Source organism: Parasteatoda tepidariorum, chromosome 5, assembly GCF_982258835.1.
Source record: "Parasteatoda tepidariorum strain Cologne lab strain chromosome 5, Ptep-v5.0, whole genome shotgun sequence".
In the NCBI taxonomy this organism is placed as follows: Eukaryota; Metazoa; Arthropoda; class Arachnida; order Araneae; family Theridiidae; genus Parasteatoda; species Parasteatoda tepidariorum.
This window is the reverse complement of record NC_141759.1, coordinates 77,758,877-77,823,505: the sequence shown is the minus strand read 5'-3', so window position 1 is coordinate 77,823,505 and position 64,629 is coordinate 77,758,877. Positions and strand designations below refer to the sequence as shown.

General features: G+C 28.8%; 3 protein-coding genes, 1 long non-coding RNA gene and 1 pseudogene across 8 annotated transcripts; 4 read left to right on the top strand and 1 right to left on the bottom strand.

The window, feature by feature from the left end:
• The first annotated feature begins 9,749 nt into the window (after window positions 1–9,749).
• Window positions 9,750–27,480, top strand: LOC107454540 (uncharacterized). The gene is made up of 4 exons (XM_016071767.5): window positions 9,750–10,177; window positions 13,640–13,950; window positions 17,727–17,843; window positions 24,915–27,480. The coding sequence occupies exons 2-4, from the start codon at window positions 13,656–13,658 to the stop codon at window positions 25,016–25,018; spliced, it is 516 nt and encodes a 171-aa protein (XP_015927253.2). The 5' UTR covers window positions 9,750–10,177; window positions 13,640–13,655; the 3' UTR covers window positions 25,019–27,480.
• LOC139426420 (uncharacterized) lies at window positions 25,066–31,225 on the bottom strand. Of its 2 annotated transcripts, none has more exons than XR_011637686.2 (2): window positions 31,086–31,225; window positions 25,066–28,513 (listed from the first exon to the last, which is right to left on the bottom strand). It is a non-coding gene; the product is annotated as an uncharacterized LOC139426420 (long non-coding RNA). The 2 variants fall into 2 exon arrangements; XR_011637685.2 differs by having other exon boundaries at window positions 31,096–31,195.
• A 38-nt stretch (window positions 31,226–31,263) lies between these two features.
• On the top strand, window positions 31,264–49,573 carry RpL15 (ribosomal protein L15). 3 transcript variants are annotated; one of them, XM_016071757.4, is made up of 4 exons: window positions 31,264–31,454; window positions 33,559–33,752; window positions 38,757–38,893; window positions 49,219–49,573. In XM_016071757.4, exons 2-4 carry the CDS (start codon window positions 33,581–33,583, stop codon window positions 49,522–49,524), a joined length of 615 nt encoding a protein of 204 aa, XP_015927243.2. In that variant the 5' UTR covers window positions 31,264–31,454; window positions 33,559–33,580; the 3' UTR covers window positions 49,525–49,573. The 3 variants fall into 3 exon arrangements, with proteins under 3 accessions (XP_015927243.2, XP_071041376.2, XP_071041377.2); XM_071185275.2 differs by having other exon boundaries at window positions 31,453–31,591; XM_071185276.2 differs by lacking the exon at window positions 31,264–31,454 and adding an exon at window positions 31,598–31,734.
• LOC147809535 (uncharacterized) lies at window positions 38,900–49,212 on the top strand (annotated as a pseudogene). The gene is made up of 3 exons (XR_015434266.1): window positions 38,900–46,337; window positions 46,496–46,851; window positions 46,984–49,212. The product of XR_015434266.1 is annotated as an uncharacterized LOC147809535 (transcript).
• A 2,044-nt stretch (window positions 49,574–51,617) lies between the features above and the next one.
• LOC107454535 (uncharacterized) lies at window positions 51,618–63,980 on the top strand. The gene is made up of 3 exons (XM_016071758.5): window positions 51,618–53,154; window positions 53,244–55,289; window positions 58,708–63,980. The coding sequence occupies exons 2-3, from the start codon at window positions 53,329–53,331 to the stop codon at window positions 59,471–59,473; spliced, it is 2,727 nt and encodes a 908-aa protein (XP_015927244.3). The 5' UTR covers window positions 51,618–53,154; window positions 53,244–53,328; the 3' UTR covers window positions 59,474–63,980.
• The last annotated feature ends 649 nt before the right edge of the window (window positions 63,981–64,629 follow it).

Sequence of the window (64,629 nt, the reverse complement as noted above, 5' to 3'; positions counted from 1 at the left end):
AAATATGTTGTTATTTTCTTATTAAATTAATTCCTCAATTATTGCTTCAAAATCTAGGTATAAGACTTTTTTCAAAAAAGAAAAAAATATTTTTTTTAAAAATATATATGGGTAAAAATTGATTTTTATGAAGTAGATAAAAAAATTTTAATCTCTTTTCCACTGTAAAATGATAAAAATATTCATTAGTAGGAGCTTGAGATGGAAACAGATAAATCACATTTGCATTCTAAATATAGGAATTCTTTTTCCTTTTTTTAAATAGTTATTTACTAAGCTTTTTAATTTTGTGTTTAAAATAGTAATTTATTTTTTCAGTTGAGATTATTTTTCACAGATCTTATTTAATTTAAATTTCAAAAATCAAATTCTATTTTTGTTCGTAGTAGTTGTTTTTATAATAAGTTCAAACTGCAATCCTTTATGAACAAAACTATACTAATGCTTATTTTATTAAAAATGTAATGTGTTTAAAAATAGAAAAGCTGCAGTTTTTTTTTTAAATAGTTTTTTTTTCATCTTTTTTGTTACTATGTTGATGTATTTCGTATGTATTTAATGTTTTTTATTTATATTTTAGATTTAAGTTAACAATTTTCCATTTGTTTAAGTTAATTATTAGTAAAAGGAAACTTAATATTTTTGTAATTATGTAAAAACTCAATTCACAGTTTTGTATTAAAAGGCACGATAATTAACAAAATAAATAATTAACAAAATTGTACTTTAACTACCTTAACTAGAAAAAAAATTATTTTGCGATTTAAGGGTATTTTTTTTTTTTTAATATTTTAAAAAAAGACTTAAACATTCTTCGGTAAAGCATTATTTACAAATCATCAAATTTTAAAAATATTTATTTATGATTTATCACGCAGCAATGTTTGAATACATAGTTAAATTTTTTTTAAAGTTTTATTTATTATTTATATAGTATTATTTTTATATAAAGAAATATTCGGATAAAAAATTTAGCATTTTACAAATTTAAGGCAAGAATGCGTGAAAAAATTTATCTGTGCTCCCGAAACTAGTTCATCCCCCCCCCCAGAAAAAAAAAGAACTATTTCCTTATCTCCATTCAAGATTTTAGTCACAGCTCTTATATTAATAACAATGTAAATTATAAAATGAATAATAAAAATAAATAAAATTATTAAGTGAAAATGAAAAATAAAATTTTAGTAATAAATAAGCATTAAAAATAATTACTCGCAAATCAAATTACTAAAATTTAATAAATACGCATATAATATTTGAAATACATCAAAAAGAATCCTACTTAGATTAAGAGTTTTAAAAAAATGCACGAGTCATAATTGATGTCTGATAATTTTTCAGTTTAATGTTTCAGTTTAATGAATAAATACTAATTTAATTTTCATCTACATTTTTTAAAGCCTTTGATGTGTATCACATGTTATTATCATGTAAAACATGATGTTATGAAAAGACCACCCTTAATATAAATTTTTATAAACCTTGTCAAAAATAAAGATAAAAATCTACTTCAGCGGATGTAGTAAATTAAAATTTAAAAGGGAAAAAACAAGCATATAAATTTAAAAAATATCTAATGCAATATATTGATATAATCTTTATAATAATAGTAATAATAACAGGCCTGTTTAATTGCCAGATGAATGTTGAAGTTTTTAATTTATAAAGTTATTTAATTTGGTAAAAAATCGCTAATCGCCTTTTTACACTCACCTTCCTCAACAGTGATTTGTTTGTTTTCGATTGTTAAAATTCTAACGTGTAACCTCTATCCTTTCGTTTTCGCGTTCACTTGAAACAAAATTTCTTTAAATGCATATTAAGAGCTGTCACTCCGAATTACCTGCATATTATTAAATTTAGCAATCAAATACAATGTTGAAAATCAAATGTTGTAATTTTGCGTACTAGAGATATTTAAAATAATAGAAGATCGTTACTTTCAGTGACTTTTATTAAATTAATTTTTTAAAAAAATGTTAAATTATTTGAGTTGGAAAGCTCGAGGCTCTATAAATGTTTACAATAAATAGAAAATAAATAGAAATAGAAATTACAATAAATAGAAAAAGTACGTGACCATCGTTTCTAGCACTTCATCATAAGTCGATTTAACGTTTGCCTTGGAAAAAAAATGCAAAATTTATTTAAATGTTTAATAATTAAGTGCTTAAAAATTGTTTTTAACAATAACAAGAATAGACGGTACATATTTCTTAAAAAAGGAAAATTGTGAAAAAATTCTGATATAATATAAATGAATATTATTACGGAATTGCTATGAAAAATTAAAAAGAATTATTATAAAATCTATAATGATAAGATTGACGCAACGACACACAATGATAAGATTGTGTGTCGTTGCACATTTAATAAAAAAAATCGCGTTTTCTGTTGAAAATTTGACAAGAATTAGTAAGAAAATTTGCAATTTTCATCGAATTTTAATGACCCAAATATTCTTATCCCCCCCCCCCAAAAAAGAAATAAGTTAAAAAAATTAAAAATTAAATAAAAACTAAATTTTAAAAAAATTATTAGCGTATTTTAAAAATAAAGAATAAATATTATTCTGTATTCAAAACCGTTTTTTTAAATTAAGAATCATATATACATAAAAAAATATTATAGTATTAAATCAAAAATTTTCAGTGGCTCTTTAAAAGCGGGAAATTTTGTAAAATTGTAACTTTTGGCCCTTTCATTTCAAAAGGTTGCCGACCCCTGCTCTAGTCAGAAGAAATAGTATTATGATTGCATAGCAAGTTATTATAACTGGATATATATATATATATATATATATATATATATATATATATATATATATATATATATATATATATATATATATATATTAGTTTCCTGTCGCGAAAAATTATTATTGAAAACTGAAAATGCTATTTAATTTAACAATGTAATACATCTTTTGATAATCGACTTTCGCTTCTTAAATGATTCGTAACCTTGGATTAGAAATTCGAATGCGTGGGTGTGGTTAAAAAGAACGAGGACTGTTATTTCTCTCTTTGTTTTGTCTTCTTCTCGCTTTAATCACCGATTAGAACTCTATTTTGATGACTTTGGAGTTAAGAAACAGAAAAATTAAACGAACAATGTCTGATTCAGAAGAAAAACAGGTGGATGCTCCAGCACGCGTTAATATTTCTCCGTGTGAGGATAAAAATAATTTTCCCAACTGGATCAAGTATTTCAATAAAAAATGTGAAATCCTACATTTGGAAGAAAACTGGAAAATAAATAACATATCTGAATACCTGAAAAGAGACTTATTTACCTTCTACATTAATGAATGCATAGAAATTGAAAAATGGACCGAACTCGAGGAAAAACTACAAGAAAAATTTTCTCTTTCTAGAGAAGATAAGTATGAACTTTTTCTATCTATGAGGCCATCTCCAAAAAAGACATTTTCTGAATATGCTAAAGAGAAGTGGAGAGCGTCGAAGGATCTAAGCATAGATGAGGAGCTGTTGCTAGAATCCATCAAAGCTGACGTACCAGAAAAATTTCGTAATTTTCTGAGTATAGCATCTCCTTCTACTGTTGAAGAACTAATTAAGTTGTGTTCAAAGTTAGAAAAAAATGAAAAGTGTGCCGTCAATAGACCTACTCCCCAACGACAAAACTGGAATGATAATCCAAGATACTATGAGCAGCCAAGACAATGGATTCCCCAAAATCGGTACAGGATGGAGCAACCAAGGCAGTGGATTCCCCAGCATCGGTACAGAATGGAGCAGCCAAGGCAGTGGATTCCCCAAAATCAATACAGAATGCAGCAGCCAAGGTTTGTGAATTCTCTTAACCGCTATAGAGTACCTCAGCATGATTCCCAGCCTCCGCAGCCCAGCAATAACAACAGCTGACCATCAAATGACTATTTATGTGTGACATCGCGAGTGAACAATAAGAATTTACTAACTATATTGGACACAGGATCCAACATCACTATAATTCCGAAACATTTTATAGGACAATCAAAAAAACATTTGAACTCTACTGGGATTTTAATTTCGCAATTTCAAGGAAATATCAAAGGAAACCTCCAAAAGGTAAGTGTTAAAATAGGAAACATTACAAAAGTAATAACATGCGCCTTTATAGACACCCCTCATTCTGTAATTTCCTCCTGCTTATTTAATGTATGGAAAATTGACTTGTGATTCTCTTGTAAATCAAAATATTTATCCTCCAGTTGATGAAGCAAGAAAAATAGCTGCTCAAAATACCCAAGAGTTCTTTAAGAAAACCTAAATTCGTTATGACACTCATTTTTTGGAACCTAATTTTAAAGTTAATGATTTAGTAATTTACGAAGAATTCCATTATCCTAACACAAGGAAATTAAGTTCACCATATTCTGGTCCATACAAAATTTTAAAGAAATTATCTGAGGTGTCATTTGAAATTGATAAACCTAATTTTCTGACTAAGAAAGAATCAGAAATAGTACATGTAAACAAATTAAGGAAATTTTATCCAAGTCAACAGTTTCAATTGTATGTAAAAAATTCACAATAGCTTTTCAATGCTGGTATTTTCATATGTTTTTCATTTTTATTTTCTGCCCCTATTTTTGGAGTCCCGTTATTTTTTTTTAATGCATCTATGTCTGAATTTTTTTATTACATGATGTTTGAGTGTTACTTCGGAAAATTTAGGTAAATTTCCTAAATTTTAATTTTGCAAATGAAATGTATAGAAATGGTTTTTTGAACCGTGGGACTCCTTACATAGAATGTTTCTTTACTGATGTTTTCTCCTCAATTAAGGATCAAGCATGAGTAAACAAACTTAAAACCCTATTTTTTTTCCCGTCTAGTTGGGAATATTTTACCCAACTAAGACTATCAATTGTTATCAATGGATAACGCTTATATTTTTATTATTTTGGAATAAAGCATATCATTTTCAACAAAGATTTATTATGCACTTTGTATGTAAATTTTTATGCTATCGAAGAATTTAATTATCATGTGGAAAAGTAAACATTTTAAATTAGATTACTTATATTATTTGTATTATTTTATTTGTATTGATTTCTTCAAGTGTATGTCATATGTTGTGAATAATTCTACACAATATTTGTGAAAATACATAATTACTAATGAGAAAGTAAGAAAAACTATGTAAATGATAAGTGAATTTAAATGACTTTATGAATAATAATTGTTTCGAAAATGAAACAATGATGATAAAGACTGCAAACATTCTTTTCCTCTTCTTACATGGACGAATAATTCAATAAGTTTAGCAAACTATACGTCTGAACAATGGATCCAGTTTATTTCAAGAGAAGAACTTTTCACAAGTTGTGAAAGTTTGGTTTGATTTATTTTTATATGTCATGGTATATTTTGTTTTAGATGTTCTAGAGTTGTTTTGATATTTTTATTCCTTTCAACAGGAAAAGGAAAAATGTACATAATCATTATTAATTATTATAAAGTTATTAATTATTGTTATTCAAAGTTATGCAGAAATATTTAGTTACTTTTATATAAATGTTATTGTTGTGATACTTTACTTATAAATGTATAATATTGGACAATATACCAAAAATAATAAATTTTAATTTGAAATCGCGTGAAGGGGGAAGTTCTGACCAATAGGCTAGCATATTGATCAGACCTTTCTTCAGAGGGGGGGAATATTATGTAATGTTAAAACAATTATATATTAAATATAATTCTTAAATAGAGCATTTATCCAATGCGCAAACGTTTAAAAACCTTTCCCACAAGAAAGTAATAATATTGATCTAATTATCTCAAAAAATGTGATGATGTGGCTTTAGCAGCTTGGGAAATTGATCAGTCCCACGCTACTGAGACCTATTAAACATTTAAATATATTGTCCAGAAAGATATAAAAACCCTCTTTCCAAGGTCAAATGTGCTATTCTCTACCTATCCACCATCATGTAAGGTTGTCATTCTAGAGCTCTGGCCCTTACTTTAATAAAATTATATTATGATTCCTGCATTTTCCTGTATCTTTTTCAAGAAGCACCGGCCACACTACGAACTTAGATTGTTTAGGCTTTCAAAGCGTAACATATATATATATATATATATATATATATATATATATATATATATATATATATATATATATATATATATATATATATACATATATATGGGAAGTTTTTGAAAGTTTCGGGGGCATTTGCAAAAATCTCAGACTAATTTCTGTTTTCAAAGAGTTTGAATTTTGAAAGACTCTAAAGACAACTTTAGAAACTCGGGGATTGTCTTCAAGATAGAAGAACGGCTGGTTGGTGACCTTACTATACTTATTTGAAAAAGAACAATTCAAAAAATTTTAAGTAGCATTGCTACTTCCAAAATCTGCAGTCAAATCGAAATGTTTTTTTTAATCCTTTTTGCAGTGTAGCTAGTCAGGTAACACTAATTCATCTTACAAACCACTAGAAATTTAAAATTAATTGATGCTTTTTAAGTTTACGGATTTTTAACAACCACTATTCTTTGAATAGCAAAGAGAAGAAGTATGTCACTTCACTTAGAATATATAATCTAAGGTCGCACTTGATAATATCCTACACTATTTCAACAAATGCAACAAACCAATAGAAATTTAAAATTAATTGATGCTTTTTAAAGTTTACGGATTTTTAACAACCACTATTCTTTGAATAGGAAAGAGAAGAAGTATGTCACTTCACTTAGAATATATAATCTAAGGTCGCACTTGATAATATCCTACACTATTTCAACAAATGCAACAAACCAATAGAAATTTAAAATTAATTGATGCTTTTTAAAGTTTACGGATTTTTAACAACCACTATTCTTTGAATAGGAAAGAGAAGAAGTATGTCACTTCACTTAGAATATATAATCTAAGGTCGCACTTGATAATATCCTACACTATTTCAACAAATGCAACAAACCAATAGAAATTTAAAATTAATTGATGCTTTTTAAAGTTTACGGATTTTTAACAACCACTATTCTTTGAATAGGAAAGAGAAGAAGTATGTCACTTCACTTAGAATATATAATCTAAGGTCGCACTTGATAATATCCTACACTATTTCAACAAATGCAACAAACCAATAGAAATTTAAAATTAATTGATGCTTTTTAAAGTTCACGGATTTTTAACAACCACTATTCTTTGAATAGGAAAGAGAAGAAGTATGTCACTTCACTTAGAATATATAATCTAAGGTCGCACTTGATAATATCCTACACTATTTCAACAAATGCAACAAACCAATAGAAATTTAAAATTAATTGATGCTTTTTAAAGTTTACGGATTTTTAACAACCACTATTCTTTGAATAGGAAAGAGAAGAAGTATGTCACTTCACTTAGAATATATAATCTAAGGTCGCACTTGATAATATCCTACACTATTTCAACAAATGCAACAAACCAATAGAAATTTAAAATTAATTGATGCTTTTTAAAGTTCACGGATTTTTAACAACCACTATTCTTTGAATAGGAAAGAGAAGAAGTATGTCACTTCACTTAGAATATATAATCTAAGGTCGCACTTGATAATATCCTACACTATTTCAACAAATGCAACAAACCAATAGAAATTTAAAATTAATTGATGCTTTTTAAAGTTTACGGATTTTTAACAACCACTATTCTTTGAATAGGAAAGAGAAGAAGTATGTCACTTCACTTAGAATATATAATCTAAGGTCGCACTTGATAATATCCTACACTATTTCAACAAATGCAACAAACCAATAGAAATTTAAAATTAATTGATGCTTTTTAAAGTTTACGGATTTTTAACAACCACTATTCTTTGAATAGGAAAGAGAAGAAGTATGTCACTTCACTTAGAATATATAATCTAAGGTCGCACTTGATAATATCCTACACTATTTCAACAAATGCAACAAACCAATAGAAATTTAAAATTAATTGATGCTTTTTAAAGTTCACGGATTTTTAACAACCACTATTCTTTGAATAGGAAAGAGAAGAAGTATGTCACTTCACTTAGAATATATAATCTAAGGTCGCACTTGATAATATCCTACACTATTTCAACAAATGCAACAAACCAATAGAAATTTAAAATTAATTGATGCTTTTTAAAGTTCACGGATTTTTAACAACCACTATTCTTTGAATAGGAAAGAGAAGAAGTATGTCACTTCACTTAGAATATATAATCTAAGGTCGCACTTGATAATATCCTACACTATTTCAACAAATGCAACAAACCAATAGAAATTTAAAATTAATTGATGCTTTTTAAAGTTCACGGATTTTTAACAACCACTATTCTTTGAATAGGAAAGAGAAGAAGTATGTCACTTCACTTAGAATATATAATCTAAGGTCGCACTTGATAATATCCTACACTATTTCAACAAATGCAACAAACCAATAGAAATTTAAAATTAATTGATGCTTTTTAAAGTTTACGGATTTTTAACAACCACTATTCTTTGAGTAGCAAAGAGAAGAAGTATGTCACTTCACTTAGAATATATAATCTAAGGTCGCACTTGATATCCTACACTATTTCAACAAATGCAACAAACCAATAGAAATTTAAAATTAATTGATGCTTTTTAAAGTTTACGGATTTTTAACAACCGCAATTAAAAACACTAGTCAAATGGCGGGCCTCAACTTCATCAAAATTTCATATAGGACTCTTTTATGTTTGAACGAACATTAAATATTACTGTCAGATTTTTATCAATTTGTGCAAAACAAAAGTATTGCATTACAAATTAAAGTAAGAAATAGATTTTATAAAATATTTAATTGCATATTAAAACTCCTGGCTATAATTACTTTAATGCGCACTTTTAAACAATTAATGTCCAACAGATATCAAATTGTTAAGATATAAAACTTGAAATTATTTAAAACCCATATAGATTTCTTACAAAAATTGTCCTCAAAAAAATGACAACTAATATATTTTAGTTCACGGGCCACAAAAAAAGGACTTCGCGGGCCGCCAGTTGGTAACCACTGATTTAGAATATGCAGTCTAAGGTTGTACTTGCTAATGCCCGGCGCTAATTCAACAAATGTTACAAATCACTAGAAATGTAAAACTAAATAAAGCTTTTTAAAGTTTTCGAATTCTTAGCAACAACTATTCTTTAAGCGACAAAGAGCAGCAGTATGCCACTTCACATACAATATGCACTTGCTAATGTCCTACTGGTTTAAAATTTGCTATCTAAACTTGCGGTTCCGAAAAAGACTACAAGGTGTTAACAGAATCCAATAGGTATAGACAAAAGTGTATTTACCATAGCCATCCAGAGTTGTTTTACATATAGAAACCATTTTTTGCGCCTGGGAAAAAATGAGTTGAACTCCAGTGTTCATTGGCCCACCAAAATTACAATGCCTCCAGTAGTCCCTTAAAATTTCTATCGCAGTTGTTAACTTATCATCAAAGAAGTGAAAAATAACATGGTCCATAACATAACACAAAGTATGTGTCTGAGTTACCGAATTATTGCTGTGATCATGAATATTTCATGTTAACATTTTAAAAACATGAAATATATATGATAACAAAAATTTATTTGTCATTGTTATAGTTTTCAGGGACCACTGGACACCTTAAAATTATAATAGCGGTAAATAAACTTTTGCTATAAAATGTATTTGTTGTTTTTAAAATGTATTAAAAAGAAACGTTTCTCACGTAACTTGATTCGATAACTTGAACACATGCTTAGAGTTATGATTGGGTGAAAACTTAGTACAATTAGGTGATTGTTGTGAAAGAAAAAGTTCCTCTGCTTTAGCACCAAAATAACACTTCTGACCTTGGTTTCAGTGGGTCAAGTTTGAATTGATATCTGATATTGAACCGATATGGACATAAATATTAGCGATTTGAAGACACTTTTTTTCTTCAGAATTCTTACTCATACCAATTGAAAAAAACATTTATTAAAAGAATTCTTATCATCAGAGCTAGTTTCCTGTTGTGCCTCCTCGTCTACAGCATGGGTAAAAATGGATTGTACAGCAGTTGTTTTTATCAGGAACAGCGCCCGATCACGTCTTTTTTAGTGCCGTTCTTCTCTGCAATTGAATTCAAAAAGGAATTAGAACGTCCGCTGGAAACTAATATTGCACGTTCCAGAGCAAATTCTTTGTATAAAGATTAAGTGAGGTGAGTCTACATTTAGGAATTTCATAATTAATTTTAATTAGCATTCTATTTATATCAATTATAATTAATATTCATTTCTAAGAATAATATTATGGATCATTTGACGAAACGAAATTAGTTACATAAAGTTAGAACAAGATCAGAAATATCTGCTTCAGCATAATAATGTAGTAAGCAAAGTTGAGATCGTTTGCGTGTCATTATTAATATTAATCAACATTCCATTCGTATAAATTTTAATTAATATTGATCGACATTACATTTACTTCTATTTATAATTAATATTAATCAACACTACATTCATATCAATTTTAATTAATATTAATCAACATTACATTCATTTCAATTTTAATTAATATTAATCGACATTATATTTACTTTTATAATAAAACATTTATAATAAAAAATAACCACCACTTCATTTATTCATTCATTTATACTTCATTTATAAATAATAATAAATTCTAGCAGTTATACAATTGACTCAGGAGACGAAACAAAAATTCATTTCAATATGAAGCTAGAACAAAAACATATATATATATATATATATATATATATATATATATATATATATATATATATATATATATATATATATATATATATATATATATATATATATATACTGTTTGAGCACAAACACAGAAGGACTCTTGCTTGGTATTACAATTAATATTAATCAATATTTCATTCATATTAATTATAATTAATATAAAGCAACATTTCACTTAATTGTTATTAATCATCATTTCATTGATATAAATTATAATCAATATTAATCAACATTTTATGTAATTTTTTATGAAAAATAATCACCGTTTCATTTATAAGTAACTAGCTGAATACCCGTTCTTCGCACAGGCAGAATAAACAAAAAAGTTAAGAATTAATATATTTATACTCAGAAACACTACGAAATCATGCTCAAAACTGAAAGGCATATGCTGACACAATTGAAGAGCTTAGTGGAAGAGCCAGGTAATTGCCTTTCTCAGGGGAATTAATGTATAAGAGAAAATAATAAGAAGTGGTGTCGTCAATATGGATATGTTTAATGTAACAAATGCGGTTACTGACAGTGTGAAATATACCCCCCCCCCCTCCCAAAAAAAAAGTTACATTGCTTTAAGTAATTATTGAACATTTATTTGAAATTTACTTAATATTTATTTATTACAAATAAAATTATTATTTGCTTCTATCATTTAAAAGAGAACATCGCATTGCTATACCACACAATACGAGCGTTTCCAGGAAATACGCATGTCGCTCAACGGGTTGAACATGCTAATTAAACAAAGGCAAACACGGCAATTTAACACACATAATATAATCATAACTTTCTTCATACAATTGCAACAGTTCCTCTGTGTTTAACGCTACCTATCCTGTATATCGTAACTCTTTACCTTTGATACTGAGACTCTAATACTTGCTACAACTCTAATATAGAATATGGACTATAACACTAATGTAGACTATAACTCTAATATAGTAGAATATAGAGTATAACACTAATGTAGACTATAACTCTAATATAAACTCTAACACTTGTTAGCTATCATAGAATAAAGCAGCTACTAAATATTAAGATATAAATATTTTAAGTCTTAGATTGAATTGCAGTGTTTTCTCAGAGGAGATATCGGAGTAAAAAGGGTTAACCTAAACGAGTTTTGTGTAACTTAACTATATTTGTGAAAATTCACCCACAAAACATCTATGTTTTATGTTCTATCCCCATTCCACAATTACGATAGATAAACTGTGCAATATGATAAAGATTAAAAGGAAATTAAACGTTAGATAAATTAATGCTGAAAGGTTTTTTTTTCTTTCTATTTTGATTGATTAAATAACATAAAGGTTATAGGTTCGATTTTCGTCAGTCCTTTAAGATGACGATCGCTTTGCATTCAACTTACGTCGGTAACGTCATGGTCTGCGGGTATCGGCAATATCGGCCAGTTTCTTTTCATTAGAAGTTGGTCATTATCGTGTGGATCATGACGTCATCCTTTATCTGTTTAAAGAGCTTCTGTTGAAGCCGATTATTTTGTATCCATTCTTTTCGTTAGTCACTCTGTTTGTGAGAGTTTGTCTACCAATTTGATATGTTTTTAAAATAAATTTATAGCTATAAAAACTTCTTTTTTCTTTTTTTTGTTTTGTTGATAAACAGATACAATGATATTCTGCAACAATCTCGGATGTCGATTAATTGGGTCATTAAGCATTTTTATTAACCACTTCAGGATCGAAAGTGAAGCGCTTCCGGCATGCATTGAGAATATACGTGCTAATTAGTATAAGTATATTAATTCGAGATGTAATGGATGGTTAACTGTGTAAAGCTAAGCTAAGATTCGTCGCAAGACCTCCTGGTTACTATTTTCATCTGATTTTTTCGCCTAAGCGTTGAAAAACGCACCATCCAATATCATTATACTAGCAGTGTTTTCAATATAACACGTTTTTTCAATCTTAAATTTCAACGAAACAAACAACAGATGAATTCGGAGGACTCTGCAAGCAGGCTTTGTTGCTACTCGAAAAATAACAAACGGTGCTATTTTACACAAATATAGCGAAATAAGAGATAGCACTCAAAACATGGCTAACATTATACTTTATTTATGCTGTGATTTTGTTAAATTTGTTTCAGGCTCACATTCTCTTAGAATTTATAAATTACAGAAATCGTTTATGTTGGTGTTACTTTACGTCGCACTAGAGCTGCACAATGGGCTATTGGCGACGGTCTGGGAAACATTCCGGAGGATGATCCGAAGACATGCCATCACAATTTTGATCCTCTGCGGAAGGGATGGCACCCCCGCTTCGGTAGTCCGACGACCTGCGCGCGAAGTCGAGCACTTTATGGTAGCACAGTTTAACGAGGACCAATACCGCACACCCTCGGTCCCTACGCAGACTGATCCAAGTGGTCACCCACCCGCACACTGACCGTAGCCAGTTATGCTTGACTTCGGCGATCTGCTGGGAACCGTGTCTTAACGATCAGTCCACTGTGGGACAGAAATCGTTTATGAATGGTAAAAATTGTGCATAAATTTTGATAAAAATCGTAATAATAAAACTTCCCTAGAATAATAAGCCTGTTCACACAGGACCTCGTAAACATAACATAAGCGGAAGGATACACCGGAAGCTTTCTAAATTTCTTTCGGTTTCGGGAAGCTTATTATTGTTTACATTCAGTCAACCATCCATACGAAAATACGTAATTGAGATCACGTCTGTGTATTTTGGGTTGTTGGAGTCAGAAAGGTTCGTTTCATAAATGATAACGGGGGCCATGAAGGAAGAATCACATGATCACGTATTTGTGATCACAGTCCTGAAAGGATTAATGAGACATCGAAATTCGATAATGACAAATAAAATATAATGCATTTTTTGTGAGATCTAAGTATTTTTTTTTTGTTCCTTTTTCAGCTCACGTTACATAAAGATGGTGATTCTATTAATGCTTTCAGTCATGCCAATTATACTCGCTCAGATGACGCATTCCAATCATCACGTGCGACCCGATGTCCAACCAGATTCCTTGAATCCCCTCGAACGTTTTCAAACGTCACCATCTCCTCCTGCAGAAAGTGATCATTCTTTACATCATGACCATGATCATGACTCTACCCTAAATTGGGATCCATACTATGCAGATGAGTATGCAGAGTACGGAGAAAACACAGAAGCGATCCATTCTGATTATGAATTGGCTACTGAAGCTATTTCCTCTGCTCCAAGTATGTGAGAATAAATAAATCAGTCTGTGTATTACTTATAATAAAATGAATTAATTTGAAATGATAATAATTGTTAAATTATGAAAAAATGTCTGGTACAGGCCTGAAAGCAAGATGGGGAGGAAAAAAAAACTGGTAGTAAAGAAATTTCATTTGTAGCTGGTTTTCAGGGGGAGACTAAGCCTCTAACTTTATTTACAACTAAACTATCTATTACTATTTACTTGTGTAAGAAACAAACATTCATGTATACAGATTTTTTTTTAAATTTTATTTTATAACCGTCGTTGAACAACTGATCCAACGATTACCAATGTTCAACTCAGTAGCCTTGGGATTTTGAGCATAATCCAAAAGACAAGGGAAGTCCTGCGTCAAGAATTAGGAGAAATTTGCCTCCGTGGAGGACTTTTTGAAGGAATTAACCCATATTTGTGTTACATGGTGAGGAAAAGCACGAAAACCTTCCACCTGATGACAAGGGGACTCCGACCCATGATCCGTCTACCACTGAGGATATTTTACGTCAGCACTGCTGTCGGTGTGACCCGGGAGCAGAATTCATATTGACCATTGCTAGGATTCGAACCTCATTTGGAAGTGAGCTACCACGTCTCATATACAGGGGTTGGGCAAAATTATGCAAACACTTCCATGCCATTTCTATTAACCTGTCTTTCTTTTGGCAGAAAATGCTATTGAAGATTTTACGTGGCGAAACTGTTGGCTCAATTCGTAAGATCATTTATTTACGACACGACTATCTAAATATTCTAATAAAACTATTGCAATCCTAAAGAATGATTTCAAAATTGCTGGTACCAAACTTTGAAAGAAGTAATTAACTTCTTCTTTTCGATCAATGCATATATATAACTGTCAAAAAGATAACGATGATGGATATTTTAATCCTCCCGAAAATAAGCTACAATGATATGTTTTTTTAAAACCAGATTTAGCTCTTTTTCCTCTTGATGTACGTTAGCTTTCAACTCTGGTTTACTATGCATACGCTCCAATATTTGAGAGTTGCAGTGGTAATGGATTTAGGCAGAATTTTTATTAATAAAAACTGACTTTTTTCTAGGCTTTTATCATATCTTTAATAATTAATCTATATCTTTTATATATATGTTTAATTTATTTATACGTAGTGGTGGAAATTCTTTTTCAACTCTTTTAAAATATCAATGCATTAACTTTTCTGGCAAGGAGACAATTGTTTTCTAAAACTATGGAAATTGAGTAGGTATGGATACGAGAACCAGGATTGTACTCTTAAAATATATACACGTCACTTCGATCCATCGTTCTAATCAAGGGCGCCGGCAGGGGGTTGCACTTGCACCCCCCTGGTAACCCTACTGCTCTCGGAAATTCCTTATTGTAAATACTGATTGAAGACTTAAAAAAATTCTTTTAAAAATTGTATACATAAATCTGTAAAAAAATACTTACTTAAAGTTACTTTTTTCTACAAAAAATATCAGAATGCACTCAATTAGTAAAATCTATTCATAAGTCGAATAAATTTTTTATCTAAACTGTCAAAAAAATATTTTTTTCTTGGGCAGATATCTAAGCTATATTTTTAAATTTCATTTAATAAAATATAAATAATATTATGTTTTCCATATGTTATTTACTTTAACAAAGGTGTATAACACAAACTGACTTCTCACAACTGTAAGACTTCAACAACACAATAAATACCAATGTTAAGCTTGCACAAACACGTTAGTATACGAAACTACTGTTTGTAGTTATTTGTGCTTCAAAGTCAGTAGCTATGCCAGTACCATCAATACATTTTATGGATGCAAAATTTGCAACTACAAGAAATTCGTACTTTTTTTAAAATATCTTGTTAACAATGAAGAAATGTATCTTGAAAAAATTTAACAGATGAAAGTATACGTAATAACAAAACAAAATGTAATAACAGAATATCTTTAAATTTTTTTTGGGGGGGGGAGGTTAGTTTGTCAGAGGGTTGCACCCCCATTCATATTATTCTGCCGGCACCCTTGATTCTAATGATGTTAACAGTTAAGTTGAAACAAAATCTTCTTTGATTATACCCACCTCTTCAGACTTATAAAAATGACTAAATTAGTAAGTAATTTAGTGAGTATTGTAGCACAAGAAATAATTTGTAGAATTTTTTTAAAAAATAATATTCTACCTACCAATAAATATTTGCATCCATGCGTATCAGCGGTATAGAATTATGGTCTGGAGTTTCTCCTGCTAAACTCTCTACTCCGAAACTCTTCACTCTGACTTTCTCGTACAAACTTATAAAAATTTTGGCAAAATAAATAAAAACATTGAAAACTTTTGTTTAAAACTATCTACCAAATGAAATATTTGAATTATATGCGCAATTATTTGTATTACAATACGCAATTATTTGTATTACAATACGCAATTATTTGCAATGTATGTATGAAATATTTAGTAAAAAGCGTAGTAGTTGGCAGCTCTGTACCAATGTTATTTAACTATACCACTTGAAATAGTGTGGAGGCCTTAAGTCTTTGAATTAACAACTATACATAATTGTAAATGTTTGATACCAACAAGCTCCTTTATGAATTTCTAAAAATTGCTCTACTTTTTTCAATTGCTCAACTTTTTTCAATTCACTCTCCCTATATCTTTTTCGAATTTTCAATCGTTAATAAAATACTTTTTATACAACCACTCAAGTTCATATACATTTTTTTAAAACTTTTAGTGGATGACACTTGATTTTAATACAGTTTTTTCAATTAATAATTTATCAATTAAATAAGGATGGGCAAAAAACGAAATGGAATTTTCTGATCTGTTAAGCGTTTAATCATTGTTTTAAATTTTACTATAAGCGATTCAGTTTTCTACATATTTTAAAGATTACATCAGTGATAATTTCTAACTTATTATAGCTCTATTTGAACAACAACAGAAAAAAAAGTTCATTGCGCACATTTAAATATTTAATTATTTTATATTCTCTGTGTCAGATAAATTCAATAAAGATCATTACGTGGTAGCACGTGCTGTCCACGTCACCAAATTTATACTTTTATAGTTGCCTGATACCACGCGCCTTAATTTTCCCCTTCAATTGGGTATAATATAGCCTACGTCACAGGTTGTGTTGTTCCTACTAAATTTAACCCATGAACGGCATTTTCTGCGAGTCTAACTTCAAGCCACAAATAAACAAACGAAGTGTTCGATCGTTTAAATAGCTGCTCGCCAGATTTTATTGCATTATAAAGAAAAGTTATTGAAACTAAATACAACTAAATAAACAACAACTAAAACAAATAACAACAACTACTAATAACAATAACTAAATAAACAACAACTAAATTCCATTCGTTTAGCATTGCGTCATATGTTGTTCCTACTAAATCGAAGTAGTTGTGTTTTTTTCATATTATACCCAATTCCTCCAAACTTGCTTTTTCTGATATATAATTATATACCTTGTTCAAATTTTCAATTGTTAATAAAATACTTCTTATTCAGCCACCAAAATTCAAATACTCTTTTTAAAACTTTACAGTGGATGTTAATATAGGTTTTTCAAATATTAATTCACCAATTAAGTTTAATTAATTAGTTTTGGTTTTATAGGGGATGGGGAGTAATTATTTAATAAAAAGTAACTGAAATAAAAATCTTCTTTGTTGATATAAGTAGGAATTGACTTTAATTTTTTTTTCTTCATATTATTTGTTTCTGAAAAATTTTGATTTCTTCATTTTGTCATTTTTTTCAAGCATCGGAGGCGTGCAAGGAAAACGAATTTCAATGTGAAGATGGCAGCTGCATTGAGCGACAATTTTACTGTGATTTTTTTCCAGAGTGCCAAGATGGATCTGATGAAATAGATTGTGGTAAGTTGTGTGTATATATATATATATATATATACAGTCGAACCTCGCTAACTCGAAATGAAATTTTTTTTCTAATCGCTCGATAACTTGAATTTTTTCCCATAAATAGAGTAGATTTTTTTTTTCTGAAAATAAAAAAAATATTCCGAAAAAAATTTTGAGATTAGAAAATCAATTCTCATAATCATAACCAATTCTCAAACAAGCACTTTCTGCAGTGAACATTGTAAGGAGATTTACTGAGAGGCAACCGAATATGTCAGAGGAGACATTTAAAGCTATAGTTCACTTAGAAAGTGATATAGATAAACTTCCTTACACATATCTAAAGCAAACAACAATTGAATCTTTTCAAGTGTAAAAATTGTTTTTAGAATAAATATGGAATAGTAAAGCAGGTATGTAAAGAGCATTTTTCTTTATTCTACCATCGATTACATGTGATTTTCGATAATTCAAATTTTCGGTATCTCGAATTTTTTCTCTTCTCCCTTCAAGTTCGAGATATCGAGGTTTGACTGTATATATATATAAGTTCAAAATGAAGATAAAACAAAGGAAAATTATAGACATGTGAAAAAGTAGGGGGGTAGTATATAGTAGTATATTGGTAAAAGTAGTATATAATAATGAAAAAAAAAAAAAAAAAAAAAAAAACTGATTAAAAAAAAAAGGAAAAAAAAGGATGAACTTTTTTAAAAAAACCGGAAAATAAAGGATATAATCTTTTCATCAGCTCACACGATTATATCCGCAAAAAAGAGTGCTTGCTGATATTGTATCAATATAGCCAAAGCAAAATATATTAATACAATAGTGTGAGGAGCACTCAAAAAAATTTTTTTACAAAAATTACAACAAATAAAATGGAACACAATAAGTAAAAATAACACGTAAAAACAGAAAATAAAATAAAATAAAAAGAAAAAACAGTATAAAACAAAATCTATAAAGCGAGTAGCGAAATCAGATGTACTTACATGAACGGAAAATTTTTTGAGAATGATTTAAAATTATTTTCGCAACAAGATTGCCAGATTACAAAATATGAAAACAAAAGCGCAAATTGAGTGTAACTAGAGCAATTTAAAGTGCCGTTCTTACTGCATTGCTGAAGTAATTTGTTATGCTGTGCATTGATTTGTTAGTTACCAAGGATGGGCCCAAAATGGATGTGGGCAAGGTAATATTATACTGGATAATTTAAAAAGTTGACCATAAATAACATTAGAAAATAAATATTTATTTAAGAAAAAATATAAAATAGAAGAGAGAAACATAAATTGCCTGTTTTGCAAATAATTTTAGCCACGGATTTGCCCGAAACAGATTTGCACATGAAAAAATTACATAAATTATCAAAGAAAAAAAAATTTAGTAGATAATTTTAACACGGATTTGCCCGAAATGGATTTGCACTTGGAAAAATTATAAAAATGAACAAAGAAAAATTATTTTAGTAGATAATTTTAGCCACGGATTTGCCCGAAATTGATTTGCACATTGAAAAATTGTATAAATTAATAAAGAAATTTTTAGTAAATAATTTTACCACATAATTTTACCTGTTTTCTTAATTTTCTTCGTGTTTTCTTGTACTTATTTATTTTGTTATATATATATATATATATATATATATATATATATATATATATATATATATATATATATATATATATATATATATATATATATATATATATATATATATATATATATATATCACAATAAAGACAAAGAAAAGAGAGAAAAAACCAAAGAAATTAAGAAAACGAATTTTCTTAATTAAAGTTTTATTAAAGTTAAATAAATAAAGTTAAAGTTTTATTTACTGCGCATAAGCTGCAAGTATATAGAACTCATAAAACAAGTTTAAAAATATAGAGAAAGCATGGTAAATAATAAAAATTAATGAAAAGAAAAAAAGAAAAGTTATTAAAATAAAATATTTTTAAAAATATTTAAAAAAAGAATTTATTTAAAAAAAATTATTAAAAAGCCGCAAAACAAAATATTGAAAAGATATAATCTCATCATCAGCTCACACGATTATATCCGCAAAAAGGAGTGCTTTCTAATATTGCATTAATATAGCCAAAGCAAAATATATCAATACAATAGTGTGCGGAGCACTAAAAAAATTTTAAACGAAAATAGAACACATTAAGTGAAAAATATACGAAAAAAAGCAAATCAAGCAAAAAACAGACAATAAAATGCAGGAAAAATACTAACGAAAACACAAAACGTACTAGATAACTCGCTATATAGATTTTTAGTAATCTATATAGCGAGGTCCTGCAGTGGACTGATCGTTAAGACACGGTTCCCAGCAAATCACCGGCTGCTGTTAGTGTGCGGGTGAGTGACTACTTGGATCAGTCTGCGTAGGGACCGAGGGTGTGCGGTATTGGTCCTCGTTAAACTGTTCTACCGTAAAGTGCTAGACTTCGCGTGCAAGTCGTCGGGCTACCGAAGCGGGAGTGCCATCCCCTCTGCTGAGGATCAAAATTGTGATGGCATGTCTTCGGATCATCCTCCAGGATGTTTCCCAGACTGTCGCCAATAGCCCATTGTGCAGCTCTAGTGCGACGTAAATGAACAAATCAAATCAAATCCAAAACTGACTGGTTAAGTTTGATACAAATTTACAAATGGTTCTGTACTTAAAATTAGTAAACAATTTTTTAAGGAAAATATCTTTACTGCAGATAAAATTGTATTGCGAGGGCCGGGATAGCCTGGTTGGTAGGGCGCTGGGCCCATATCCAAGAGGTCGTGGGTTCGATCCTCGCCGGCCGAAGACTCCCCGTGTAGTAAATCGGGACTGATGCACGTTAAATCTGTCGAGTCTCAAAATCCTCCATGTTCCCACAACAAATCAATATCTCTGGGGGTACTGATCCAGGAGTTTCCTTGTCTTCTGGATTGGATCAAAATTACAAGGCTACGGAGTTGAACGTAAGTAGTCGTAAACCCATGAAATTGGGTCGGCTGTTCAACGACGGTTATAAAATAAAATAAGATAAAATAGACTTCGCGTGCAGGTCGTCGGGCTACCTAAGCGGGGGTGCCATCCCCTCTGCAGAGGATCAAAATAGTGATGGCATGTCTTCGAATCATGTTTAGGGATGTTTCCGTGACCGTCGCCAATAGCCCATTGTGCAGCTCTAGTGCGACGTAAATGATCTACAACTACTAGTGCGACGTAAATGATCTACAACTACTACTACTATATAGCGAGTAAGCAAATTCAAATGAACTTAAACGCGCCGGAATCTTTCAAGAATGATTTAAAATATTTTCGTAATAAGATTGTCAGATTATAAGATATGAAAACAGAAGCGTGAATAGCGATCTTATACCTCGCGTTCTTGCTGCACTACTGTTCGATTTGTTAGTTACCTTGGATTGGCCCGAAAATGAATGTGCTCAAGGTAATAATATTAAAATAATTAATAAGGTTGATATTTAATTGGGTATAATATGAAAAAAAACACAACTACTTCGATTTAGTAGGAACAACATATGACGCAATGCTAAACGAATGGAATTTAGTTGTTGTTTATTTAGTTATTGTTATTAGTAGTTGTTGTTATTTGTTTTATTTGTTGTTTATTTAGTTGTATTTAGTTTCAATAACTTTTCTTTATAATGCAATAAAATCTGGCGAGCAGCTATTTAAACGATCGAACACTTCGTTTGCTTATTTGTGACTTGAAGTTAGGCTCGCAGAAAATGCCGTTCATGGGTTAAATTTAGTAGGAACAACACAACCTGTGACGTAGGCTATATTATACCCAATTATACAATTTTATGGTTTTAGAAAGCTAACATTTGTTTAAAAAAGAAACATGACTTGTCCTGTTAGCGCATGGTAAAAATATAAATTTAGTTAACAAAGAAGTTTTTAATAAATTTATTAATAATAATAGCGATTAACTCAATGGTTTTATATAGAACTTACATTAGTTGGGTTTCCATTTTTTTTTATAATCAAATTTTAAAAGAGTTTGTCGATTTGTTTTTTTGGATAACTAAACATTACTACATATTCTTTTAATTCTATTCATTTGATTAAAATCGGAAAACGTTTTCATTTAAGAAATTTCTTCATCGTAGAAAGACCTAGTAAGTGATAGAGATTTCTTGGAACGCAATGCTTTGCATTTTGCAATGCTTTTCTCGTTATAAAAATAGACATGAATGCAAGCAAGAAGTTTTTATCACTAAGACGGCTGATTTAACAGGAAGCATTGCATTTATATTTTTAAAAAATTACGCGGAAATCATTGCAACGCCAATAGATTTCTAGTGATAAAAGAAAATAACTTTAATAATTTGTTGAATTTTAAGTGTTAGAAATCTTTTGTTGGAGAGGAAATTAGATTTATTTAGAGCAGAAAGTTTAGTTTAAACGTAAAATATTTTTACTCATTTTTCTCAGTAATAACAAAATTCCTCGGCTGGCGCATTTTCATATTTTTAGACTGTTTTGGAGAAAAGATAATAAATTAGGTAGTTTTGTCTCAACTTTTATTTCAAGAACAAACCTTGATAAAGATGATCGTTTCAAAAATAACACTAGGAAATTAAATAATTTTCGTTTAGTATAAAATTTTATAATTGTCACAATGATATATAATTTTAAAGTCAAAACATTACTCATAATAAATTTAAATTTTGTACATTTTGAATGAGTCGTGTAAGGTGTCTGAAAAATATGAAAATGGTCAAGTATCTCGAGAAATACTAATTGGATCAGAAAACTTAGAAGCACACGCGTGAAATTTTCAAAGATGCATTTAATGATATCAAAATTGACCTCATCCTTAACCCCTGGGGGTTGGTTTGGGGTTAATTTTGCTATCATTAAATTATATTTTAATTGCAGATTTGGATTTTCCAAAAAAAAATAAAAGAATACCCCAATACGATCTCTAGTTTTTTTTTCTTTTTTGCATTTTGCTCTTCAGATAATGCTATAGTCACACTATATAAATGGTTATATTTTATTTTATTTTACAACCGTCTTTGAACAGCCACCCAATTTTTGGGTTTACGACTGCTAATGTTCAACTCCGTAGCCTTGTAATTTTGAGCCCAATCCAGAAGACAAGGGAACTCCTGGATCAAGTATTGGGAGAAATTTGCCTACGTTGAGGACTTTTTCATGGAACTAACCCACATTTGCGTTATATGGAGCGGAAGACCACGAGAACCTCCCACGGTTAGCCTGACGGCAAGGGGACTCTAACCCATGATCTGTCTACCACTAAGAATATTTCGCGTGAGCACTGTGGTCAGTGCAAGCCGGATGCGGAATGGACAATTACAGCATATCATAAATTTTTTTATTTTCATACCTAACTTATTGGAAATTCTCTCCCGAAACCGAAAATCTGATTGTTTTTTTCGGCAAATGTTAATTTATTTAGTTATTAAACATTTAAATTGCCCCAAAAGGCCTCCGTAAGTGATGCAATCAAAAACGATCCCTGATTGGTTATGACGTCAAATGTGCCGAAGGGAAACGTGCCGTCTCTATCCGCTAAGGCTATTTCAATGCTCTTTTAGTTTTGATATCACGTATATCGTATGAACATCCTTTGTAAATTATCAGTAAAAATTTTGTGAATTAAATTTACGGTTCTGAGAATGTGTGCAAAATGAAAGAAAGATTTTAAAACTTCAAACGTTGTTATTTATCATTAAAATATCTGAAGAAATGATTATGTAGCTCTTTACAGCGAATCAACATTTCTTTTCGGCTGAAATCAGTGGTGGTTCATAGAAAATACTATTTTATTCCACTTACTTTTAAATTAAAATAATGCTTCATTACAACCTAATTACTTAATTAAAGTAAGTCGCAGATTGCATAGAAATTTTATACATTTTGATATAGGATGGATGATTTTATAATTCGTTATTGCATTAAAACAAATCAGTATTTTCATAAATCTAGTCCATTGAAAAATATCAGTCCATCATCGTTACAATCTATGTGTTAATGATCAAAAATTCAAATAATGAAATTTAATGTTGCTTCTTTAATTTATTTATTTATTACTAGAGTTGAAGGATTTTCTTTTTAAGTAAATATTTACTAATGCAGTTTATGTCATCTTTTTTTTTGTTTCACTATGTATTAAATATTTAAATATACATTAACGCTTATATTTATTATTTCTAGCTTAAACAGGAATTCCGTTACAGTTCGAAATTATTTTTATTTTTAAATTTATAAATTTTAATTCCTTTTTCTGCAATATAGTATTAATAAAGTATGGTTATTGTTAATCTCTCTCCTTATTCTTGCAAGCTATTTGTCAGTGCTTGCAATGAAGAATTCTGAAAAGGTAAAATTAATACATTATACATTTTTAATTAAAAAAATTTATTAAAATAGTTTTCAAAAAATCTCAGGTTATGCATACGGTATAGCCGAAAACGTATCAACACTTTCAAGAATCTAGTCCATTGAAATATATCTGACCATCAACATCACCATAATTTAGTTATACTTAAAATTTCACTTAATTTCTCTTTTATCCGCGCCTAGTTAACTCATTTATCCACAAAATTTCAGCGAATATCATTAAGGTGGAAGGTTTTGTTTCACTAAAGCTAGAGAACAAAAATAAAAAATTAACTTACACAAAATGACCCCCTCATTGGAAAGCGAACGCTCTTTCCCCTGAGCCATCGAGGCTCAAATAGCTATATTTGAGATTAAAAGTCAGTTCTAAGAAATAAAAATGAATGTGTTTAATATTTCAAAAAAAAAAAAAAAGGTTTCTAAAGAGACCAAATCCAACTCCTGCTCTACACTCTAGGGTTGGGGTGAGTATCAGGGCAATGCATCGAGTTTGGTAACAGAAAATGCACCTTTTTAAAATGTTTTATTCGCATTTTCAGATTTTTTTTTATTCAATGCCTATTTGACCGGTTCCATATTTTTCTGTAAGCACGATAGTTTTCTTGCAAAATTGTGTTGATTTGTTTATGCAATTTATAATACTAAAACTGCTTCTTAAATTCGTTATTGCTTTTTTTTTTTTTTTTCAGAAGATGAACATGAAAGAGACCATTTGCATGCAAATGCTGATGTTGCAAGTTCTTGGAAATGGCTAATTTTCTTGATTTCTTTTTTATCGTGTGCGGTTCTGTAAAATTAACAATGCCAAACTCTTGTGAGTAGAAGAGTTGAAAAGTAATATTGACGAACGTAATGTGGACGCAACTTTAAAATGAAAGGATATAAACTGTTAATCAAGTTGCAGTTCTGCATTCAAGTGCGTTCGCTAAATGCGGCATTTCAAATTACTTTACGAACTATTATTTTCATTTACACCTTACTTTTTACATTTTACCAGTCATATTATTTTCTAAGACATAAAAATGTAATTGAGGTTTATGTAGAATAGATTGTTTTATGTGTAATGGAAAATGTAATGAGATTGCCGGATTTCTCGGTTTGAAATTTGTATACGAAACTATTATTGAAAGTATTAGGAATGTTAACAATTTTTAAAAATGACCCCCATTTAACATACATTTAATGATGCTGCTTATGATACGTCCATTTATTCCAATCTAATATTTAATGACATTATGCATGGTGTTCCAAAATTATTACCTTTAACATATATTTTATAAAACTTTTTTAAGAATGCAGCCACAAAATCTATTTAGTAGGGGTTATGAGTTAACATTTAAGCGAGGAAAATGCAATACCACTGGTTAGGAAGCAGTAGTTAAAATTTTATGTTGCCATTAAAATTTCTAACAATCACTAATAATTTCTTTTAAACTCTTCTCTGCTTCCTCATTAGGTTTCTAGATAGTATATATATAATTATAGAGAGGGCACTCATCATGGAATTTTTAATGTACCGTCTATTAGGGATCTACATAAATTCAGGGGGCTAACTTTCAGGAGCAAGAATGTAATTGAATGAAAAGTAGTGTGGCAGATTTTTGTTTTTATTAAATTGCATAAAGATACTTATCATTTTTAAGGCAAATATTAATTAAAAATAAATTAATTAAGCGATCAGAAGTTTACTAATTAGTTTTAATTTTGTTAGTTAACATACTAGAATTATAGGCGTTAAATAAAGCACAAATTAAAAAAAAAGGAGGAGTTTTAGGGGTTTGTTACTAGTTTTAACCGACACTTTAATTTAAGAAGTGCCACCCCAAGAAAATATTGAACTCAATTTATATATTTTTTATTGCAACTCTTATGAGCCTAAACTTTTCTTGACTGCTTAGAAATTAAGAAACTTTGACACCAATTTTCGTATCTTGGATTTTATCATAGCACATAAAAGCATTGAAAAACTTTTTTTACGTATACAAAACCTTGTTTATTCATGTTACAAATTATCAGTATTCAATATAAACAAGTTAAAAATTATGATCTTATATTTTAAATTAGACTTTGAGGGTTTCTACAAAATGAATGTATTTTGAGATCTGTATATTTTTAGAAATTCGCTGCACATAAAGATTGCTTACTGTGAAGTAATTGTTTTAATGTTCTTGTGTACTGAGTACAAGGTTCGTATGATCCTTAAAAAAATGGCGGAAAATCCAGAAAGAATGTTGTATTATGTTCATAATCACCACAAAATGTTTTTAATTTTTATATGATTATGGTGAGTTGTGAAGCTTCGACTTTTTAAACAACTTATTTTAAAGTAAAAATATTTCATTTCAAATTAAAAAGAGCTTCTCTGTTACATTATTGTCTACAATAATTTTTTTTTAAAAGACTACGTGAACCTTGTAGTATAGATAAAATGTGAATGTATTTGAATTTTATTAGTGAAGATTAGGGGTGCACAACCGTTTTAAGTGAAGGGCCACATGTAGCGCAGGTAGACCAATGAAGTGCTGCATGACAAAGTATTTAGACATATTGACAGCAATTGTTACATAAACATCATTGCACTAAATTCTTTTCTTTTTTTCAGTTAACCTTGTAATACCTTTGCAAAAAATTAAATAACTTTAAACGTTTAAACTTAGAAACTGCAAAACTGATTACTTAGGAGAAAAAACACAATCAGAATATTAAAAAAAAATTAAAATAATTAAACTATAGGAAAATTCATGTTTTTTTTATCATATTACATAATACAAAAGTCCATTTTAGCATAAATTTTAACATTAAAAAATTAGTTCATAGAATTAAATTTTAAAAAAATAAATATTCTATGAGTAGTTATTAAAATAAATCAAAGTTAAAAACTTTGATTTAAAGAAAGTTTATGAGGGTTAAAAATTATTAAAATTAAAACTATTAAAATTAAAAATGATGAAAAAAAAGCAATCGAAGAACCAGAATGATTGAGATTGAATGTCTCAAAAACTATTTAATTTCAAATTTTGGAGTTTTTTTAATTACTCAAGAAAATTTTTTTTTTTTTTTTTCATTTTGTTTGTATGTGGCTCGCGGGCCGTAGGTTGTGCACCCCTAGTGAAGATGATCTATCCCACGAGTAAAAGATTCACTTTATAAAAATATTATTTTAAATTTTGTTTTGTTTCAATTGTCTCTTTTGTACTTGTTAATTTTTTATTATAAGTGCTTGTGAGTGTATCGATTAAAGTTATGTTTCATATATTTTTTTGTATAAAATTCTGTGTCCAAATATACTCCTTTTTAATAGTATGAAAGGATAATTTATTATTATAAAATAAGCAAAAATAAAACTTTACTTGTAGCTTTTTTTAAGAAAATGTACAAAAACAGCTCCTTTTTTAGTATTAGCTATTATTTCATACCAAACTTTGAGACACTTGAGTACATTAACATTAATATAAATGGTTAATAAATTAAGCATTTAATATACTTTTTATTATCATTTAAACTAAAGTTGATTTAGATTGAGAAGAAATAATACACTTCTCCATTTGATTATAAAACAACACATTATTTTAGGCTATAAAGAAGCATTAACCATGTAAGCATAAACAAATACTGTTAATTCAAATAATAATGAATAAACAATTTAATTCTATTTATTTAAGCTGATTTGAAATGAGGTGCACAATTCCTTAAGATGTTCTTTGGTCTTTTTCATGTTTCTAAACAAAGCATAAAGAAATAAAAAAAATAAATGCCCTTTTAACTTAAAAAAGATGTAGTTGTACAGTAAATTTTTTTTCCCTTTATGTTTCAGCATTTACCTAGAACTTAAAAAAAAAGAAATTTATGCCAGCAACATTTAGACCAATTCAAATTAGATATTCATTCAACGCAAAACAATCCTACAAAAAAAAAAAAAAACAAACAAACAAACTTTAATTCAATAAAAATTAAAGTAAATTACTAAAACTTTTTAATATTGTTATCAATAAACAAATTTTGTGTACTATAAAATCACATAGACATTTTTTTTAAAAGCCACACAGAAATGCTTGCACAATCCCTGGTACACAAAATATTCATTGTCTGAAACCAGTAAATAAGTGTTGTTAAATCCTTTAGAACTGCCCTTAAAAGATATTCGAGGGTATGTTGTTATTTTGAAGGACAGGCAATAGTGAGTACGATATATTTTAGATGTAAATATAAACTACAAAGAAGTTAAAGTAAGTTTTCTACAGCCTCATGGACCCTCGCTGTCATACTCATGCCCACAGAAGCCTTTAATCTAGAAAGTGAATAAAACACACATCAGTTAGAAGGTTGATGCACATACAGGTCAGGATTATTTCATACTGCCGAATGAGATAAAAATAGTAATCACAAAGATAACTATTCATTAAATTTTATGATATTTATATTTTTAATTAATTACTAATTCTGTTTATAACATATTGTTACAGAGTTAATAAACATAATTTTTCCTTTAAGTCTTATAAAATATTTTCTATGAAATAAATGTTATTCATATCTTGTAACTAATTAAACTTTTTTTTCCATATTTAAAGGTATACACCATTTTTTAATTAAAAAAAATATAGTACACTTGCTAAAAATAAAATTGTTATTTTAGATACATTTTAAGGAGCCAAAAGTATGGGATAAATAATATTTTTGATATGAATGATCTTTGATATATATATTGGTTTAAGAATTTTAGGCTTTTTAATTACTTTTTCATGCATATTGTGTCAAATGTCTTAGAGGGGAAAAAAAGTTGTACAGCAGATCGCCTTCCATTAATAAAAATTTTGGTTTGCAATAATTAATATTATTTTTAAAAAATTTCTATTTTCATGCTACAAATTTGTAAATGTGTAGACAAATATTGCAGTAAAAAAAAATCTTTTTAGTAATTTTTTGAGACCACATATTTCAGGTCAAAAGCCAAATCAGGTTGCTTTGAAAGTTGACCTAGCCTCAGAAGGACATATGAGATATCAAATGAAAGGTCTATTTCTTAGCTTTGCAATGGTGTATGATGCAAGTTTTTTTCTGATGCAAGTTTGTTTTTTTAAATGAAAGATGCATTTTTTCAAATGGCTATAACTTGGACAGTTTTCAACCTAAAAATTGTGTTTGTTCCCCCAAATTTCACTAAAATTGCAGAGGGGTGGGTCCAAAAGTAATCGATTTGACAAGGAATGACTATTTAAAAATTTTTTCCTTTCCTAATATTTCCTTCAACTTATTATATAAATATAATTAAAATTTTAAGGAATCTTTTTGATTGATAATTTCTAAATCAAAGATAATTTCAAAATCAAGAATTTTACTCTTGTATGCTCCAAATATATAGTTTTATATACTTAAATAATTTTTTTTTCTAATAAAGCAGTGGCAAGTTAAAAAATATATAGATATATATTCTAAAAAGTGATTCTAAAAAGATGGGCAAAATTTTAGGAAGTGATAGTACACACCCAAGCAAACAATTTTTATCAAAGAATGCATGATCAAAAACAAAATGCAAAACCGCTAGTGGGCATCAAAGTTTATGTTCTTACATGAGGCAAAAACACACAAAGAACGATGAAGTTAAGTTATAAAAGCAAATTTAATGGCATGTGATTACAATAAGTGTTCAAAACAGTGGCCGGCAGCGGCGAAGAAAAGATAGGCGAACATTCTGAAACACACCAGGCATATATCACGAACTTTCCCTTCAGCGGTCGAAAGCTTGGCGACAAGTAACGCAGCGCAGTAACTCGCAACAGGAATTGAGCTTTCATGTTTGCATTTCACAACTTTCCAAATGTGCCAGCACCTTTGCGTTTTGTTTTTGACCATGCATTCTTTGATAAAAATTGTTTGCTTGGGTGTGTACTATCAGTTCCTAAAATTTTGCCCATCTTTTTAGAATCACCCTGTATATATACTTGTCACTTGACGTAACTATTAAAATGCAGTGGTAAATAATCTGTAATCAAAAATCTAATAATCCTCATAAAAGTGAGTATTCAACTATTCGAAAATAAATTTTCTGTAACATGAATTTTTATCATTTCAATGTTATTGTTTATCATAACGTGCTTAGATTGACAAATATATTATTTCTCTTCATTATTTCCAAATAAATAAATAATAATTGATGGCCATATAAAAATTTTATCGATAGATATTTTTTTGAAAGCAAACTGTTGCCATAGTTTTATTAACTTTTCAACGCATGTTATTAAAACCGCAAGTTACAGATTCATTTATAAAATGTTATAAGTAGAAACACATTCAATGAAGAATTAACATATTATACAATCACTTAAACATCAAACTTCACTGCAGAATGATCTTCCATGTTACAATTACAATGCTTAATAATTAAGTAACAAAGGTAAGGAAATATACATAGGATAATTAGACTTTACTTGATATAAATATTATTTTTAATTAAAATCCAAATTTCCTTTTTCTTACCACAGACCGTAAGAATATTATATAAATATTGCACCTAAGGTTTTATAAGAGAATACTTAATAATTTAATTAGGTAAATTTGACAGTCAAAATTAAAAATTTTAATAAGCTTTTTAATAGCTAAAATTTAAAAACACCATTTTTTAACTTCCTGTAATTACTAGAAGTCTCTTTAACTCTTCAAAATTATGATATTAAACATGATATAAAATGTTTTATACCTTTTAAAATACACTTCTTTTTATGATCATTAATGAATAGAATACAAATAATATGTAATTCCTAATATAAAAATGATATAATTTTATTTAATAACAAATAATAAACATAGCAAAGAAAACATAAATATTTATTGTTACATTTTCAAATATCTAAAAATTTGAAGACCTTTTTTTACCCTGATTTCATTTTTTAAGCACAAATCTCCTCTTTTTTAGTGGTTGTTTACAAAATAAATCAAAACACGATAAATAAATCAATCAATCCATCAATAAATCAATTGTTAAATCCAAATTCTCGCAACCAAGAATGATATTCAACAGCCAATCACAATGTCAATCACAATTCAACAGCCAATCACAATGCAGCACGGAATTTTCTTCATGTTCTTGTTGCCATTCTGTTTTAAAAACTATGGTTTAAAACTAAATCCGACCTGCTGCTACTCAAATCAACTCAACTTAACATAAAATAAACGCGCAGCCCTAATATCCGCGCACCTTTACTATTTTATAAACATTAATAGTAATTCATCGGGTAAGTTAAAATCTTTCTTAATCTGTATTATATTATTTCTTATTATTAATGAAAGATTATTGAGATAGTTCTTAAAAGCCTTATTAGTGTGTCGGATACGTAATTTTAAGCACTTAATGTCAAAATATCATTTTAAAGTATTAGAATATTTTGCCACCATTTGTCATTACACCTGATTTGTAACAGTGCTTAAACTTCGTATTTAAAGTTTATTATTAATAGCAAAGTTTCTGTACTAACTAATAGCTGATAGTTAATAATTTATTATCAGTCGCAAATAGTACGATATTAATTTTACTGCTCATAAATCAAACATTGTATATTTTCGATGTTTTCTTATTGCATTAGTACATTATCTTCGTGATTTTATTAATATAAATTTATCAGTTCTGGGTTTCTGTATTTATGCATTCTACTCTCTGTTCATGTTCTTTTTTTATAATATCACTTTTAAAAATGTCAAAATTTGAAATAGTGATAGACATATGCTATAAGACTACACTTAGCAATTTTTCTAATTCATATTGTTGCTATAGTTCGTTATATGTTAATTATTTTACATGTTCTGTTTCTCAGGAATAAGATTTTCCCTCGTATTTTACCGGTTTTACGCTTTTGTCTCTTAAGTTTCAGCCTTCATATTATCAAAAAATCCGATACTCTAAAAGTTTCGGTATTTTCTAATAAATATCCCGATTTTCCTGAAAATTCAGACGTATATATTTATTTATATATTCAGGCAAAATATATTTCTTTCTGATTTTCAAAGATAAACCGAAAATTCTAACGAATTTGCTAACCCTTTCGCATTTTTTACTTATTTTAACTATTTTCTCCGCTTTAACGCACAGAAAATAAGATTTTTCGTAATACAGATGTCGCTGCTTCGGAAGTTGCAGCGGAAATGTTTATTTGCACAGGTAAATAATCTTATAAATTTTTATTTATTATGGCGAAACGAAAACAATACAAACAAGCTTTTTAGAAATCCCAAGTCCAGAACCTCCTTATATCTCAATTCTTATATCACACGATTTTAATATCAAACATCGGATTTCATATTTACCTGATTTAAAAGATGCGCATTGCTATTCTTATTCACACGGTTTAAATATCGTACATTGCTATTCTTATTTATGATATGTAAAATTTGACAATTGCAATATGTATTTCCGCATTTTATAAAACCATATGTAGCTATTCATATTCACATTAGAGTTTGAAATCCAATGTTGTGATTTGTTAATGCGGTTGTAATATCCAACATTGATTTTCATATTTATACATCATTTTAAAATTAGTCATTATGATTGGTATTCACGACTTTAAAAAATTATGCATCATGATTTGTATTTTCGCATTTTTTCAATTTGATGTAGTGTTTCATATTCACGTGATTTAAAAACCAAATATTGAGATTCATATTCTCTCAATTTAAAATCATGCATGTAATTCGTATTCAAAGAATTTTAAAATTAATCATCAGGATTTATGATCACATGGTGTAAACATCAAGACTTTTTTTGATCAAAATTTAGGATATTGTAGCTTCTACATTTATATTTATATATATATATATATTCATTCTCTGATTTCCTCTTTTTTGCATTCTGACTACTATCATCCCTGATTTATCACTTGTTTTATAGGTTTGCTTTAAGGTAAAAGTTACAAAGTAATATTATTTCAGTTTAAAAACTTATTTTCTTTCAAGTGGAACTAGTGTGTTCTTATCAAATTTTTTGTTGCACCTACTAATAGCTGATAATGTTATGTTTATTATCAGTCGCAAATGGTGCAAAATTAATTACTTTAATTTTCAAACATTGTCTCTACAGTGATTGATATATATTAGTATACAAGCTTTATCATTGCCTTAGTAAGTTGTGTTTAACGAATTTCCAATTATTTTAATTTATTTTTAAGTTTATTTAATATTAATCTAATTTACATTCAATGAATTGATTACCCAATGATTTTCCCTGAAGGCTTGTTATATTAAATTTCCTTGCTTATATGCAATCTAGTATCTAAACTTTTCTTCCATTTTTGTACCTCGTACCAACAAAATATAAACGTTTTGTAATGTTTTTTAAATATTTAGGTAGGGGTCCTTTAAACTAAACATGGGGGCGTATAAATATATGCAAGAGATCTGGAGAAAGAAACAGTCTGATGTATTGAAGTTTTTATTGAGAACAAGGTGCTGGTACTTCCGACAACTGAATGCTGTACATAGAGCTCCAAGACCAACGAGGCCAGATAAGGCTAGAAGATTAGGATACCGAGCAAAACAAGGTAAAAAGTGGTGTTGAATAATTATATTCAATTATATTTTACTTAGATTTTATATATTTATTAAACTATACAAGCTCAGGGATGCCAACTGCTCCGCTTTCTGCAATAGTTTTAATGAAATGGTATCAAATTATATAGTAAAATCTGTTAAAGAAGGATAGTTACGCCTACTTTTTAATAGAGTACACAGTGCAGGGATCTGTTTAGAAGAAATTTGGGTCCGTTAACGGACCCTTCACAAAATATCTTTTCATAAAAACGAACCATTCACAAAATATTTTAACTTTGAAACGGACCCTTCACAAAATAATTTATCTCTAAATCGGACCCTTCACTAATTTTTTAACTTCATTATTGTTTTGTTAATCGAATAAACCCTTCTCAGGAAGGGGGTAGGGAAAGAAAGAAAGATGTAAACGAACTAAATTTTGTCTTCGTCAGACGCTTCCTTTATTCCTCCGAAATGAATATTCTGTGTTCAGCAGTATAGGCTAAATACCAAATATTTATATGTTGCATCGCTAATTTAGTAGCTGCAATGGCTGTTTATTTTTGAAAATTTAATTTTTTTAATTTTTATTTTACAGTGTTGAGCATAATCTTGTATGTCTTAACAATTTAAAAACTAATTGAAAAAGTTTTTTTGTAATAATGGACCCTATTTGCACACATTCACAAAAGCGGGACCCTGGTTGAAAGAATGCGACTTAACGTTTATTTTATATTCACACATTATGAGTCATTTTTTTCACAATTTTACAAAAACGGACCTTTCACAAAATGTCTGGACAGACCCCTGCAGTGGATTGGTGCTTTAACGTTGCATTTTATATGATACTTATAATTTTTGATAGTTAGTGGTGTAAAAATTGCTGAAAATGAAAAATATTAAACCAAAAGTAACTTAAATTTCGTTACCATTAGAAAATACTATTTTGCAAAGTGGAGCAAGTTGGCATCTCTGCAAGCTAAGTTTAAATTAAATTCGCTTACTTCTTTCCTATCAAGGATTTATTTTTATCTACCTTACGTTCTAGAAATTAACATTATATCAAGTTTTATTAACATAAAACAAATGATTTTTATGTTCTTTAAATAATTATTCTTTTGTTTATATGTTAGGGAAAAAATTTTTTAACCATGTGAAACTGATTATAATTTATGGGAAAAATGTTTGTTGTGTATAAAAGTAAAGGTTTAATTCTGTATAACAATATTCTTTCCAGTGCTATAATTTTTATATATTTTATACAGTTAAGTTTTTTGTGTTCCGTAGTTTCTTAATTGTGTGAGGGCTACAGAGAAATCTCTATTATGAACCCCTCTAACCTAAGTTGTTTAAATGAGTCATAATTATCTATTTACCTTAATGGTCAACTTAGTATTATGTTCTTGGGTTGACTGTACAATTCAATGAAATAGATAGCTCAGAAATATATATGGCTAAATTATATATTTGTTATGGAGTTGTTTTCTATAACAGTAATATTTTAGCCTATATTAAAATCATTATCATAGTACTTGAAGTGCACTTTAATTTCAAGTTTCCCAACCATGAAACAATTAGATCTTGGTTTGATTTATTACTAGTATAGGGCTTTTTCTGTTTCTGTAAGTATTTCTAATATTATGAAGTTAAGTTTTTAAACAAATTTTAATATATAAGGTGACCTGGGGTAATTTCTGATCAAAAAATGCAAACATCTATTTTGTGAGAAAACTATTCAAGATAGAATTTTAATATTTACTGGAAGTTTGAGGCTATATGAGATGAGTCCTATGCTATCCTTTTTTGTTTGAAAATCTAATTAGAATTTAAAAGATTTTAAATTTTTAGTGATCAGGAATTACCCCTTCTCTTGATCATTTCTGGGGTAATTCCTGATCACTTCTGGGATAATTACTGATCACCAGTTTTTATAGTAAAGGAGCTGTTTTAAAATAATTATACAATGGTAATTGACAAATAAGGCATCAAGATCAAACAACTAAATCAAAAAGATATGTTTAAGGAGCTAATAAAATGATTTATTTAAAAAACAAGAGTAAAGATTAACACTTTAAATTTTCCAAAAATCTTTGCATCATGTCATACATTTTAGGCAAGCAGCCAACTCATTCTCATGTTCTGCTGAAACATAAGAAAGAGTTCACACATGGGTTTCTTTTGCTGGATTTTGTAACTTCATTAAGTGAGAATGTAAAGTTAAGTAAGGTATGTCAACAGCTCTCACACTAAAATTTTCAATCATAAAAAAAAATTAACTCATCTTGCTCTCTAGAGGCTTAGTTTCATTTTTAGGCTTATAATTTCTCACCATATTTATATTTGGCTAATTTATAAACTTAAAAATTATTCTAACAATGTACACACATAAAATTAAGATAGAAGCAAGGTAAGACAAACCAGAAATGGTGCAGATCAGAGCACATTTGTCTTGTATACAGTTAAAAACAGATTTTGTGATTACATTTAAAATATATTTTATAGTTGTTCCGCTTAGTAAATATGAACTGTTATTTAAGAAAAGACAATCAGCTATTTTTAATACTATTTATAAAAAGAAATGACAATGATCAGGAATTACCCCATTGATCAATAATTACCCCCTCTTTAAGGGGGCAACATTTGATTTAGTTTCCTATAATCAATTTTTTTTTTTTTTTCAAATAAAACTTAGGTGATCATTATTTACCCCAGAAACAGAGTGATTGTGAATTACCCCGGGTATTAACCAGTATTAGATTTTTGTGTTCACTTTTTAATATATTTTTATTTGCATTTAGTAGCTATTTTGCTGAAATAGTTTAACATTTTTCTTTTGCACATAATTAAATGTTAAATTTTTACTGTGAAATTATTTGAAAGTTATGGCTAAAATTATTGTTTTTGTTATTCTCTTATTTCTATAACAAATATATTTTAGCCTATATCAAAATCATTATCATAGTACTTGAAGTATTAATGATTTCAAGTTTCCCAACCATGAAACAATTACAGTCGAATCCCGATAATCCGAGCCCCGGTTATCCGAGTTTCCGCTTTAACCGAGCTATCAAATATTTTAAGGATTTTTTTGTTCTACTTTATTTTTTATTTTTAAAAATACTGCCGAAAAATAAATCTAAATTTTATCTTCCAAACAATCGGGAAAACAAAATCTTACAACTTGATCCCATGGAATGATCGTTAATATCGTCAATAATGAAAATGAACCTAGCGAAGAAGATTAAGACAGTGACTAGGAAAATCAACATATAAAAATTTCTCACACAGATGAACTTAAAACTGTCGAAAATGCTACTGAATACATAGAACAACAAAAAGAAGCGACACCAGCCTTCCTGTTATCCCTAAAAGATGGCGTATAAATTTTATATTTCTTTAATATGTTACATTTATACCAACTCTTTATCTTTCTTTTTTATACTCTTCGTTTTAACTGAGTTTTTCAGTTATCCGATTAGTCGTGGTCCACATTAACTCGGATAATCAGGACTCTACTGTATTTTTCTGGTTTTTGTAAATATGTCCTTGTTTGGAATCTTATTAAATGCTTTTTTATTTCTTTTGTGAAAGTTCTGGTTTTGTTTCAAATAGTCAATAAACACAATTTTAATTCAATCTGTACCAGGGTTGGGGTTTTGGACATCCTAAACTGGTTTTGGACAGGACACGTGGGTTTTACTGTCTTAAACTGGATAAAACTGTCCTAATCTGGATAAAACTGTCTAATCCTTTAAATACATATATGCTTTTAATACTGATAAATAATGTTTTTGCATAAGGATAAATAATGCAATATTAAAAGATATTAATAATTTTTTTAAAAAAAATCTAAATTTGTTGAAAAATTAACCTTTTATTCTTCACAATATTTTTTTTTTTAAATGTTATAATCACAGGATGATAAAAAAGACATCTATTTTTTTTAAAAAAAAATTGTTTTTAAATACAAATATATTAGTTTAAATTGGAAATACAAAATAACTGAAAAATGTATTAACAGTTTTGAAGGGCATAACATCAGTTTCAGTTACTGACACTGGTAATAATGTATCACTACTATACTAAAAGAATTAAACACGAATGAAATAAAAGTATTCTTGAATAGTACTATAGATAAATAAACCAGTTTATGACTAACCAAGCACTTAGTCCCTAATAGCTTAACCTGTATGGCAAGGTCAAACTTCAGTTATGTACTATTGAATGCGAGGAACTTGATTTTTGATTAATCTTGTGTTTAATGCTTAAGTTGAAGAGTCAAACAAAATTTATTAAATATACTTTTAAAAACAAATATTCTTTAGTATATTTAATTATCAATATGTTATTAGTTCTATGTTTATTTTACCTTTTAAATATTGTTCAAATAAAATTGTAGCGTAATTTGAGTAAAAGGGTTTTGGACAGGACGGGTTAAACCATGGATTAATCCATCTGTCAACCCTGATCTGTACTGTTTCATGATGTGTAATTTTCAACTGTTCAATTTTTGTGATGAGCCTATTTGATAGAAAGTGCCATCTGAATTAAATGATTATGACTTTCACTCTGATATTTGTTTTATTTTTAATGACAACTTTTCTCTTTATTTCTTATTTTATATATATGTTACAGCTATTTGAGATATTAATATTTTGTATTTATAGTGTTTAAATATTAATAGCAATTATATATGGTATTTAGTTTGTAACAGGTATTTTTCTATTTTGTATGATGAGCCTATTTGATAGAAAGTGCCACCTGAGTAAAATGATTATGGCTTTTATTCTGAGTTACATTTCAGCTTTTTATTTGCTGAGCTAGTTTTATCATAAGCAGTGTTTTATGTTAATTTGATAGCAGTTACCTAAGATCACATCTAAATGATTTAATATTTTTATTTTTTTATGAACCATTTATAAGTTCTCTTAGCTGAAGGATATTTGAATGCTTTTATCTTATTCATGTGGAGTTTGCTTTTACTAGAATTAAATAGTATATTCTTTATCTTCTAGGTTATGTTGTCTATCGAATTAGAATTCGTAGAGGAGGTCGAAAGAAGCAAGTTCCCAAGGGATGCACATATGGTAAACCCAAGAACCATGGTGTTAATCAATTGAAACCAGTGAGGAGTCACCAAGCTGTAGCAGAGGTAAGAATCAATTCTATACAATTATGAAACAGCTTATATACAATGATATTAGTTTTTACTAGTACTTTTATAGTGCTAGTACCATGTTTTCTAAAGTGTGTACCATGTCTACAAAATCAGGCGTGAAGTTCTTTCGCTATTTACACAAATATCTAGACTGTTCTGCCAATGAAACAATTTATGTTCCCACTGAATTTTCTGTTATATCTGCAAAATTTTGTGGATAAAATATTTATTTTACCCATTAGGGCTGGACGATATAGAAATTTCTTAAATAGATATAATCAACCCTTTTATATCACGATATTAGGTTATATCGATTTAACAATCTAAACGACAAAACTAAGAAATAAATCCACAGTACCCCTTCCTCTATTCAAATGTATTGTTGTTTTTTTCTTAACTTCTGCAACACCACAAAAAAAGGCTAATTTGAAAGTTAAAACTCGTTAACTTCCCCTTTTAATATTTTTTTACAATTGATTCCAAGTAAAACAAGACTGCAATTTCAGTTGACGCAACAAAACAGGTACTGAACAATATGAAAATAGACCCGTAATGCACGTGCCTTAAAAAGATAAATCTCTAAACTTAATATTATGCACGCGAGAAACTACAAAAAAATAATAATAAATTTTAAAAAAAAATTCACGATACACGTCTTATTCGAAAGGTGTAATATTTTAACTGCGCATGCATTACTGGGCTATTTCCGAACGATACGGAAATAGTCCCGTAATGCGCCATAAAAAGATAAATCTCCCAACATTTATAAAAAACACGCGAGAAATTAACGAAAAAAAATAATAATAAATAAAAAGATCACAAAAAAAGGCAGTTAAGAAAGATAAAATTAGTAAATTTTCTAAACGTTTTTTTACAATTTATTCCAATTAAGCGTTAATTAGTAATCCTTCAGTTAACGCGAGCAAACAGAAACCGAACGGTACGGAAAGAATTAATGTAACATACACGCTGAAAGAAACCCCGGTAAGATATTTAAAGATATTACGGAAAGAAACTCCGTAATGCATGTACCTTAAAAAAGACAAATCTCTAAATTTTATACGAGTATTACACACGCGAGACACTGCAAAATGATAATAAATAAAAACATCACAGGAAGAGTTTAATTCGAAAGGTGTAACTCGTTAACTCCTTCCGGGCAAGTCACGAAATATTTTTTAACAATTTTTTTTAAGTAAATCAAAACACCAATTTTATTTGGCGTTTTCAGTTAGTGCGAGCAAGCAGGTAGCGAACGATACAAAAATTACCCCGTAATTCATGTGCCATAAAAGATAAATCTCTCAATTATATAATAAATATTTTTAATAAGGATTTTATATATAATATTTGAGAAATATTAATTTTTTAAAGCTATATTTGTAAGAAATTTCTTTAAATAGTTGAAAATGATTAGTTTAGAAACAAAATTCTCAATGCAAAAGAGGAGAAAAAATATAACACTTAACTATTTCAGAAATCAGGATATATTAAATTAAAGATGGGAATATTCCCTCCTGCACGAACAAGATATCCTAAAATCGAAATCTAAATTCTAAAGAGAAGACAATCACATTCACTTGGTGGCAAAAAATCCTCCGCAAATATCGATATAAACTTGAAATCGGAATGAGGAGATTCAACTGCACCGATCCCTGCTATATCGGATTTTTTTTCCAACCGCCATGTATCGATATAACCTAGTGAATTAGTTTTGAATGAAGAGATTCAATAACCCATTCCGATTTAACTATACCAACCCCTGCACCAGATGTGATTTTGGCAAATAGCCGAAGAACTTGAGCGCACGTGTTACCGGGAGAATGAGTTGATAGTTGGCCTTGAATCTTTCCCTTACGCTACGGCAGATCGGAATCTGTTCTGTACATTCTCGCAATGATTAAACCGGTGTTTCACTACATCGGAGAGAGCTACGTCGATTTAGCGTTTGCTCTCATGAATAAATCGATTTAGTAGAGTCGAAATGCTCACTCCGGAATTTTGTTGAAAATGAAATGGATAAATCGGTATTACGATGTTGGAGTTAAATCGATATATTGTTTTACATCGGTATAAAGCCCAGTCCTATTACCCATATCAGCATTCTTTTTTCAGTCCTTATTCACATGCAAAAAAAAAATTTTTTTTACGTAGATTTGTTAGAGAAATACAGAACAAGACATTTAAAAGACCGTTTGCTGGAAATAAATGGTTTAGTTTTTTATTTTGATTCAATTAATTATATTGAATTAATTTTTTAAACATTATAAGAAAAATTTGCATTGCATATTTCAGTATAATTTTCCCCACTCTCAATGTCATTGTAAGTTCCTGTTCCCTCTTTTACAGTTAATGCAATTGAATTTCTCATGGTTTTTAAAATTTCATTGAATACCATTCACCACAATTTTTGATATTAGTATATACCATTGTAAATCCATGAGCCATTTCCATCGTTATAAAGGCTAGTGTTGCTTCAAATTTTTTTGGTGTTTTTTTATAAATATCTATTATATTTATGCATTATTATGACACACAAAATTAAGTTCAAATGTTTATTAGTCAATATTTCGCAACACGATAGCACCAAGCAATTTTTTCAGTTATTGCTACTGATATCTATGTGATTTTCTTAAATCCTGATGTTTTCATTATTTGGAGAAAGGAAATTTGAAATACATATTTGTGTAATTGCTTTTGACATTCAATTTTATTTGCAGTTATTGTTGCTTTTTTTAAAATAGCGTAATACAGGAAAAATTGCATGCCTGAAAATTCACTATTAAACGTGGTAATTGTTTCAATCAAATATTCAGCAGTTATTGCTACTGATTTTTCCTTTTATTTACCAAAAATCTTAATATTTTTGATAAGTTAATATTCAATACAAAGTGTGCATTTCAAATAGTACAATTAATCAACCCTTTTTGGCACTTCCAATTCACACGATTTTATTGTGAATACATGTTGGTTTAATATCAATCTTTTTTCGTTTTATTGCTGTGGGTTGGCACTGTTCAGTCTTTTTATTTTTATGTGATGATGGCTAATTACAAAGAAGGAGGAAAATGTAATATCAATTTCTATGTTTTGTGTGTTGATGAGAAAGAGTTAGTTTGATATTTTTTTCTCTCACTTTTATGTTTTAAAATAAGTCTTTTATTTATCTTCTATGTACTAAAAAAAATTTCTTCCATCACATGTCTGAGAATACATTTAAAGTGTTCAATATTCTAATTTAATTTATGTATGTATACGCCCATCACTTATATAATTGAACCTTATATTTCAATATTAATAACTGAATAAAGATTTCAGTGCTGTTTTGAAATTAAATGAATGAGTTGAAATAATCAAAAATAAAAATGCTTCTTGCATCCCAGTAAATGTCAAAAAAAGTAATCAAATTATCTTATTTTATAGAGAAAAGCATATATAGGAGATAAGCATGTCTTATCATATACTCACTTGACCCTGCCTCATCCTATGTATTTATTTTTTAATTATTTCTGAATTACTGCTTTGTTTTAAATGGAAACTTGCTTAATTTTTATGTGATGACTTAATTATGAAAATGATATAAAATGATTTTTCTTCTTCCTTGGATGTCTGATAAGATATTTTATCATTGTGTCATTTGATTATTATTAATCTAAGTTTGTTCTGTTGCATTCTTTAAATTATGTGCAAATATTGTAAATGCATTTTTCTATGAATAATATAATGAATTTATACTTTATTAAATTTCTTTAATTTCTGATTTTGAAGGATCGATATATTGATCAATAAATATTTAACAAATATATTATGAAATTTATTTGTTTGTTAATATTAATTTTTATGTTGAAATTTTATGATTCTTTAACTTCCTTGGATGTCTGATAAGGTAATGCTTAGTAAATAATTGATTTTTTATATCAGAATTACTTGCCCTGATGATATTCTATAGTTAAATGATATTTCATGATTCTTGAACTTCCTTGGATGTCTGATGCAAGTTTTTAATGTAAAAATATAAGGTTGATAAACTTACAATACCGTGATTGGATGAAACGTTTCAATTTGAATTATAGATCGGATCTGTATAAGTAATGGCTATGATGACATTATTTTCATTAATGATTTCAATGATTATTTGAACTTCCTTGGATGTCTGATAAAATAGTGTACAGATGATATTATGTTGGATTTCTTTTGTGAATTACAGAAAAATCTTTATTCTGAATATAAAAATAACTTTCCTGCCAGTGTTTTTTTCTTAAAGCTTAATTCTCAATCATAGGCCTCCATTCTATGCAGATTAGAGACTTAAAAAAAAAGTTTTTTCAGAAAAGATAACCGATATAGATGTCCATAGCTCACTTTAAGCTACAAGAGCCTAATGAGTAGAGCTGTACAAGTAGCAACTTTTGCAGCATTTGAGCTGTGTAAAATGTATGATTTTATTTCTTAAGCAGAAAGGAGTAGATTGTTTAATTACTGGGTGATAAAAAGGAAATAAGGGAAGCAAGGTCCAGTTTTTTGTCTTTGATGTGCTCTTACCAATTCAAAAGGAGTAACAAAAAGAAACCCCTAAAAAGTTTGACAATTAAATAAAAGCTAAAAACACTAATAAGAGTTGAAGAATAAGATTCTTTTGGAAAAATATTAATTAAAAAGAACATGCAAAAGATATAAGGAAGAAAACAGTGACAGAGTTCCAGAGACAAATACAATACACCTTATATTTCATTCTGATACAGAAGTTTAAAATTGCTTGTGAGAACAAATCTTGCATCTAACTCAGTGTTTCCCAAAGTGTGGTACGCGTACCGGGGTATAAGTACAGTTTAGCACGTTCTTGTGCGAAATAATCTTGCAGCAAACGCAAGATTCAAAACATATTATTTAAAAACAAAGCTAGCCATGGAGCTGGCATTTTCTTCTACTCATCAGTCTGTGGAAAAATACTAATTGTTTGCAAAGGTACTGTAGTAGTTTTGTGTCATGCCAATAAGAACTATTTTAAATGTGAGAATTTTTTTTTTATGAAGAAAAATTATGGATGGTGTAAAATTTAATTTGGTTCAGTATTTATGCTTAAACAGTGATTATATTAGAATATATAAGACATAATGATGACATTATTTCATAAATGATTTCACTGATTATTTTAACTTCCTTAGATGTCTGATGATGTTAACTAGTTTTATGTAAAAAGTCTCTGCATATTTTAAAGGATGATTTGATAATTATGATGTTAATTATGATCTAAACCTCATTGTTCCCTTGGCTGTCTGATATTATATGCAAATTAAGATCTTGTCATAATTCCTGCTTGAAAAGGGATTCTGAATTTTCTTTTACAATGTATGTTATTAAATAAAGGTTTTTGATTAAGATTGTAAACTGTTAGTCACTATGTGAGAGTATATATTTTTTTAATAAGAAAGGTAGAATAAAGTTATTTGCTTATTTGGTAATTACAGTTAATGATATTTCATAATCCATTTTGCTTGCTTGCATTTGTTTTTTTGGATGCTTGTTAGCATAAATAATATAATTTAAGCACTTATGCTCTTGCATATTTAAAGGATGATTTGTTAGCTATGATTAAAATGATTCAAACTTCATTGTTCCCTTGGCTGTCTGATGTATGCAAAATAAGCTTAAATCAGAGTTGGGTTTTTGATGTTAAATTTGGTTTTTTACAACATAATTATAAATAGTCAAGATCCTACTTTTTTCTATATTATGGCACAGCAAATAATAATTTAATATAAATGTATTGAAATGTATGTGATTATTTTTTATAAACTGTCACTTATAAATTATACAAATTGATTCAAAGTTCTTTTTTCCTATAAATTTGTTTAAAGTTTTGTTCTGCATTTCTTGCTATTTGAATATCTGATAACATAGATAAAATAATTCTAAGGCTTAGTGGTTCTGCATGTTCAAATGATGATTTTATAACTATGATATAATTCATGATTCAAACATCATTGTTCCTTTGGCTGTCTGATATGTGCAGAATCATTTTTAAAATAATAGATGCTGACTTGCGAGAGTTTAACTTCCTGCGAGATTGAAATCTTTATACAGTCAAACCACTCTATAGTGAACCTTCTAGGGACTGAAATTTTGGTTCACTATATCCGTTACGCAGGCAATTTAACTAATTGTTCCCACATTTCTCCCTTTTATTACACATTATTCAAATAAATGACTGAAAGATATATTATGTAGTAGCAAAAATTGTGTTATTTTTCATTACTCTTTGCATTGCATACAAAAAAAAAAAAATAGTAATCTAGCTGATGAGCGATCTTCTACATCAGATATGGAAACACTTCCCGACTCTCAGATAATTTTTTTCTGAATTTCTGTTATTCCAATTTTTTAAGCCTGTCTAACCTTCCATTCGAGCACATAAAAGTTAATCATGAAATCGTTTAGCAAATTTAAAGACATTTGTCCAGATACTGGAAGGTTGCGGATTCTTCGATTGGTGAACCACTTCAGTATTGCTTCTTCAACATCCTTCTGAACCCTTTTGATCAATAATTAATAATTACTCATTCCCTCTGACAGAAAATGCATATTGATCTCATTGACACCTTACAGGTGCATCATCTGCCTGAGTTGGAAACATCTGCTTGGTTTGTTTAGGGATGGGAAAGTGAGATTAAAGAAGCAAACAAGAAAAGATGCTTATATCTACGTTCCCCTCTATAGATGGTTTTAAAAATTGGTATATGTATTCAGGGTTCATACTCCTCCTGAAATTCCTGAAAAACTCCTGAAATTAGCTTTTTTTTTCTAAGGGCCCTTATAACTCCTGAAATTGGTGTTTTAACTCCTGAAAATTAAGTTTTATCTCCTGAAAAATTTTTTACAAAAATAAAAAACGATTCTTATACGGAGAAAATAATTAATCATCCCTTCCGTCTTCCCATCCCTTTTGTCCCTGGCTAGCAAATGAACTGTATAAAGATTGCCTGCTAAGTGTTGTTCCTATGCCGGTTTATAATTTGAATCGAGCAATTCATTTGAATAGCCTCACTACAAAGGCTGAAATTTTATGGACTTAAAAGGTGTTAAGCTCACATTATTCCTACAAATCTTGTGAAAATGCAAATTTTCTTTTTAAAGCTATGTTTTCTGATAGCGAGATAGCAAGCAATTTCAGTTGTGGTGAGAAAAAAACTGCCTACCTCTCAGTTTTTAGTATAGCGCCATATTTTTTGTCTCTACTTAAGTCAAGAGTGAAAGAGGAAACCAATTATGTACTGCTTTTTGATGAAAGTCTAAATGATGTTAATCAATTCAAAAACTGGATTGTCATGTAAGATTTTGGAATGGTAACCACATAAATATGCGCTACTATTCTTCAGTCTTTCTTTTTCTTCTTTCTTTTTCTGAACTTTTATTTGAAAAAATAACTAAGAAATGCTTTGCATAAATACTAAAAGTTTACTACAATTATCTATGGATGGCCCGAATGTCAACCTAAAAGTGCTAGACATAATGATGGAAAAAATGAAGAATGGGCACAATGTGAGTTTCTTGAATGTAAGTTCATGTGGACTGCACATAGTGCATAATACCTTTAAGGGTGGTTGCTTTATTGCTTTTCCAAAAGTAGAGCATGCTGCATCATCTGTTTACCAATTTTTTAAAGACTCTCCTGCTCGAAGAGAAGATTTTGAATCTGTAAATCCTGAATTTGTAAAATTCCCTTCAAAATTTTGCAAGCAGAGGTGGGTGGAGAATAAAAAAGTTTTAGTTCGACTTTTAGAAATTTTGCCTGATGTTAAACCTTATTTGAAGGAGATAGAAAACAAAAAGTTTTCTCGGCCAAACATTAAATCGTATACAATCTTACAGGACATGGTTAAAGATGAACTATTTATTGCCAAATGTAATTTCATTTTACCTGTTGTGAAAGATGTTGAATCTTTCTTAAAATTGTATCAAACTGATAAGTTACCATTTTTTAATGGTGATCTCTACTAGCTATTAAAAGATGTGCTGAACAGATTTATAAAAGAAGAAAAGCTTCCAGCATCGTAATCGATTTATACTTAATACAATGTGTTAAGTATAAATCTCAAAGATAAAGAAATTTGTAAAGAGGCAACCAAAATTGATGTTGGCTTTGATGCCAAAAAAGAGTTGATAAAGAAGAAAATTTTGAAGGATGAAGAGAAAACAATGGAATTTTATTTGAATTGCAGGCAATTTTTATTGAAGTTGTCAAAAAAGCTAATTGAAAAGTGACCACTGAATTTCTCTTTAGTGCGAAATGTATCGTGCATTGATCCTTGTACAATGCATGTTAATAAAGAAGCAAATTTAAACAAGCTTCGAAAAATATTATTTCATTTGACCAATACAGGTAGAGTAAAAGAAGAAGATTGTGATAGAATTCTGAAGGAATATGTTCAATTTGTTGAAGATTTTAACAGCATGGATACTAGGACAAAATTTAGGCACTGCATTGGCGATAATTTTGATCCTAGCGTAGATCGACTAGATGTGTTATACTGTGAGTTCTTGTCAAGTTCACAATATCCCAATTTGTGGAACGTAATTAAACCTCTACTTCTGCTTTCTCATGGCCATGCAACTGGTGAGAGAGGGTTTTCGGTCAATCGGTTGAAAATCTGGCAAACCAAACAATTGTGGCTAAAAGAATAATTGATGACCATCTACGATTTGTTGGTGGACTTAAAAAAGTCATTATTTCAAAAGAACTCATTGTTTCAGCTAGAGTTGCACTTCAAAGATATCTTGCACATTTGGAAGAAGAGAAAGTAATTACAAATAATAAAGCTAAGGGTGAAAAAAGAAACATTTGGAAGATGATATACAAGAACTTAATAAAACTTCTGATGATTATTCTGATCAGGCAGAAAAAAATGTGATCTCTCATTAATTTCAAAAGCAAATGCCTTAAGGCGTCATGCTAAAGAAAAAATATCTAAGCTTAAAATATGTGAAGAACTGAATAAGACATATATGTCTTTAAAAAGTGTTTAAAATAAATAATATTTTAAGATCCTTTTTTTATTAATTTACTATTTTCTGGTTTTTTTTGTAATGTTGTAAATTTAATTTTATAAATAGCTATATTAAAATTATACAAAGTATATAATTTTCCCTCGCACCTCCTGAATTTATTGTATTGTACTCCTGAAAAACTCCTTAGAAACTCCTGAAATTTACTTTCTTAGAAAGAGTATGAACCCTGTGTATTTATTTTGAGGTAGGAATTTCAAAGCTATTACAAAAAAAAATAGGGGGGAAAGTCAGTCGAAGACTAAATAAAGTTCATTATATCCTCCAACTTCCTCACTTTATTTGGTTCACTGTATCCACAAAAAATAACATTATTCGTAGGCACGGGACCGAACATTTCGTTCCCTTTAGTTAGATCATGGTTTTTGAAATGTTTTGTTTAATTTGTTGCTACATTTTAATTTCTAGTTTTGCATATTTGAAGTGTTTTTGATTATTTGAATTTAACCTCCCAAACCTATTTGTTTTTCGATGATATATATATATATATATTTTAATTTTATTTTACTATCTGCATTGCTCATGATGATTTTAAGAACATATGATTTTGATGATTCGAATCATTTGTTCCCTTGGCTGTCTGAAAATCTATGCTTTTCTCTTCACATCTTTCTATTTTTGTTCAATTTGTTTTTACTAGATGTTTTACTTCAATGCATAAATGATGCTATGTCGTTAATTTATAATTAAACGTGATATTTTGTCAGCATTAATGTCATGCTGTAACTGTTTGCAGATATTTTGAGATCTACTGCGTCACCAGTGTTGTAGTTTTAATTTGCACTGATGCTTTTTTTTCCTTTTATTGCCTTTGGTACTGCGGCAGTTGTAAGGCAATAAAATGCAATACATATTTAGTTTATTTTTTGTAATGCAAGCATGTGGATGTTAAGACCTCTTTTGGATAATGTAAATCAAGTGTTTCCATGTCTCCATAACTATTTTTGACACTAGTGTCTTCTGTTGTGTTGTCAGTGTTTAGAAAAAATGAACAATGGTCAAATATTTTTTTATTTTCTTAAAAGTTCTCTCATCTACTTTACCCTCATCCCATAAGAATGTGATGAGGCTTAATTGCTGGTGTGAATTATCTTTTCTTACTGTTGATGTTATTGTTTTTTATTATGAAAAATCACTTTGAAAGATGCTATGCCAAGATAATCTTTTCCTAACTGCTACTTTTAAGAATATAAATCAATATCATATTTCAAATTGACGTGTTAAGAAAATATTTTGACTGGTCCGTTATATTTCAGGAGCGTGTTGGTCGACGATGCAAAGCCCTCAGAGTTCTCAATTCTTATTGGGTTGCCCAGGACTCCACCTACAAATTCTTTGAAGTAATTATGGCTGATCCAGCTCACAACACTATTCGTAACGATCCCAAAATTAACTGGCTGTGCAATGCTGTTCACAAACATCGCGAATTGAGAGGATTAACTTCAGCTAGCAAGAAGTCTCGTGGTCTTGGTAAAGGTTATAAATATGCCAAAACTATTGGTGGTTCTCGACGAGCTAACTGGAAGAGGCGAAACACTCTGCAGTTGCGTCGTAAACGATAGACTTTATGTATTTCTTGAAATAAATTATAAATATATTTGCTGACCTTCATTTCTGTCTTGCAATCAATTTTTTAGTTTAAGTTCTTTTTTTAAGTAACTAATGATGCTGGTGGTTCTCAACATGCTATGACTATAATGCGAAGTATTATTGTACAAAGAGGGCCACAAAAGAGGTATTTTATTTAGTTAAGCAAATTGTGCTACAATTGAATTCAGAAGAGTTCTAGGTGCGTCGTTTATATACTGTTCAACTAAAGAACTCTTCTCATCTGTTAAATAAAGCTCAGTGGCTATGGCTTTTGAGGTTAAATTATCTTAATGAGGATTTAACCTGTAGGGCAGATTTTGACTGGCTCGAAGAGTTCTTTTTTTTTTTTAACAGGTATTTTTCCCACACTGTGTATATATTTGGGGGGGGACAGTAATAGAAGTAGTTCACAAAGTTGAAAAGATTTGATGAATGTCATCTTTAAAGACTGTAAGATGCAGGAATATTCATATTAATGGTTCGCAGAATTTTGTGGCTTGATGGATGATCTTAGAATAGTAAGACTTAATCATTGAGGCTGTTTTTCAAAGGCTACGTCGTAATATGAAATTACGCTTTTTGCGAAAGTGCTATTTTATAACTAAGTTAGCAACTGTTAGATCAAGCACAAAACGATATGGATGAAAACCACAGTGAAAATAAAGAAACATTTGTAGTCAAATTTTTTAATATTTAACAACTTATTCCACTGCTGCATTACTGGGGCTTATAAAAATTTGCAAAAAAAAAAACAAACTAAAAAAGCAGTGATTTTGATAATTTTCATCTAGGTGAAAGAGAAAATTTTTGAATATATTTGAGCTATTTGTTTGTTTTAAAGCTCAAATAATTCTTCATGGCAAGATATTTAGTTTAAAATCATTGCATTGCTTCAAGTGAACTATGGCTTCGAAAAACAGCGTTAACCCTTTCGCGACGCAAAGCGCGCTTACCGCTGAGGCCGGCAGTCTCTCTAGCGTGTGTCTCCCCAGGGCCGGAGGGTTTTTTGATGTTAAGCCTAATTCCATGAAATTACCGAAATATCAGCGCGTTGTTTACTATTGTTCTGTAGAGTATTTAAGTGACATATGCTTTATATATATTTCTATGGATACTTTATTTACTTAAGTTATTTCTTGTTTAAATGTAATATAAATATTAATAAGTTTAAATGTTTTGCATAATTTCCTCTACTTCCAGCTCAGTTAAAATTTTTCGACATTCTAACTGTAAAAAGAAAAAAAATTCAGGCCTACAAGATCTAATTATCCACTAAAAACTAATCCGAAAATCGAAAGTAGCGAGAGGAAAAAAAAAAACTCCCTTACTTACTGTAAATAAATATCACGTGCTAATTTAAAGAGCCCTCATAAAACATTCCCCCCCCCTCCACTCCTTCCCCTAAAAACCACGTGAATGTACTTTCATCTTGAGTAGAAGGTCAGATTTACATGTATCTGAAACCATATGGACATACAATGCCATCTTTTGGAAGAAATTTCATTTTTTAAAACGTTCCGAAACGCTGGCACAAATAAGTGACGGTCGGGGGTGAACGAGAAAACTCTGACACGCGGGTGTGTCGGCCCGGAAGTGAGCGCGTTTCTTGCTGGCACATATATGTGACAGTCGGCACGAAAGGGTTAAGGGAAGTGCAAGTAGTACGAAAGTTTTTGATCTTTAACACCAAAAAATGCTGGTGTATATGTTCAATAATGAAATGTGAGTATCTAGTAAAAAGCCATTCAGCTTTAATATTAGAAGAATATGCTTTCTCTATAACTAGTCTTGTTGACTGTGACTAATATGAAAAATTATGAAATTGTCAAATTACTGGAACATGAAATTTATTAAAAAAAAAGCCTTAACGAAATCTAGACCTAAATGGTGATAGTTGATTAAATTTTGTTTCAGGAAATAACATTTATTGAGATTTTTCACCCCAAAATCTTTATTTTTTTTTATGAAGCTATTTCGAGAATAAGAATTTTTTTAAACCGCTATTGCAAAATTTTTCTTGTAATAGAACGAGCCTAGCTTAACGTTATTGTTACCAAAAAAAAAAGTTAATTTGGTGGATATTTTTTTAAAAATCGTTAATCCAACCGAAAAAAAAAAAACTTCAGATTCACACGTAATCTAATGCATAGGTTCTAAATTAGCAATTTTGAAAGAAATTTTTTTTTCTTAACATGATTGAAGTTGAAATCACAATTTTTGCCTTGCTGAGGGTACATTCCACTTGTAGATACTAAAATATTTGTGTATTTTTGCTGTAAAAAAGGGATAGTTTTGACCTCATTTAGGCAAGAACTCAGTAATAGATAGAAGAAAAATAATAATAAAAACCGCCATGGTGAAAATATCTTGTTAAAAATATAAATCTTCGTTATTACAAAGCTGTGTAGACATTAATTTAGTTCTCGCATAAAGAAAGGAATATAATTAACGACGATTAAAATAATTCCATTTCATTCATACTGAATAATAAAAATCGCTAACCTTTTAAAGGGATGAAGGCTTTCAGTCAGTACGAGTATCCGTGTTTTTTTGAAAGATTAAACTAGGGATCAAAAATTCAAGCATATTTAAAATTTCCGTAATTCGAATTTCACAATGTGTATTGTTTAAAATGCTTCAAATTGATTATTAGAATAATTTTGCTGAAGGTAATCATCAATTTGGTGTTTCTAATACTATATATAGTCTCAGCTATACAAACCCTCTGTGCATTCACTCACGAAAATTGGTCTTAAGAGAGTGTCCTCCAAGGAAAATTCCAGACAATCAAACAGGTTTCTTAATACCTTTTGTTAAATAAAGAGCAAACTTTTATTTTTTATCTAAATATTAATGATTCCTAAATTAGGTGATTATAATTTTATTTCTAAATACTAATTCTTCAATACTGATAATTATATACAACGATCTGAATTTAATTTACAAATATGATTTAAAATATTCCCCACTGTTAATTTTCGCGCCATTCACCCTTGGCATTTAGGAACATCTCCCATATAAAAATTTAATACGGTATGTAAATTATAAGTTTTTTATTATTTATGAAAAAATCTCGATAATTACAGGAACAAGTTATCAATAAACTTTTATGTAGTTAATGTAAATTTTGCGAAGTATTTGTGTTTCCTTTATCTAAGCCAAACAAATAGCTAGAATTGGGAACAATTTTTATAGATAAGCAGGATGGGCGCTGTTAAAAAACGTTTGGAACGCTTTCTGCTAAAAAATGTGAAACGTTAATCACAAACAGAGAGTATTCTAACGTTTATTTTTTAAACCACTTTATTTATAAATCATCACTGCTTCATTACATTTATCTAGTATAAAATTAATATTTTTTATTTGCGCTGCGTGACTATAAAAATCGAAATACAGGGAGAATCCCCGTCTGTGGAATAGTTTGAGTTCCCATTCTGATGAAGGCTGCTCAGTGACGTAATATCGATATCAACCAATCGCCTCTCGACACAAACAGAAACTTTAATAACGTGATGCCGTCTGCTATCTGTTTATTTTCTTTCATCCGCTCCGCAGTACGAAATTTATTAGTGGAGAGTGGTTGATCGTGTAAGCTGGAAATGGTATGTTTAGGTTCATTACTTGATATATTTATTTATTGTTTAAAGTTCAACATAATTATTTATCATGTTTATTTTTTTTTTAAAACTAGGAACTTTGAATTTTTCTACTGAACTTTAAAATGATCGCAATGTGAACGATTTCAGAACTTTTAATTAGGTTTTACTCCTACAATCATGTATACTAATAAAATCTTACAGAATGAATCGTGCATGAACGATGCTTATCTCGCTGCATTTTCGAATTTTAAAAAGCGGAGTGAGACTCCGAAAATAAAGCCACGTCCTGAATCTATTTGGGATTTAAAAAATGAGACTGCTGACGATATTCAAAGTAATCGACGCTCTACTAGAAATGTCCACAGTGAGAATTCCAAATGCAACGACGCTCATTCTTTCGGAAGAATTAGCTTTTATGAAGTTGGCGATGAAGCAATTTGGGGAAATATCACTGACGAGCAATACCCCTCAAATAAAATTAATACCGATTCTGAAATGCGTGAGACAAATCCTGTATATGCTAAAACTGCAACCAATAGAAATTTTGTTTGGGAGAACAAACATTCTCCTAAATCCCCAGTTTGCGAAAAAATAAGTTTTGTAAATGGTCGTTGGGTAAAACATTCTTCTCAGCCTGTTGAGCATCAATCACTTAGATTTAATCGAGTGAATGAACTTATTACTGAGAAAAATGAGAGTGAAATAAATATATTAAAGAAAACTAAAAGAGTTTCTTTCCAAGACCACAATGATTATAATCAGGATGTTGAAATGAAGACTGACGAAGAAATTGAATACATGGATGTTGTTAGATCAAAAAATAAAATCACAACTCCAGAAAAGAATGTACCTAGAAAACGGCCATGTATCAGTGACATCAATTCCTTTGATCCACATCCAAGCAATGTCTCTAATTTATTCAATTCTTTGAATGATCATAAAGATATGATTAATAAGCCACAAATGAATGAAATTCAATCTTTTAAACGTAGTGGTCCACAAACTGTAAAAATTGAAGAAAATTCTCGTAAGCCACAGTCAGTACTAAAGGAAAACACTGGTTTTGACAATATCCAGCGTATGTCATCGGAAATTAAATCTCTTTTGAACATGCCTGTGAACAACAGTGAAAAAAATGTTTTCGACAGGAAAACTGAGCAAGAAAACTATCAAGCTCCCAGTCAGGATTTGTCAAAGAAAGAAGATAACAATGCTGCAGAAATTCGTTGGCAAAATAGCTGGAGAACAGAGAAAAATTCTCATGCTCAGTTCCAGAATAACAATCGACAATCTTCTTCAATGGAAAAAGATTCGAATGAGACCGTTAAGAGCCCGTCTTTTGGATATGAGAAAATTAAGAGCCCTTCTAATAGATATGAGAAAATTAAGAGCCCCTCTTTTGGACATGAGAAAATTAAGAGCCCTTCTAATGGATATGAGAAAATTAAGAGCCCTTCCTTAGATGACTGGTTTAAACAGAGGAAACAAACTTGGAGACAAAGAAATTCTGATTCTGAAAGTGGTGAAGATGGAAATAAAAATACCACAACTATTAGGAGCAATTTGAAGGAAGATAAAGAGGACAACAAGAACACTCCTAAAGCTGTCAAGGATTCTGGAAGAGAAGAGAGAAACAAGATAAAAAATATCTCGACTGTATATACTTCTGCAAGTGAGGATAGATGTGATAACAAAAATGATTCTGCAACTATTAAGAATTGCTTAAATAAGGAAAGTCAAAGCAATAAAGATATTTCTGAAACTAATGAGAATGTTGAAAGAGAAAATCAAGTTAAAAACAAAGATGTTTCTCCAATAAAGAATTGTGCTAGCAAAGATAGACATGGAAGCAAAAGTGGTCTTGCAGCAGTAAACAAGTCTACTACTAAAGACATCGAAAAGAAGAAAAATATTCGTAAATCTTCGAGTGTTCAATCGGCAGACCAGATTTGCTCTGAAAAAGATGCTCTGTTTTGTTTGCAGGTGACTGGTCAAGATTTGACCTCCGATTTAACTGTAGAGAAAAGAATGTTGGAGCATGTAAAATCCCGAAGACCAGAATTAATGAAGTTGATTCCACAGAATTCCAAAAGTGAAGAAATTCCATATAGCTGCGAAGCAATCGTGATTCTTTTGCGGTAGGTTGAAGCTTTATTTTCTTCTTTTAAACATGCAATCAATTTAAAAAAAATAGTTCTTGATGAATAATTAAAAACATGTTTTTTTTATTATTGACTAATAATTTTTGTTAAATTATTCAATTGAAATTTTTTAATTTGTGTGATTTAACTGTAAAAATTACCTTGATCAAACATGAAGGCACAATCAAATAAGGTGTGTAGCACAATTTTTTTATAGTATTTAAATGTGCCTTATTTTGACAGTTATACCAGTATTTTTTATAAACGGTACAATATCATACCTCCTTGATAATAAAATCTTGCTTTGAATTTATAAGTTTCTTCTTTTAATAAATGATAAGGAATTGAATATTTTTTAGTAGTTCTTGATTAAAAGTGTTAAAAATATTTTTTATTAACCTTTGCCACTTTTTTTACTTAATAGTTTTTCAGAATAATTTTTTCTAGAGAAATTTTACCATTTATTCAATATTTGTAATTTGGCTGTGAAAAATTTTTAAATCAACAAATGTGTGAATCCATCACGATATACAGCGTGAAAAGTTTCTTGAATCAAGCTTTAAGCTTTTTATGCACTTTTTTTCAAAAATAAAATCAGTGTCCTTTTTTTTTTTGAAAATATTACATGCTTCCTTCATCCACTTACACCTTTATGCCTAGATAATACAACAATATCTTATCTGAAATTTATCATATTTACTGTGGCGCATTTGTATTATCTGATAGTGTAATACACATGAGTAATGCAATTATTTTTTTTAATCGTGACAATCGGGTACTTGCAACTAGAGAAGAAGTGCAGTGATTATTCCTAACCATATGATTTAAATCAGATATAATTGGATACCTGTCCTCACACAGGTGTGGCGAACCTGATTGGCTTCTGAATTGACAAATGCCATGCAGGTATCACATACAGGTATTCAATTGCTTAAAAAAAGTATATTATTGATTTTCGACTTGTAGATCAAGACTGTAAATTTGGAATGCATACTTTGCTGACTAGGAACAAATAGCAGTGCGCACCCTAAGTGATTTTTGAAAAGTGACCCAACCTGCCTGCACTATAAATGCACCTTTTGTAAAAAGAAGCTGTTGTATCTCTTTAAAACATTGTGTCTTTATTTATATGCCATTAAAAAAAAATTAATAAACTGTTTAGATAATAATTACATATTAGTAAAATTATTTGTGTTTATAGGTTTGATTCTGATTACTATTACAGTATACTCTTGATATCTCAAAACCCTTGTTATGTCAAAAAAAAAAAAAACTTTTCCCTTTGGCATTAAATAGCTTCTTAATGTTAATTTGAATTTTTATGTTGACAAGTTTCGTCTCAAAACCTTGTTATGTTAAACACTTTATGAAATAAAAAATCTATTTTTTTCAGAAAAATCACTGCATACCACCACTGATCTTTACTTCCCAATAAAATATGTTGCCCACATATAAAAATGTTTCACGAAATGCTCCAAAATCATGAAAGGTGATGATTTGGTTGCTATTTTTCGAATAGAAAAATGGATTGATGAGCAATTTTGCAAATGATGTCGGCATGCTCCGATGGTAGTTTTTTAATAAACTCTATTAATGCAAATTCATCGTAAACCAATTCCTTCCTATTTAATGCACAATTATTTTTGTGTTGCTTTTAAAAAAGTATAAAATTATCATTACTGTATTTAGACTTATTATCAACTATTATGCAAACATATTAATTAGTACTCATTCTGATGTTTTATGACCCTACTTTTTAGAATATCTTTTTTATTTTATTTATTTATTTTTTTTACATTTTAGAACATATTTAATTCTGAACTTGTAATCTGGAAATTTTTTTAGCATTCCTCAACTTTGACTATACTGTATAAATATTTACTTAGTCAGGATCATTCTCAACTGGTAATTTTTTATTAGTTTCTTTTTTTGGGGGTGTATAAACGCATTTTTAATTTAAATAGGGATAAAAATTTTGCTAAGCATTTCAAATCAATTAAAAAATGTTTAATAAAAACTATTGTAGAGAGACAATAGTTTATTAAACATTTAAGCTACTTTTATTTCTCTTGGTGGAGTGATAACATCTATCATGTTTCTCACTTTATCAGAGTATTGCTAATAACTGGCATAAAAAATTTGAATTTTTTTAAGTAATGTATTTGGTTATTGTTTTAGCATTTAAAATCCTTTCTTTTTATAGAAAGTACTTTTTTTTAAAGTTTAAATAAAAAATATTTAAATTATGCTATCAAAATAATTTAACAACACATTGTAAGAGTTTGATCATACAAATAGAAAATAAATAATTGCATATACAAATCAAAAATAAATAATTGCATGACAATTTTCTAAACATATATGCGGAAGAAATCTTCCATAGAATTAGTATTAACACTCCTCTTCAGATGGAAAAGAGATTTTAGTTTTGCCATGCAAGCCTATGGAGAGTAATATGAATGTAATTTCACTATTAGTTACTTAATTAATATTTTTTGAATGTGTATTGTTTCATTTTATTTCTTGAAGGGGGTTTAATTAAACCTATTTACCAAATTTAAAATATGAGGTTGCAAGTATTTTTAAAATACAAATTTTATAAATACTTTTGACCCTAACTTTAAAAATTTGATTAATATAGGTTCCATAGAACACATTAAAAAAAAATTGCCTTAATATATATTTACCCCTATCAGGGGTCTGTTTAAAAGAAATTTGGGTCTGTTAACAGATCCTTCACAAAATATCTTTCCATTAAAGTGGACCCTTCGCAAAATATTTTAGCTTAAAGATGGACCCTTCACAAAATAATTTATCTTTTAATGGGACCCTTCACAAATTTGTTTATCTTCATTATTGTTTTGTTAATCGAATACACCCTTCCCAGGAAGGGGGGGGGAGAGAAAGACAGATGTAAACGAACGAAGTTTTGTTTTCGGCTGACACTTCTTCCTTTATTTGTCCGAAATGAATATTCTGCTGCAGCAGTATAGGCTAAATACCAAATATTTGTGTGTTGCATCTCTAATTTAGTAGCAGCAATTGCTGTTTATTTTTTAAAATTTAATTTTTTTTTAATTATAATTTAACAGTGTTGAGCATAATCTTATATGTCTTTACAATTTAAAAACTCCTTGAAAAAGTTTTTTGCAATAACAGGACCCTATTTGCACAAATTCACAAAAGCCGGACCCTGGTTGAAGTAATGTGACTTAACGTTTATTTTATATTCACAAATTACAAGTTCATTTTTTCACAATTTTACAAAAACAAACCTTTCACAAAATGTCTAGACAGACCCCTGCCTATGCATACTGTGGGACCTTTCAACGTTTTTATCATTCTACCTGATATATTTATTAAGAAAATACATAATAATTAAAACGTACTACTTAATATACATATTTTATTTCAGATATCTTTTCTCTTCATATCAAAAAATATCAAGCTGGAAAGTAGCTCTGGAAATTATGGCTCTTAGCCTTAAATACAACTTGAAACGGTTGAAGAAAATGTCTGAGCAATATTTTGCAGAAAACCCCCCAACTCTTCAGAATGTGGAAGAGATCATTCACAATGCATGTTACTTAAAGGTAATGTATCATTTGAACAATGTAACTAAAGTTGAAGGGTTATCATTGTACCAGTATATGTGCATTACTCCTTTGTCTATGGAATTTCAGTACATATCATCTTCCTGCATTGTTTCTTCCAAACTTCTTATTGAACCATCTGAATTCTGCATACCATTAAATCCCGTGAACCATGACTTTTCAGCAGCCTTTAAAAAAGATATTAGAAATGTTCTTGTGTTTCAGGCCGTGACAGGGACTTATATTTTAACAGGGGTTCAAATTAAGTTTGATGTGCATTCTGCAGAAAGTGTGAATATCGAGTATAAAGTTTCGAAAGGGAATCAAATGATTGTTTCCGATGAAAAGGAAAAACGCTTAAGATCTTTGATTATCCTTAATTTTGGTAAGGATGTATTGGTTCAGCCGTCAGAAAGAGTTGAAGTTTCTATCATGATCGAGGATATTCAACCTCGTATTTGTAGTGGAGTTACAAACCTTAAGTGTGTGCAGAATTCAAATGGTTGTCATTTCACAACAGAATTATCTTCGAATGTTTCGCCGTGTTTGATTTTTATTGAAAAACTTTTTTATACTGTGAGCTTCTAAGCAAGAATTCTCCTAAAAGTGAATCTATGTATTTACGATTCATTCCATTTGTTTGTAGTTTCAACAATTTTTTTTAATGAAGTGATTATTTTTATTTGCTCTTTAAAATATTTTGATTTGATTTTTATGTTTTGTTATTTCACAGTAATTGTAAAAAAAAAAAAAAAAAAATTACAAGTGTCACCCTGCCACACAGGAAATAACAAAATATCATAAAATTTCATTGGATTTCCCCAATCTTATTTCTTGCTGCTAATGCTGATATTTCTTATGTACCTTAAAAATCTCAGAAAACTCTAAATATATTGATATGTTTCTTTTTCTAAGGTTAACTAAAATCTTACACATTTAATTTTTGTCTAAAAATAAAAAAGGTGCTTTTAATTGATTTTTAATAATATTACATATTTGAAAATAAATCAGTCTTTTATCTATTATTTTTTTGTCTATTATCTATTTAGCATTAGCAACTAAAAATAAGATTGATACTATATGTTGCCAAAAATGGGCTGAAAGACATATTTTTTTTTTAAAAACTTGTTATAGCATGGAATAATTATATATGGTCAAAGAAAGAAAAATGTTTAATTAAAAAAAAAAAAATTTTTTTTTTCTTGCTGTTCCAGAATTAGATATTAAAAAATTTATTTTCAAAAATTTTTTTGTAAGTTTTTTATAATTGTATTCTTTAACAACTTTATATCATATGATATATTAATTAGCTGAATTTTAAATGAGTTCTGTGCTTTAATGTAGCATAAAATGAAGAAAAAAAAGTTTAACAAAACTTCTAACTATAATGTCTGTTTAATTAGTATTAAAATATATCTTTGATTCATTTTCTCCCTCCTTTATTCTTTTAATATGGGAAAAATTAATTTTACGTAATCTTACTTTTTTTCTGTAGACTTAATCTACTATAGATTAGACTGCAGACTCTTAGCTCTACTTCAATCAACTGTAACTTCTCAATAATATAGTATTCTTTAAAAGCTAAATTTCATATTCTTCCAAAATTTCAAGAATAATGCATGAAATGGTGAGGGGACAGTTGCAAAATTTTTCATACAAATTTTTTAATCTATACCCTATACAATTTTTATATTTTATAATGATAAAAAAAAAAAAAAAATGTGTTTTTCAATTCATTTTAATATTTTCTTTTATGGACCTAAAGTTATTGTCCAACTTGTTTGTAAACTTTATTTTATAAGGTATACTTTAAAATGTAAATCAAAAATCTTGCTTAACATTCATAAAAATATTTTGATTTTATCTTTTGGGTGACTTAAAAGGGAACACTTAGTGATGTTTCGAGGTGATGTTTCTCGAAAAAATTTTCATCAGTTGAATTTATTGCTCCGTAACCATAGAGACACATTTTTTCAATAAATATATTATACTAATCAACAAATTTTATGAAATTCTGAAATGCCTAGCAATAAAGAAATAATTATAAAACTTGCCCAAAAATTATTTGACAACATTTCTCATTAACTTTGCTGAGTGTTCCCTTTTAAATTCTGCAATATTTTGATCTTGACCTACTTTTCAATTATTCTTCTAGTTCACAATTTATATCACTTATTGTACTTTTTTACATTTGTTTTTATATGAAACTTTAATGTGTGCAATTTATTTGCACTATACATTAAAGACTGAGTATAGTACCATTTTGCGTTGGTGAAATGAACTTTCCTATGTAAAATGTTCAAAATGTGCACAAATTGGTGTGTAAAGATGTTCACAAATTGAATTTTTTCCAAGTAATGCAGTAACGAAAGAGATGTGCTCTAGAATCAGAATATTTTTACCCTTTTTGTTTACTGCATTACTTTTTTTGGGTGGGATCTTGGGAGGTAAGGCTTCAATATTTACTGTTGCTACCTTTTCAAGATTAGGGGTGGGGCTTTTTTTCACTCAAATTTCTTGAGTGGTTGTATTTACTTCTTATGGACTCTTTAGCCAAAGTAGTAAGTTAATACTTTGAGATGATTGCATGTAACATACATTTAGCATTCCTTAAATTTCTGTAGACTGTTTGGTGCAAAGAAGTGTATTTTTTGAATTCACAGTTTACTGTAATTAATAGAAGTTTACTGTAATTCACAGTTTACTGTAATTTCTTTAGGTGCTGTGAGTTCAAAAATTTTATGAGTCTGGGTAATACATGATTTATTACCATTTTGGAATATAGTGTAAATGTCTATAGTAACTATAGAAATGCATGTATGGATACATTTGTTTACCGAAGTGAAACTGTATTGTTATATTGAAAGTCTGTGCATCTAAGGGCATCATAGAGTGGAATTTAAGGACATTTCTGAACTACTATTAATGATAGTATATTCTAACTACAATTCCATATTTTGAATTCATCATAGTAGAATTTAAGGACATCTCAGAACTACTATTCATTATAGTAGAATCTAAGGGCATCACAGAACTACTATTCATCATAGTAGAATTTAAGGACATCTCAGAACTACTATTCATTATAGTAGAATCTAAGGGCATCACAGAACTACTATTCATCATAGTAGAATTTAAGGACATCTCAGAACTACTATTATTATTCATTATAGTAGAATCTAAGGATATCACAGGCCTACTATTAATTGATTTAGTACTCATGTTTTGTACTTTTTTCAATTTCTGTGTAATGTATGTATATGAACATACTATTGTCAGTTAAAGATTAATTAAAGAGAAAACATAGTGTTTGTGTAAGCAAAATAAAGACTTTTGAACACTTGTTTTTACTAACTTCAGCATTTCATTAGAAATGAGAAAAATGTAATTTTTGTTGGTGAATCATCCAAAATAATGTTTCATGCAAAGTTAATTTTTGCAACATTAGCAAGGTTGATTAGAATTCTTCTCTCTAATAATGAGTATGAAGCAAAGTTATTTTGTGAAAAGCTGTTTGCTTTCAAAAGAATGTTAGTTGTATGAGTAGGCCATACTTTGTATGATTTTGGAGATTTAACATCTCCCTCCTGTTTCTTCTCTTTAAGAAAAGTTCCTTTTCAGGGCCAACAAATTTTATGTGTTATGAGTGTAAACTATGCTTTACGTGTGTGAAAAATATTTAGTCATATATTAAATATTGTTATATGCTAGTATAAGTTTTTTTAATGCGTAAAATTATCGTAGTTTTCTATTGATTTGTGATGAATATGTTTATATTCCCTTTATCTTCAAAATTCACTTGAAAATAAAATAGTTTATAACTTTTATCCATCAAATTAAATTAATTTGTCATGTTTTACTTGCAATTTTATCTAATATATTCGCTTTAACTGATTTTAATATTTTTTTTTGTCTCTACATTAGTTATATCTATATATCTATAAACATTTAGTCATTTATTAAATATTTAGTCATTTATCATATTATTTACTTTTTTTTTTTTCAATTTGTAAAGTTACAGTAATGTTTTCTCATAAATAATGTGTATTATTGGTTATCTGAATTGCTATTATATTTCATAAGAGTAATCTGATATTTAAATTATTCAAACCCATAAAAACATTTTAAGTGAATGGAATAATATAATATTTTCATCAAAATTATTCTACTTGAGAAGTTCTAAAAAAATTTTTATCTTATATAAGTAGAAAAAATCTTTATTTTTCTTGCCATTATATATTTGTTATAATAATTTGCTTGAGAAAAAGGTACATATAAATTTATAGATATGTGTAGGGTTTTTTCATTTTATGGTGACATTCTTTCTTTTTTTTGCCTAATTTTTATTTGTATTTAGTCATTTATATTTTAATTTTTTATTTGACTCTGTTTGAGATTGTTCCTGGAATCTGGATAAAATTCATTGGAATTTATGTTCCCAGCTAAAATTTTAAAGTTGAATATAAATTTTATTCAATGATATTTTGAAAATTTCTTTTATTAAAAAATTATTCTCTTAAATTTTGTGCATGTGAAATGTTTATTGAAAAAAAAAAGTTAAAATTACCAGAAGCAAAGTTGATCAGAGTTAAATATGTTTTATTCTTTTACTCCATGTTTTAGTTTTTATGAATGTAACACTATTTTTTTCCTTATAATTTGGAGTTTACCTAAGGGTAAAAATTATGAACGTATTTTGGTTTACTTAATTTGAAGCTTTTTAAACAAAGTGTGCCAGATTATGCAAGTGTGTCATTGTTTTATTTAGATTCTCAAATATTAAAATAGTTGCTTTCTGTTGGGAAGAAAAGAAAATATTTGTTTCTTATGAACAAATGTATGAAATAGAACTTATTGAATAAAATATTTTTTAAATTTGATTTTGTATAATAAACATAATTGTAAAAAAAGACAAAAGTTTTATTCTGTGATATGCTCTATTGTTTATATTCAGTATATTTTTCTGCTACTTAATAATGTAGAAATTTTTTTCTTACTTATTTAGAATTTTCCTGTAATGTGCATTAGCGATTATCTTAAAATTTGAAACATTGATGTAATATTGTTGGCATTGAAAATAAAGTTGGTAAACCAATTGGAAACTATTTATTTATTATTACTTTATTTATTATTATTTACAAAATTTCTTTTCAAATGAACCAAAACATGGATTTAGAAAAAATTAAAATAGGAAATCAATGAGCTCAAGACTTAGAGAAAGAACTAACGAAAGATCTAACTGTAATATAAATTACTAATTGTAACACCAAAGTTGAGTACACAAAGTTTGAAGTAGCATTATTCAGCAAACCAAGGCCTACTGTGGGTTGTTCTGCCATAAAAGAATTAAGAAAAAACATATTTAAAAAAACAACAACTTGTGGATCTTTTTTCAGCATTCATATAACTAAACAACAGAATGGATTTAACTTTTTTTTCTCTCCACTTATAGACAAATGTAAAGACAAGTTGAGAAAATTCCTGTACATAACACAAAGAATTATATTTCATCAATTAATGACATAATTAATAAAAACAGTGTTTTTCGTTTGCATAGCATATCTGTAATTAACTTTTTTTTATATACAATTATGGCTAAATTTTTTTTAAAAAATTGACAGCTTGACAAATGAGAGTGCATTAAAGAGAATTAGAAAAAAATTATTGCATTTTTTCCAGTAAACAAAATTACGAATAAGTCGAAGTTTAGATGAATTAGAATAAGTCGAAATTTAGAAAATTAA

Excerpts from the sequence above, each read along its gene's own strand:
- LOC107454535 (XM_016071758.5), top strand. The coding sequence starts at position 53,329 with ATGTATACTAATAAAATCTTACAGAATGAATCGTGCATGAACGATGCT. Across the intron at positions 55,290-58,707 it reads GCAATCGTGATTCTTTTGCG|ATATCTTTTCTCTTCATATC; the intron begins GTAGGTTGAAGC and ends ATTTTATTTCAG.
- LOC107454540 (XM_016071767.5), top strand. The coding sequence starts at position 13,656 with ATGGTGATTCTATTAATGCTTTCAGTCATGCCAATTATACTCGCTCAG. Across the intron at positions 13,951-17,726 it reads AGCTATTTCCTCTGCTCCAA|CATCGGAGGCGTGCAAGGAA; the intron begins GTATGTGAGAAT and ends ATTTTTTTCAAG. Across the intron at positions 17,844-24,914 it reads ATCTGATGAAATAGATTGTG|AAGATGAACATGAAAGAGAC; the intron begins GTAAGTTGTGTG and ends TTTTTTTTTCAG.
- RpL15 (XM_016071757.4), top strand. The coding sequence starts at position 33,581 with ATGGGGGCGTATAAATATATGCAAGAGATCTGGAGAAAGAAACAGTCT. Across the intron at positions 33,753-38,756 it reads AGGATACCGAGCAAAACAAG|GTTATGTTGTCTATCGAATT; the intron begins GTAAAAAGTGGT and ends TTTATCTTCTAG. Across the intron at positions 38,894-49,218 it reads GTCACCAAGCTGTAGCAGAG|GAGCGTGTTGGTCGACGATG; the intron begins GTAAGAATCAAT and ends GTTATATTTCAG.